Source organism: Sus scrofa, chromosome 6 (genome assembly GCF_000003025.6).
Source record: "Sus scrofa isolate TJ Tabasco breed Duroc chromosome 6, Sscrofa11.1, whole genome shotgun sequence".
Taxonomy (NCBI): Eukaryota; Metazoa; Chordata; class Mammalia; order Artiodactyla; family Suidae; genus Sus; species Sus scrofa.
In genome coordinates, this window is record NC_010448.4 from 62,464,481 (window position 1) to 62,521,978 (window position 57,498).

The 57,498-nt window shown below is 46.3% G+C and overlaps 2 protein-coding genes and 1 pseudogene across 5 annotated transcripts; 2 read left to right on the forward strand and 1 right to left on the reverse strand.

Annotated features, from left to right (window-relative positions):
- On the reverse strand, window positions 628-22,221 carry LOC100737756 (zinc finger protein 850-like). 4 transcript variants are annotated; one of them, XM_021095139.1, is made up of 3 exons: window positions 21,836-22,217; window positions 18,472-18,598; window positions 628-5,891 (listed from the first exon to the last, which is right to left on the reverse strand). In XM_021095139.1, exons 1-3 carry the CDS (start codon window positions 21,992-21,994, stop codon window positions 3,064-3,066), a joined length of 3,114 nt encoding a protein of 1,037 aa, XP_020950798.1. In that variant the 5' UTR covers window positions 21,995-22,217; the 3' UTR covers window positions 628-3,063. The 4 variants fall into 4 exon arrangements, with proteins under 4 accessions (XP_020950798.1, XP_020950797.1, XP_020950800.1 ...); XM_021095138.1 differs by having other exon boundaries at window positions 18,472-18,601; XM_021095141.1 differs by having other exon boundaries at window positions 21,962-22,132.
- Window positions 29,412-32,173, forward strand: LOC100737830 (annotated as a pseudogene).
- ZNF671 (zinc finger protein 671) lies at window positions 31,830-52,644 on the forward strand. Its single transcript, XM_013998881.2, has 3 exons — window positions 31,830-32,424; window positions 41,195-41,321; window positions 42,882-52,644. Exons 1-3 carry the CDS (start codon window positions 32,392-32,394, stop codon window positions 44,105-44,107), a joined length of 1,386 nt encoding a protein of 461 aa, XP_013854335.1. The 5' UTR covers window positions 31,830-32,391; the 3' UTR covers window positions 44,108-52,644.

Genomic DNA, 57,498 nt, shown 5'->3' on the forward strand with positions numbered 1-57,498 from the left:
ATGACACAGCACTGCCAGATTCGAGCCATGTCTGCAACCTATACCACAGCTCACAGTAACGCCAGATCCTTAACCCCACTGAGAGGCCAGGGATCAAACCTGCAACCTCATGGTTCCTAGTCAGATTCGTTTCTACTGTGTCATGATGACAGGAACTCCTGTTTTACTTTTTTTTTAAATTTTTTCCAGCTGTACAGCATAGGGATCAAGTTATTCTTACATGTATACATTTTTCCCCCACCCTTTGTTCTGTTGCAATATGAGTATCTAGACTGTTTTACTTTTTAGGAAAGTAACATGATCTAAAGTAATTGCAGTGCAGTGGAAACGAATCCGACTAGGAATCATGAGGTTGCGAGTTCAATCCCTGGCCTCATTCATTGGGTTAAGGATCCGGTGTTGCTGTGAGCTGTGGTGTAGGTCACAGATGTGGCTTGGATCTGATGTTGCTGTGGCTGTGGTGTAGGCCAGGATCTATGGCTCCGATTGGACCCCTAGCCTGGGAACCTCCACGTGCCTCGAGTGCGGCCCTAAAAAGCAAAATAAATAAATAAATAAAAGTTATCACTCACACCTTCTAAGTTACTGACTAGAGTTAAAAGAAATACATTCACAGGGAGAACACAATATTCATATAAGCTTTATTTTCAGTAGTCAAAAATCTAGAAACAAGCCAAATACCCATAAAGGAAATGGATAAACTGGCATATCGAAAAATATTAGCCAAAAAAACAAAAAACCACCACTCTGTATATATTACCGATGGATCTCAAGGTAATTATGATACACAAAGGAAAACAAAAAAGTACAGTAAATAGCATATGATTCTAATCACATAAATTCAAGAAAATGCAAGGTATCTATTTTAAGTAAATCACTGGTTACTTGGAGAAGTCCAAAAGGCATGGAGTTTATAATAGGAATGAGGTAAATATACCATGACAGATATGGCCACTATTAGGACTATGATGATGGTCTCAGAGGTTCACACCTATGTGAAAACCTATCAAATTGTACACTTTAAATATATTCGGTTTAGTGCATGGAAATTTTACCTTAGTAAAGCTGTTAAAAAAAAAAAAAAAAAAAAAAAAGAGCTCAAGGGGATTCCCATCTTGGCGTGGCAGAAACAAATCTGGTTAATATCCATGAGCATGAAGGTTCAATCTCTGGCCTCACTGGGTAGGTTAAGGACCCAGTGTTGTTGCCATGAGCTGTGGTGTAGGTCACAGACGTTGCTCAGATCCCTCATTACCACGGCTGTGGTATTTAGGCTGGCAACTGTAGCTCCGATTCGACCCCTGGGAAATTCCACATGCCACAGGTGATGCCCTAATAATAAATAAAAAATAAATAAATAAAAGACTGTTCAAGACTTAAAGATAGGTATGTCCCAGTCTTTTCAAAAAAATAGGCTGGGCAACCCTTTACTGATTCCATAATCTCTCCCCTTAAGTCCTTGGATGGCGGGCAGACAGCAGCCATGCCTCAGTGGCAGCAAATATGGGATGCAAAAAGCGCATTTCCATCTGGAAGAAACAGGAATGCTGTCTGGGTTACAACAGCCACATCCATGGACTACAGATCACCGCCCACCCTTTTTTGGCTGTACTCACAGCACATGGAAGATCCCAAGCCAGCGATCAAACCTTCACCACAGCAGTGACAACAATGGATCCTTAACCTGTTGCTGAGCCACAAAGGCAACTCCCAAATCCCCTTCTGTCATTCTTCCTGCCTGGACTTGAGATGGACATTATAGAGGCTAAAGGAATACACACAACTTTTCAATTATTTTTATTTTCTCGGATGACTTCAGTTACACAAGATATATATGCCTGGAGTGGCTGAGATTTGTGCACAAACTGATCCTCCACATTTTTACAGACATTTGTGGATGCACTTTTAGAAGCAGCACATTGCCATCTTGTTGGCTGCAGGTTCTTCTGCTATTAAACCAGTGTTTCTGTACCAATTGTGGTTTCCCCTGGACCCAATGGTCTTACAGTGACATTAGCCCAGTAATTTGTGGCCATGAAGGAATATAGGTCTCTGTAGACCTGGGAAAGATATCCCTCACCATGCTGGCATACCTGTGATCTCTCCTTTGAGTAAGGGGAACAACTTGCACTGCTCTCAAAAACATTTTGAGATTGTTACAGTTGCCTGCTTCTCAGGGGTCATCTGTGAGACTCCAAGGTCTCAAATGAAATACAAGTATCCCTGCAGTCTTTCCTAGGAGGCTGTGGGCAGCAATGCAAATTTGGTCAAACCTGGCAAGTTACTGTCTGCCATCATACTGTCCCTCCTCAGACACAATTCTGAGACCCCTAAAAACTGTTATCCCCTTTACACTTGTATAGCACAAATCTGTTTATAAACCACCCGACAGTAAATAGAACATCCAAGATGAGAAAGGACTTAAATGCTTGCACAGCCTTATAGTACAAGCCAAAGCAATCAGCATCAGGCAGTTCTCTGGCTCACAATTTGGAAGCTGGAAAAACTTACTACTGTATCATGTGAGACCAACACATCCCTGAAAAAGGCAGTTGTACTCTGCAAGCTGCCAGCTGAGAATCTGTTACTCTGGGCCAACACCAACTCAGGTTCACAGTAAAAGGAGTGAAAGCTGCCCCCCATAAGGGCTCAGGTTACTCCTAAATTGGCCAATTCATGGGAAAACAGAAGTCAGCTCCCTGAATGCACTGAGCTGGTGACTTAACGCACTGTGTGGAGCTGCCAGGTGGTAGAGGTGAAATGGTCTTGATTGCAGAGATGGCAGGTGGTAGAGGTGAAATGGTCCTGAGGTGGTAGAGGTGAAATGGTCTTGATTGCAGAGATGGCAGGTGGTAGAGGTGAAATGGTCCTGAGCACAGAGATGGCAGTGACGTAAATCTGGGAACAGCCTTGGACAGGTTAGAAAGTGCAAGAGTCATACATGCTTCCCACATAACAAACTTATGGGGAATCTCCCCACTGTGTTGAGATATCCAAGTCAATTTAGACAGATGGTGGCTCAGTTTCCTTTGATACTCTTATATTGAATGAGAAAACCTCTATCTAAGGCACTTCTCTATCATGAACTCGCTGATGTTGAGAAAGAGTAGATTTTCGCATAAAAAGTTTCCCACATTCTCTACACTCATAAGGCTTTTCTCCAGTGTGACCTCTCCGATGCTGACTAAATTGGGAACTATCCCTAAAGGATTTCCCACATTCACTGCACACATAAGGCCTTTCTCCTGTGTGAACTCTCTGATGGTAACGAAGCTTGGAGCTAGAGATAAAAGATTTCCCACACTCTCTGCACTCATAAGGCCTATCTCCTGCATGAACTCTCTGATGATAACGAAGGGTGGAACTAGAGGTAAACGATTTCCCACATTTGCTGCATTCATAAGGCCTTTTCCCTGCATGAACTCTCTGATGGTAAGAGAGAGTGGCACTACTAGTAAAAGATTTCCCACATTCACTGCACACGTAAGGTCTTTCTCCTGTGTGAACTCTGTGGTGTCGAATCAGTATAGAGCTATTGGTAAAAGATTTCCCACATTCACTGCACTGATAAGGCTTTTCTCCCCTGTGAACTCTCTGATGATACCCAAGGCCAGAGATAGAGGTAAAAGACTTGCCACATGCACTACACTCATAAGATCGTTCTTTATTATGAATTCTCTGGTGTGTTGAGAGGGAAGATTTTTGGCTGAAAGATTTCCCACATTCACTACACTCATAAGGTCTTTCTCCAGTGTGAGCTCTCCGGTGTTTATTGAATTGTGATCTGTCCTTAAAGGACTTCCCACATTCACTGCACTCATAAGGCCTTTCTCCTGTGTGAACTCTGTGATGATAACGGAGGCTGGCACTAAAAGTAAAAGACTTCCCACATTCACTGCATTCATAAGGCCTTTCTCCTGTATGAACTCTTTGATGATAACGGAGGGTGGAGCTAGAGGTAAAAGATTTCCCACATTCACTGCATTCATAAGGCCTTTTCCCTGCATGAACTCTCTGATGATAACAGAGGGTGGAGCTAGAGGTAAAAGATTTCCCACATTCACTGCACACATAAGGCTTTTCTCCTGTGTGAACTCTCTGGTGTTGAATAAGTGTACACCTATTATTAAAAGACTTCCCACACTCACTACACTGGTAAGGCCTTTCTCCTGTGTGAACTCTCTGGTGTATAATGAGATTATTTCTTCGGATAAAGGATTTCCCACATTCGCTACACTCAAAAGGCCTTTCTCCAGAATGAACTCTCTGATGATAATGAAGGTCAGACCTAGAGATAAAAGATTTCTCACACTCACTGCACTCATAAGGCCTTTCTCCTGTGTGAATCCTCTGATGATAACGGAGGGCAGAGCTAGTGGTAAAAGATCTCCCACATTCACTGCACCCGTAAGGCCTTTCTCCAAGGTGACCTCGCTCATGATATTGGAGGGTGGAGCTACAGGAAAAAGACTTCCCGCACTTATTGCACACATAAGGCTTTTCTCCTGTGTGAATTCTCCGGTGTCGAATGAGAGTCCACCTATTGTTAAAAGATTTCCCACACTCAGTGCACTCATAAGGTCTTTCTCCACTGTGAACTCTGTGATGATAACGAAGGCTGGAGCTAAAGGTAAAAGATTTTCCACATTCATTACACTCATAAGGCCTTTCTCCAGAGTGTACTCTTAGGTGTATAATTAGGTTATTTTTTCGGGTAAAAGACTTCCCACATTCACTACACTCATAAGGCCTTTCTCCAGTGTGAACTCTGTGATGATAACGAAGAGCAGTACGAGTAATAAAAGATTTCCCACATTCACTGCACTCATGAGGCCTTTCTCCAGAATGAACTCTCTGATGATAACGAAGGTCAGAGCTAGAGATAAAAGATTTTCCACAATCACTGCATGCATAAGGTCGTTCTCCTGTGTGAGATCTCTGATGATAACCAAGTGCAGACAAAGAAGTAAAAGATTTCACACAGTCACTACACTTATAAGGCCTTTCTCCAGTTTGAACTCTTCTATGTGGAATGAACAGTGGGCTATAGCTAAAAGATTCTGAACATTCACTGCACATGTAACTGTTTTCTCCTTTGCGCCACGTGTGGGAAGAAATGATGACAGATTTGTGACTTAAGGATTTCCCACATTTGCTGCACTTGTACTTCCTTGTCCCAGTATGAATTCTTTGATGTTGACTGAGGGTTGAGCTTCGCCTAAAGGATTTTCCACATTCACCACACACATGAAGCTTTTTTCCAGTGTGGACTCTCTGGTGAACAACAAATGAGGATTTGTATCTGAATGTTTTCCCACATTCACTGCACACAAAACACTGTCTTCCAGTGTGGACACCTTGGTCCTGAACAAGTCTGTGTTCAGGGCTGAGGGCTTTCTTGCACCCTTCCCAGGTGTGATGACTCTTCCTGCTTTGTAAACTTGATGCGCACTGGGTGACTATGTTTGGCTTCTCCACAGCATGGATGGCCTGTTGCTGCAGATGTCCCATGATGATCGGGAAGTCCTTTTCAAACTCCCCAGAGATAAATGGCTTTTGTGACACATGGAATCTGCTGCTCTTCACAAATGAGGCCTTTTCCACACTGTTTCTGAGGGTTTCCTTTCCCATGTGCTGCTCCTGGTGCTGTTCAAAACTTGCATCAAAATAAAATCGTTTTGCACATGCTCCACACCTCAACAGTTTTTGGTGGTGTTCTGCCTCCTGGGACTCAGCCAAGTGGAAAATGTCTCTCAAGACTGGACCACACAGCCCACAGGGGTGGGTCTTCTGGGAAGACAAAGCTGCCTTGGGTGTCGTGGCCTCTGACGCTCCTAAAGAATCAATCTGTTCAAAAGATGCCTCTGAACCCTCTGCTCCACAGCAGCAACCTGGACAGAAAGAAATGCTGGTCAAGCATATGCTGACTATAGGGAAGGGCAAGCTCATTACAAATGTGCATCTGTCTTATCTAGGTTTGGGTCTATGGAAGGCTTCTCACAGGAGAGTGGGAATTCCGAGGAAGGAATAGCAGACTGCTGTGCATTCCTGGGCCTCAAGGTCACAGAACAGTGGAGACCTAATCAGGGGAAGGATATGAGATAGGGTGTGTGACACAAGAAATAACAGCAGGGTCTACAACTTATTTCTCTCCCAACAGTTTCCTAAGCATCTTTTCTGCTGATTTGGGACTGCATAGAAGGGTATATCCAAGCTCATTAAAATTCCACTATTAAAAAAAAAAAAATTCCACTATGACATATTAGCTGAAACAAGATCCTATTGTACAGCACAGAGTACTGTATCCAATATCCCATGATAAACCATAATGGAAAAGAATATGAAAATGAATATATATGTATGTTTGTGTGTACATCCAAGTCACCTTGCTGTATAGTAGACATTAACACAACATTGTAAATCAACTGTACTTAAATAATTACCTGCCTTTCAAAACCAATTTAAGGGAATGTGATCATAGCACAACCAATGTTAGCAAGTATTACCTAAAGACAGGTGAGAAAAATGGGTGAGATGTGGAGTCCAGAGAAGTGGAAATTATCCCTGGGCTGGAAGACACAGTGAGAATGACAAGCAATTGAACTGAGGGTCAGCAAAGTGTTAACAGTGGAAAAGGAATGACAGAAGTAAGGGAGGGCCACTGGAAATGGCACCAAAACTCTGGCTCAACAAAGATAGGTTCCTGCTATGATCTGAACACAGATCTAACATTAAACTCTCCTCAGCTGCCATTCACAAGGACCAGGTATACTCTGAGCCCAATTTGCCATGGGCTGGAGTCCTCTCCATCCTGGGACATACGTTAAGTCCTAGTTGAGCAACTAAATGGGACATGCAGCACACAAATCCTAAGGGAAAAACAAAAGAGATGAACAGCCTGCACTGTTCCAGAGAAATGAAGCCCACAACAGACCCAGAAAAGAGATCTAGGAGAGTGATGTCAGCATAACAGCAAAGGACACTAGCCTTCACCACCAACAAAAATTGGACCACTACCTACAAACAAAATTGGCCCTAGGAGGGCTTTGGAATCCAATTAAGCTACTGTAGTAACACAGTAGAAATTAAAAAGTAGAAATAATCACACAGAAAGGACTGTTGGAAACATTAATTTAGCAGACACCTGGACATGGAGAGGAAATAAAATGAAGAGCTGGGGCTATGTGAATCAACCAACTGGAGGATGCCATCGCATTCCCTAATGGCCTGCTCTGGTGAGGAACGCAGCAGCAGCCTTTGCTTCAGAGAACCTCAACAGGCTGTGCCACCCCTGCAGAGGCCAGTGTGCAGAGGAGAGGAGGGCAACTGTTTACAGGTATGGACCCCAGCTGCCTTCCCTGCAGAGGAGTCTGGCAGCTCTTGCCCTAAAGTAAACAGCAGTCATCACCAAGGGGGACCTGCCAGAGAACCTGCTGAACTGCTAAGCCCGGCAGTAAGCCACTACCCACCAAGCTAGCTCACATCCACACACAGGTGAAGCTCTTCCCCAGCAAAACCTTATATAAAGATTGGAAGAAATGACTGCTTTGTGACATGTACCAATATCAGTGCAAGGCTTCAGGAAACACAAACAAATGAAATCAAGGAAATATGACACTCCCAAAGGCACAATTTATTTGTCAGCCCAAAGAAATGCAGATCTACAAGGTGTTAAAGAATTCATGAGGGAGAAGGGAGTGGGAACTTGTGGTTAACGGATGCAAACTATTGCTCTCGGAAATGGATTTACAATGAGATCCTGCTGTACTGCACTAAGAGAGATGTCTAGATACTTACAATGCAGAAGGAAAATGTGAGAAAAAATTGTGTATACATGTATGTGTAACTGGGTCCCCATGCTGTACAGTGGGGAAAAATAAATAAATTAAAAAAAAAAAAAAAAAAGAATCCATGATATTTGTTTCAAGGAAGCTCAGTAAGCTCCTAGAAAACAGACCAATGATTCAACAAAATAACAAAAACAATATACAAAAAAATAAGGTTTTAAACCAAAAGACCGAAAGTATGAAGAAGAACCAAAGAGAAATTTTGGTGAAGATGACGAATGAAATGAAAAATGCAATAGAGCAACAAACAGTTTCAATCAAACAATGAATATGAAACTGAGGGCAGGTTTTTTGAAATCATCTAGTCAAAACAAAAAAAAAGGCAATACAACTAAAAAGATTAAAGAAAGTCTACATGAATTGTGGGACATCATGAAACAAAACAATATTTGCATTATGGAGGTCCTAGAAGGAGAAGAGAAAGAGGAAGGGGGCAAAAGTTTACTTACAGAAATAATGGATGAAAACTTTGCAAATCTGGTAAAAGAAGTGTACATTCAGACACATGATGCTCACAAATCCCCAAATAGAGTCAATCTACAGAGGACTTCACAAAAAACACGAAACTCAAGAGAAAAAGAAAATCCACTTATACAAGGGAATCTTCATAAAGATACAAGTGGTTTTCTCAGCTGAAACACTGAATACTATGAGGGTGAGATATGTTCTAAATGCTGGTGGGGGGAACCCTATAAATAAGAATACCAGGAGTTCCCATCGTGGCGCAGTGGTTAACGAATCCGACTAGGAACCATGAGGTCGCGGGTTCGGTCCCTGCCCTTGCTCAGTGGGTTAACCATCCAGCGTTGCCGTGAGCTGTGGTGTAGGTTGCAGATGCACCTCGGATCCCGCGTTGCTGTGGCTCTGGCGTAGGCCAGTGGCTACGGCTCCGATTCGACCCCTAGCCTGGGAACCTCCATATGCCGCAGAAGCGGCCGAAAGAAATAGCAAAAAAGACAAAAAAAAAAAAAAAAAAAAGGAATACCAGCAAAGCTGTCCTTCAGTAATGAAAGAGAAACACTTTCTCAGACAAGTGGAATCTGAGAAAATTTATGACCACATGACCTATCCTACAAGAAATGATAAAGACTAAAGAGTTCTGGAGTTCCCACTGTGGCTCAGTGGTTAACAAATCTGACTAGGAACCATGAGATTGCAGGTTCGATCCCTAGCCTCGCTCAGTGGGTTAAGGATCCGGCGTTGCCATGAGCTATGGTGTAGGTCGCAGACGCGGCTCGGATCCCAAGTTGCTGTAGCTGTGGTACAGGCCATCAACTACTACTCCAACTGGACCCTTAGCCTGGGAACCTCCATATGCTGCGGGTGCAGCCCAACAAAAGACAAAAAAAAAGACTAGAGTTCCTCAAGCTAGAACAACAAACATGCGAACTAGAATATAAAATACACTGGTAAAGGTAAATATTCAGTCAAATTTGGAATTCTCTAACATGGTAACACTGTTAATTATTCAACTATAAAGGTTAAAAGAAAAGAATATTGGCATTCTCTTGCAGTGCAGCAGGTTGAGGATCCAGCATTGTCACTGTGGTGGCTCGGGTTGCTGTGGTGTGGGTTCAATTCCTGGCCCAGGGGTTTCCACATGCTGTGGGCATGGTCAAAACCAACAAAACACAAGAGTTTTTTGTTTTTTTTTTTTGGTCTTTTTTGAGGGTCGCACCTGCGGCATATGGAGGTTCCCAGGCTAGGGGTCTAATTGGAACGGTAGCTGCCAGCCTACACCACAGCCACAGCAACGCCAGATCCAAGCAGCATCTGCAACCTACACCACAGCCACAGCAACGCCAGATCCAAGCAGCATCTGCAACCTACACCACAGCTCACAGCAACGCTGGATCATTAACCCACTGATTGAGGCCAGGGGTCAAACCCGCAACCTCATGGTTCCTAGTCAGATTCGTTTCCACTGCGCCATGACGGGAACTCCAAAACACAAAAGAGTATTAAAAATAACTATACCCAGGAGTTCCCGTCGTGGCGCAGTGGTTAACGAATCCGACTAGGAACCATGAGGTTGCGGGTTCGGTCCCTGCCCTTGCTCAGTGGGTTAATGATCCGGCGTTGCCGTGAGCTGTGGTGTAGGTTGCAGACGCGGCTCGGATCCCGCGTTGCTGTGGCTCTGGTGTAGGCCGGTGGCTACAGCTCCGATTCAACCCCTAGCCTGGGAACCTCCATATGCCGCGGGAGCGGCCCAAGAAATAGCAACAACAACAACAACAAAAAAGACAAAAGCCAAAAAAAAAATAATAATAATAATAATAATAACTATACCCACAATAACTTGTTAATTGTTACATAATGCACAATAAAAAGGCTTTTATGTAAGCCTTAAGGTAACCACAAAGCAAAATCTATAACAGACACACAAAAGACAAGAAGAAAGGAATAAAATTATATCATCACAGAAAATCATCAAATCACAAAGGAAGATAGCAAAAAGAGAAGAAATTACAAAACAGTCAGACAATAATTAACAAGATGGCAAGAGAAGGTCCTAAAATAATTCTCCAATCAAATAACATACATTGGCTGAACAGAAAAGCAAAAACAGAAAAACAAGTCTTAACTATATGCTGCCTAAAGTAGAGTAAGTTCAGCTTTAACACACAGGCTAATTGTGTAAAAACTGAAAGAGCTATTCTACTTAAATGGAAATTGGAAGAGAAGCAGTAAGCTATACTATACTTAACTGAGACAAAATACACTTTAAATCAAAAATACTCACAAGAGACAAAAGTCATTATATAATGATAAAGGAGTTGATTTACCAAGAGGATGTATATATAACTATACATACATACTCACCATACATCAACTATTAAACAAATATGACAAGATCTGAAGGCAGAAAAGACAGCAATATTAATAGAGAAGTTCAGTATCCTCCTTTTTTAAATTATTTTCTGCTTTTTAGGGCCACAGATGTGGCATATTGAGGTTCCCAGGCTATGGATTGAATAGGAGCTGCAGTTGCTGGCCTACACCACAGACACAGCTACACAGGATCTGAGCCAAATCTGTGACCTACACCACAGCTCACAGCAACGCAGGATCCTTACACACTGAGCAAGGCCAGGGATCGAACCCGTGTCCTCATGGATACTAATTGGGTTCATTAACCGCTGAGCCACAACAAGAACTCCCCAGTATCATCCTTGCAGCATGGGGTATCTAGACAGAAAGTAGGGGTATATTCAGAGTTCCCGTTGTGGCACAGCGCAAACAAATCCAACTATTATCCATGAAGATGTGGATTTGATCCCTGGCCTTGCTCAGTGGGTTAAGGATCAGTCGTTGCTGTGAGCTGTGGTATAGGTCACAGACACAGCTCAGATCTGGTGTGGCTGTGGCTGGCTGCTGCAGCCCTAACCCAACCCCTAGCCTGGGAACTTTCATATGTCACAGGTGCAGCTGTAAAAAGGAAAAAAAGAAAAAGAAAGTAAAGGTATATTTGAAATAAACAACACTTTAGTCCAAATGGATCTAACAGACGTATACAGGACATTCCAACCTACAACAGCAGAATGCACTCTTCTCAAGTGCACAAAGCACATTCTCTAGAATAGATCAAAGAATATTCATAAGAGAGAGTTCCCACTTTGGCGAGACAGGATTGGCAGCATCTCTGAAGCACTGGGACAAAAGTTTGATCCCCTGTCTGGCACAGTGGGTTAGAGGATCTGGTGTTGCCAAAGCTTAGGTGTAGATCAAAACTGTAGCTTGGATCTGTTCCCTGGCCTGGGAACTCCATATGCCATGGGGTGGCCAAAAGGAAAGGAAAAAAAAAAGAAGAATATTCATAGGATAGATCATATTATGTCAAACAAGACAACAAATTTCAGAAAACTGAAACCATATCAAGTAACTTTTCCTAACACAATGGAGAAAATTAGAAATCATCAATGGGGGGAAGCTAAAAACTTTAGAGAGATGTGAACATTAATACATTCCTGACTTTCAAAGGAAAAACCAAAAGGAAAATCAAAACATATCTTGAGACAAAAATGGAGGTAGGACATATGGAATGCAGAGTTCCTTTGTAGTGCAGTGGGTTAAAGATCTAGGGCTGTCACTGCAGCAGCTGAGGATCACTCTGGTGCAGGTTCAATCCCTGAGCCAGGAACTTACAAATGACACTGGTCTAGTCAAAATAAATAAATAAATAAATAAATAAAAGGAAAAGAAAAAAGAAACATCTCAAATTAACAACCTAATTTTACACCTTGAGGAATGAGAGAAAGAATAAAGATTAAAGTTAGCAGAATATAGAATAAAATAAAGATCAGAGCAGAAACAAATGAAATAGAAACTATTAAAAACAATGAAAAGATTAACAACACTAAAAACTGTTTGGGGGGGAGGGTTTTAGTTAGTATTTTGTTGTTTTCCTTTCTACATCTATGATTAGGGATACTGGCCCGTACTTTTCTTGCACAGTCCTTGTCTGAATTTGGAGTCAGGTAATATACTGGCCTTCTACAATTAGTTTGGAAATGCTCTTTCCTCTTCAAATTTTTGGAAAACATTAATGCCTTCTAAAACTTAGATTTCACCAATGAAATCTATCTGGTAATGGCCTATTATTGCTGCTGGGAGATTTCTGATTACTGATGTAATTTCCTTATTTGTTATCAGTCTATTCTTTTCTCTTTTTAACTTTTTTTTTTTTTTGTCTTTTTGTCTTTTTTTTGTTGTTGTTGTTGTTGTTGTTGCTATTTCTTGGGCCGCTCCCTCGGCATATGGAGGTTCCCAGGCTAGGGGTTGAATCGGAGCTGTAGCCACCGGCCTACACCAGAGCCACAGCAACGCGGGATCCGAGCCGCGTCTGCAACCTACACAATAGCTCACGGCAACGCCGGATCGTTAACCCACTGAGCAAGGGCAGGGACCGAACCCGCAACCTCATGGTTTCTAGTCGGATTCGTTAACCACTGCGCCACGACGGGAACTCCCTTAACTTTTTTTTTTTTTTTGTCTTTTGTCTTTTTTGTTGTTGTTGTTGTTGTTATTGTTGCTATTTCTTGGGCCGCTCCCGCGGCATATGGAGGTTCCCAGGCTAGGGGTTGAATCGGAGCTGTAGCCACCGGCCTACGCCAGAGCCACAGCAACTCGGGATCCGAGCCGCGTCTGCAACCTACACCACAGCTCACGGCAACGCCGGATCATTAACCCACTGAGCAAGGGCAGGGACCGAACCCGCAACCTCATTGTTCCTAGTCGGATTCGTTAACCACTGCGCCACGACGGGAACTCCCTTAACTTTTTTTTAATGAAAGTTGCAATGCGTATTTCAGGTTCTCTCATGGTCTTTTATTTTTTTTGTTTTTGTTTTTTCCTTTTTGCCACACAGATAGTATGCAGAAGTAACCTGTGCTACACATCAGCAACCAGAGCTGCAGCAGTGAGAATGCAGGAACCTCAATCCACTGGCCATCAGAGAACTCCCTAATTTTAAAAAAAATTTTTTTTGACACTCACCAGTATTTGAAAAGAATAATAACAGTGATCATGTGAATTTATCCCTGGGATTCAAGAATGTTCTATTATAAGCAAATCAACAAATGGGCTGCTATCCCACTTCAACAGAATAAAGGCGAAAAATATACATGATTATCTTAACAGATGCAGAAAAAGCATTTGACAAAATTCAGAATACTTCCAAGATAAAATTTCTCAAAAACGTACAAAAAGAAGGAATAGACCTCTATCAAAAAGGTCATATGGGGGGGTTCCTGTCGTGGCGCAGTGGTTGATGAATCCAACTAGGAACCATAAGGTTGCAGGTTCAATCCCCGCCCTTACTCGGTGGGTTGGGGATCCAGCGTTGCCGTGAGCTGTGCTGTAGGTCGCAGATGTGGCTTGGATCCCGTGTTGCTGTGGCTCTGGCGTAGGCCGGTGGCTACAGCTCCGGTTGGACCCCTAGCCTGGGAACCTCCATATGCCGCGAGAGCGGCCCAAGAAATGGCAAAAAGACAAAAACAAACAAACAAACAAAAAAAAAGGTCACATAGGATAAGCCCATAGCAACCAGCATATCCAACAGTGTAAAGGTAAACATTTTTTTTAACACATTTTTTAAAGTTTTATTGAAGTATAGTTGATTTACAAGGTTGTGATAATTTCTGTTGTACAACAAAAAGGTGAAATCTTACAAGATTGGGAATAAGACAACACTGATATTCAAAATAGTTCCGAAAAGTAGCTCAGTAGGTTAAGGACCCAGCATTGTCACTGCTGTGACTCTGTCCTTTAATAGCCAAACTAACTGGATCAAGAATATCAAAGTTCGGAGTTCCCGTCGTGGCTCAGTGGTGAACCAATCTGACTAGGAACCATGAGGTTGTGGGTTTGATCCCTGGTCTTGCTCAGTGGTTTGGGGATCTGGCATTGCTGTGAGCTGTGGTGTAGGTCGCAGACTCGGCTCAGACCCTGCATGGCTGTGGCGGTGGCTGTGGCACAGGCCAGCAGCTGTAGCGCTGATTTGACCCCTAGCCTGGGAACGTCCATATGCTGTGGGTGCAAAAAAGCAAATAAAACAAAATACAATAAAATTCAGAATACTTCCAAGATAAAATTCAGAATACCCGTCGTGGCTCAGTGGTTAACGAATCCAACTAGGAACCATGAGGTTGCGGGTTCAATCCCTGGTCTTGCTCAGTGGGTTAAGGATCCGCCGTTGCCGTGAGCTGTGGTGTAGGTCAAAGACGTGGCTTGGATCCTGAGTTGCTGTGGCTCTGGCATAGGCTGGCGTCTACAGCTCTGATTTGACCCCTAGCCTGGGAACCTCCATATGCCATGGGAGCGGCCCTAGAAAAGTCAAAAAAGACAAAAAATAAAAGTAAAAAATAAAATTTAAAAAATTAAAAGTAAAATAAAATAAATGGCATTGGGGGAGTTACCGTTGAGGCATTTAGTGCAATACAATGAAAAGAACCCCAATTTCGGCATTAGGAAACCTGGAGTCCCAACCTAGTTCTGCAACAATGTCGACCATGAGCATTTCATTTCATTACATTGAACTGTCTTAACCTGGCGAAAATGAACTTATTTGCATAAAAGAAAAAGGCTCACAGAAACACTTAGGGTTACCAAAGGGGACAGGTTGGGGAGTGAGGGGATGAGCTGGGGATCTGCATGTGCACAATGAGGTATGTGGAATGACTGACCAATGAGGACCTGCTGTACCGCAAAGAAATCCACACAATGTTCTGTGATAATCTACGCGGGGAAACAATCTGAAAGAGAATGGATGTGTGTACATGTATAACTGAATCACTTTATTGTACAGCAGAAATTATCACCACCTTGTAAATCAACTATACTTCAATAAAACTTTTAAAAAAGGAAAAAAATAAAACCTAAAAAAATAAAATAAATAAAAAGTTTTTGTCAACAGGCAAAATCAGGAGCTGCCTTGTGGTACAATGGATTAAGGATCTCGCATTGTCACTGCAGTGGGTTCGATCCCAGCCCAGGAATTTCCACATGCCACATGTGTGTAAAAAAAAGGTGGGGGGAGGGTTAAATCACAGAAACAGAAAGTAAAGTGACAGGAGTTGGGGAATAGTGGAAATGGGGAGATGTTTGTCAAAAGGTACAAATGTTCAGTTATAAGGTTAATACATTCTGAGGATGTAATATGCACCATGATGTTAACAATGACGTTGTACACTTCAAATTTACTCAGAGGAGTTCCTGTCGTGGTTTCGTGGTTCAGTGGTTAACAAATCCGACTAGAAACCACTGAGTTTTTGGTTTTGATCCCTGGCCTTGCTCGGTGGGTTAAGGATCTGGCGTTGCCGTGAGCTGTGGTGTAGGTCGCAGTCACGGCTCGGAGCCCGAGTTCCTGTGGCTCTGGCGTAGGCCAGCGGCTACAGCTCTGATTGGACCCCTAGCCTGGGAACCTCCATATGCCGTGGGTGCGGCCCTTAAAGGACAAAATAAATAAATAAATAAATAAATAAATAAATAAAATAAATAAATTTACTGAGAGATCTTAAGCATTCTTACCAAAATAATAATAACAATAACACCAACACTCATAATGATGTAACTTTATGAGGTAATAGGTGTTTAACTCCACTGTGGCAATTACTTCACAATGTATACAGATACCAAGTCATCAGTTATAAACATTAACATATACAATTTTATACCTTGACAAGGCTGCAAGAAAAGAAAGAATGGGGAAAAAAGGAAAAGCAGATCTACACAAAAATAAACTCAAAATGGCTTAAAGACTTAAACATAAGACAAGACACCATAAAACTCCTAGAAGAGAATATGGGCAAAACATTCTCTGACATCAACCGTACTGATGTTTTCTTAGGTCTCCCACGGCAACAGAAATAAAAACAAAAATAAACCAATGAGACCTAACCAAACTCACAAGCTTTTGCACAGCGGAAAAAAAAAAAAAAAACCTACAGAATGGGAGAAAATAGTTTCAAATGATGCAACTACTAAAAGCTTAATCTCTAAAATATACAAACAACTTATACAACTCTGCAACAACAACAACAAAAAAAAACAACCCAATTGAAAAATGGGCAGAAGACCTGAACAGACGTTTCTCCAAAGAAGACATATGGACGGCCGACAGGTCCATGAAAAAATGCTCAGCATCGCTATGAAAATCAAAACTAAAGTGAGGAGTTCCCGTCATGGCTCAGTGGTTAACGAATCCGACTAGGAACCATGAGGTTGCGGGTTCGGTCCCTGCCCTTGCTCAGTGGGTTAATGATCCGGCGTTGCCGTGAGCTGTGGTGTAGGTTGCAGACGCGGCTCGGATCCCGCGTTGCTGTGGCTCTGGCGTAGGCCGGTGGCTACAGCTCCGATTCGACCCCTAGCCTGGGAACTTCCATATGCTGCGGGAGCAGCCCAAGAAATAGCAAAAAAAGACAAAAAAAAAAAAAACTAAAGTGAGTTATCACCTCATACCAGTCAGGGTGGCCATCACTAACAAAACAAAAATAATAAATGCTGGAGTAGGTGTGGAGAAAAAGGTACCCTTCTTTACTGTTGGTGGGAATGTAAATTGGTACAACCACTGTGAAAAATAGTACCGAGGTACCTCAGAAAACTAAATATAACTACCATATGATTCAGCAATCCCATTCCTGGGCACATATCAAGACAAAATTTTCATTGAAAAAGATACATGCATGAGTTCCTGTTGTGACTCAGTGGTAATGAACCGGACTAGTATCCATGAAGATGCAGATTCAATCCCTGGCCTGTGAATTTCCATGTGCTGCAGGTTTGGCCCTCAAATGCAAATAAATAAAAACAAAAAATACACGCACCCCTATGTTCACTGCAGCACTATTCACAATAACCAAGACATGCAGACAAGCTAAAGGTCCACTGACAGATGAATGAATTAAGAAGATGCAGTATGTATACACAATGGAATACTACTCAGCCATAACAAAGTACAAAATAATGCCATTTGCAGCAACATGGATGGAACTAGAGACTCTCATACTAAGCGAAATAAGTCAGAAAGAGAAAAACAAATACCACATGATATCACATATCTGGAATCTAATAAATGGCACAATGAACCCATCTACAGAAAAGAAACAAACTCATGGACTTGGAGAACAGACTTGCCAAGGAAGAGGGGGCGGGAGTGGGATGGACTCAAAGTTTGGGGTTAGTAGATGCAAACTATTGCATTTGGAGTGGATAAGTAAAGAGATCCTGCTATACAGCACAGGGAACTATATCTAGTCAAGTGTGATGGAACATGATGGATAATATGAGAAAAAGAATATATATATGTGTGTGTATGTATGACTGGATCATTCTGCTGTACAGCAGACACTGACAGAACATTGTAAATCAACTATAACAGAAAAAAATAAAAATCCTACAAAAGAAAAGGAAAGAAAGAAAACAGATCTAAATACTACAAACCCTGCAAAAGGGCCCGGAAAAGTACCTCGTGGTTCAAGTAAGTAATGACCGTGGCAATGCCTGCATGCATGGCACAAGGACATGTCAGCTAAAAGAAGGGATCAAAACCTGGGACACAGGAGTTCCCGTTGTGGCTTAGCAGTTAACGAACCTGACTAATATCCATGAGGACACGAGATGGATCCCTGGCCTAACTCAGTGGGTTAAGGATCTGGAGTAGCCATGAGCTGTGGTGTAGGTCACAGACAAGACTCAGATCCCAAGTTGCCGTGGCTGTGGCGTAGGCTTGCGGCTATAGTTCCAATTGGACCCCTAGCCTAGGAACTTCCACATGCCGAGGGTGTGGCCGTAAAGAGGCAAAAAACAAAAAACAAACAACCTGGGACACAGAGATGAGATAGATCTGGACACACCGACCCAGAGAAAAAACAAGTCACATAGAATCTATTAAGCTCACTGCAATATGAGTCGCTTTGAATCCTTTTCCTAACAACCATTCAGGGCAGCAGGTACCGGGGTTGCAGTGGTAAGAAATGGGCAGTGCAAACAATCCAGCCCCATCTACCACAGCAACTACACAGAAAGTTTGGGAAGCAAGAAGTGCCCACAGTGCACATGTGAGAGCAGAGCACCCTCTGGGGACAGAGCCTTGTCCCAGTCACTGGGACGGCTGTGAGAGTCTTACCCAGGGAGGATATAAGGGCATAGTTGTCCAGCATCACATCGAGGTACAGGCGTCTCTGAGTCTCATCAAGGAGCCTCCATTCTTCCCAAGAGAAGTACACGGCAATGTCCTCAAAGGTCATACTACACTGCTGTGACAGAGACAGAGTCAGCTGTGAACATTCTCTGCAATCCCACAATCCAACTCATCACAAAGCTCTGCCACCCTCATCCTCCTCCAGAGCTCACCACCTCACAGGAATTCCAGGCCTAGGTGCCCCTCATGCTCACCCCATCCTCAGGGTCCCTTTAGTCACTGCGTTCAGCTTTTGGCAACATCGGGCAGGACAGTACAGAGATGTCATCCAAGCTCTGGTCCTGGCCTGCAGGGTTCCATCCACCCCGTTTCCCACTTCCCTGGGGCTTGTGAAGCAGACGGAGGCTTCCCCGCTTCCCCCATTAGTCCCTAGGACCAGGCCCTGGGGCCATGAGCCAGCACTTCCTTTAAACGTGCACAGCATTCTGTAGACTGCACCTCTCTCACATCTTTGGCTCCCACAACTAAGCACTTGGGGAAAGCCAAATGCTGCTTTGAAGGACTCCTTTACTGATCCCTGGTTCGATTTTAGCCGCCCAGAGGCACATGTAATTATAGATGCCGAAAACCCACTTCCACTTCTGTGATGCACTCCCTGTCCCCTCAGCCACAACTGTCTCCTCTCCCCTTGCCCTGACGGTCTCTGGGCAAGGCACAGTGACTTTCACAAATGACATCTACCCCAGACCTATCCACCATCAGGACTAAACACCCCAGAACCCACCAAGCGTCACCACAAAATTCCAGTGAAGCTGTACATTCACAGATAAATAAGAGTCCAGGCCTTCTTGTCATTTGATTCAATTATTTCTAGGCCTCTAGAGCCACCACATGTCCACTACTCTCAGGAAAGCCTTTAGCACCTGTCATACCATTCTCTTCCATATGGTTACTCTGTGCACGTCTGTCCTTCACCCACATTTGTGTGCTCAGCAAGGCTACTCAGGTGTGGAGCAGGGAAACCACTCATCACGGACCCTCCTCTTTCGGAGCAGTGAACAGCACTTCCAGGATGACCTGCATTCCCCCCCGCCAATGGGACCACAACTCCCTGTTCCGCACCACAGCCCCCTTCCTCCCTAGCTATCTGGACACCCGTCTGCTGTGTCCACTCTCCTTCTCTGAAACACCTCAGACTCTTAACAGGACCAAAACAAAACATCTGATATTCCCAAAGAAAATTAACCTACCATAAACTTCCCATCCTAGGAGTTCCCATGGTGGCTCAGTGGGGTAAGAACCTGACTAGCATCCATGAGACTGCAGGTTCAATCCCTGGCCTTGTTTAATGGGTTAAGGATCTGGCACTGCTGCCAGCTGCAGCCTAGGTCACAGACGCAGCTCACATCTGGTGCTGCCGTGGCTGTGGTGTAGGCCAGCAGCTCCAGCTTTGATTTGAACTCTAGCCTGGGAACTTCCATAATACTGCAGGTAGCCCTAAAAATTAAACAAAACTTTCCCATCCCAGTTGATGGAGATTCTATCCCATCAGCTCCTAACATCAAAAACACTGGGGCGGAGTTCCCGTCGTGGCACAGTGGTTAACGAATCCGACTAGGAACCATGAGGTTGCGGGTTCGGTCCCTGCCCTTGCTCAGTGGGTTGGCGATCCGGCGTTGCCGTGAGCTGTGGTGTACGTTGCAGACGCAGCTCGGATCCCGCGTTGCTGTGGCTCTGGCGTAGGCCGGTGGCTACAGCTCCGATTCAACCCCTAGCCTGGGAACCTCCATATGCCGCGGGAGCGGCCCAAGAAATAACAACAACAACAACAACAACAAAACAAAACACTGGGGCCATCTCTGACTCTTCCCTTTCTCTCCCTCATGCACAACATTCAAAAATTTACTTGACCCCTTTTTTTTCTTTCTTTAAGGGCCCACCCGCTGCATGTGGAGGTTCCCAGGCTACAGGTAGAAAAGGAGTCACAGCCACAGCAATGCCAGATCTGAGCTGCATCCGTGATCTACACCAAAGTTTGCAGCAACATCTAATCCTTAACCCACTGAGGATTGAACCTGCATCCTCATGGATACCAGTCAGGTTCTTAACCTGCTGAGCCACAATGGGAACTCTTTTTTTTTTTTTTTTTTAATGGACATTCTCACTCAGGCTAGGGACTGAATGTAGGCCACAGCTGTGACCTACGCGACAGCTGTAGAAATGTCGGATCCTTTAACCCACTGTGCTGGGCCAGGGAACAAACACTTGCCTCTGCAGAGACCTGCGCAGCAGCAGTGACAATGCCAGATCCTTAACCCACTGAGCCACCGGAGGAACTCTTCATTTGGATTATTGTAAATGCCCCCTCCTGGGCTCCCTGCCTCCTGTCTTGCTCCCACAGTCTCTTCTCTGCAGCCATGGAACCTACTAACACATGGGTAAGAATAATCTCTTCTCATCCAAACTTCTCATTACCTCCAAAACAAATGCCCAAATTCTGCACAGGCACATTACGGGCCTGATTCTTAACCCTCAGCTCTTTGTTCCTAATAAAAAGAATGGAGACTGGTTGTACCCTGTCTCCACCAGAATCATGATTCCAAGCATTGGCACATGTGGGTATCTCTTCGAGACATAACCTTTCACATGTGTTTACACTGCCTGACAGAAAGAAGAACACCTCCACTGACCCTTGGCCTGCACTCAAGGCCCTGGGCTTGAGGTATCCCCACGGTCACTCCACCCAAAAGGAGTGAAAACGGCAAGGGAAGAGGTTCAAGACACCACAGCCCCAGACAACGTGTGGGTGGTGCCAAGGCCACTGAAGGACTGGGACACTCTCCTTGTGTAGATTTCCTACGTGCTTTCCTGCCTTCAGAACCTGTGGAATGGGGAAAGCAACTAAGGCTTGGCTACAGGTAAGGTCAGGCCTCCCCTGTTTCGAAGCCCAGCCCTGAATCCTGGTGGCCTTGGGCTAACCGACTAACCTCCAAGCCTCAGTCTTCGGTGCTGCTTCCTACAGCTCTCTGTGCCGCACAGTCCTTTTCACCATTTCAGTTAATTCTCTTTGATCGGCTTTTTGAAAACTTTTGAAACCTAATACAGGTTCTTAAACTCTTCTGTTGCCTACCCTCCACGGCTTCCAGGACCCTCAGGATAAAAGAACCTGTCAGACAGTCCAGGCGTCACTCCACCCCACACGCTGCATTTACTGCAGACATCAGATGGGCCCCAGGTTTCCCGAATCCTCGGGGCTCTGCCCGATCTCCAAGCCTTTGCACCTGCGGCTCCCTCCACCCGTACCCTTTCCCACGCGCCATCACAGAGTTGATCAGAAAGAGGGCCTCACCCACGACCGCCTCGCCGTCCCGGACACCGGAGCCTGGACGTCAGGCACGTGAGAAGACGCCCCGCACTCGGGGCTATAGGGTCTGGCGGGGTGAGGGCGGTGAGGGCCCGGAGGACCAGCGTTTACCTGAGGCTTGTCCCTCAGGGCGGCCGCCGCCATCTGACTCTGTGAACGGAGCGGCGGGAGCGGAGGGGGGCACGGGTACCGGCCTGACGCGGGGTCCTCCAGGCGGCGTCACCGAGCCTGAGGCCCGCCTCTGAGGAGCGGAGACTGCGCCGCCACTCAGACTCCTCGGTCCCGAAACCCGGTGCCGGTACAGAGCCCCGGAGCCAGAAAACACACGAAAGCAATAAAAATGGCTGCCTGGAGGAGGACGCCGGAAGTCCCGCCCCGACGACATGCGCACGCACAAAAATACCTTTATCTGATCTTTCATTGGCTCAACTCGACGCTTGATCTTCTGGGTAAAGTAGTTCCTAGAGCTCCAGAGACGACCACCCCACCTCTCCCGCGCACGGGTGTGCTCCATCTTGACTACAAGAGCATCCTCCCTGCACTACCGTAGGGAGTGCTTGACGGTGGTCATCCTACGTCTAACAAGGGAGGGACTTTCCTTGTGAACTGCAGGAGAAAGACATAGTTTCATACTCCGTGAAGGCCAGCCCAGGAAATAAAATTGTTATTTGAGATATGCCCAAATAGACTGATCTCAATGCTCCATCACTGCACAGAGTAATGAAACCCAGCAGGACCCTATGGGGCTCCTGGTCACAAAAGCGTTCCGGTGTCCCCCATTTTGGTTTGTAGGAAAAGGCTTCATTCAGCCTCCATGGCAGTCCCTGTGTTCCAAAGGGTAAATTCAAATAGTGTTTAATCAGGGAAAGGAGGGAGGAGCAGCTGACAAACAAGAGTACATCCCTGGGTCAGGTCCTGATTCCACCTTAAGGGATGCGCATGACAACATCTTTGAGGTTTTCTACTGAACTCAAACTCCCAAAGAATGGAAAATGTTACTACTTGATTAAGCATTTTTTAATCCGGAAAGAAAGTCACTGTGCGGTAATCTCAAGGACCACCAGAATGTGTCCCTGGACTGCCTGACACCAGCTTTGAAGAAGAATGAGAGCTTGCATCTACCCTGATCCTTATCTGTGGTCCATTTTCTACTCCCAAAATTATGAGACCACTTCATCTTCTCTCCCAAATGAGGGTATCATCTTCATGACATTATCCTGCTGTGGTCTAAAATCTACTCCTTTCTACTTCACCCGAAACTCCGTCTCCAAGTTTCTTTCTTTTAAAAAAAATTCAATGAATTTTATTATATTTATAGTTGTACAACCATCATCACAACCTAATTTTACAACATTCCCACTGCAAACTCCTAGCCCATCCTTCCCTTCCAAACCTGTCTCCTTTGGTAAACGTAAGTTTTTCAGAATCTGTGAGTCAATTTTCTTAGGTGGTAACACTGAACACCAAAGCAGCCATAGGAGTTCCCGTCGTGGCGCAGTGCTTAACGAATCTGACTAGGAACCATGAGGTTTCGGGTTCGGTCCCTGCCCTTGCTCAGTGGGTTAATGATCTGGCGTTGCCGTGAGCTATAGTGTAGGTTGCAGACGCAGTTCGGATCCCGCGTTGCTGTGGCTCTGGTGTAGGCCGGTGGCTACAGCTACGATTCGACCCCTAGCCTGGGAACCTCCATATGCTGCGGGAGTGGCGCAAAGAAATAGCAAAAAGACAAAAAAAAAAAAAAAAAAAACCAGCCATAAAAGTGTCATCATGAGGTATAGATCTGTTCCAGCCCAAACTTATGACGCTTCAGAATATTGTTGGACATTTCCATCTGGATGGTTGAGTTTCCTAGAATAAAGATAGTCTTCTGGCCAGCTAAAGATTAATCCTACCACCTGGAACAGACTCCAGCCACCATCCCATGACTCTGTGACTCAACACACAACTCCTTCCCTATAAAACCTAACTCTCCCTAAAAAGTGGGGAATTGGGGGCTCTCTCTGTGTTTCTGGCCGTCTCTCTGGTTAATAAAAGCTTCTTAGGACCTCACTGCTCCAGTTGACTGTATTTTCTTCTCTCCTTCATACTAACAGGTTTCTGTTCTGCAAATAAGTACATTGTATCTGTTTTTTTAGATTCCGCATATAAGTGGTAGTTTGTGTCTCTCTATCTGACTAACTTCACTTAGCATAATAATTTCTCAGTCCATGTAAGTTGCTGCAAATGGCATTATCTCACTCTTTTTTTATGACTGAGTAATATTCCATTGTGTGTATGTACCACATTTTCTTTATTCACTACCCTGCTGATAGATATTTAGGTTGCTTCCATGTCTTGGCTATTGTATATAGTGCTGCAATGAACATTGGGTACATGTGTGTTTTCAACTCATGGTTTTCTCTGGATAGATGCCCAGGAGTGAGATTGCTGCATCCTATGGTAATTCTATTTTTAGTTTTTAAGGCATCTCCATACTGATTTCCATAGTGGTTGCAGCAATTTATAATCCCACCAACAATGTAAGCGGGTTCCTTCTCTTTTTTTCCACAACCTCTCCAGCATTTATTTATTTATTTATTTATTTATTTATTTATTTATTTATTTATTTTTGTCTTTTTGCTATTTCTTTGGGCCTCTCCCACGGCATATGGAGGTTCCCAGGCTAGGGGTCGAATCGGAGCTGTCACCCCCGGCCTACGCCAGAGCCACAGCAATGCAGGATCTGAGCCACGTCTGCAACCTACACCACAGCTCATGGCAATGCTGGATCGTTAACCCAATGAGCAAGGCCAGGGATTGAACCCGCAACCTCATGGTTCCTAGTCGGATTCGTTCACCACTGCGCCACAACGGGAACTCCAGCATTTATTGTTTGTAGACTTTTCTCTTATATTTTTTTGTGTCTTTTGTCTTTATTTAGTTCTATACCCATGGCATATGGAAATTCCCAGGTTAGGGATTGAATCAGAACTGCAGCTGCAAGCCTACCCCACAGCCACAGCAATGTGGGATATGAGCTGCAGCTGTGAACTACACCATGGATCACGGCAACACTGGATCCTTAACCCACTCACCGAGCAAGGTCAGGGATCAAACCTGCAACCTCATGAATACTAGTCTGCTTTGTTAACCACTGAGCCATGATGGGAACTCCCTTGTTTGTAGACTTTTTGACAATGGCGATTCTAGCTAGTATAAGGTCGTGTGGTAACTCATAGTAGTTTTGATTTGCATTTCTTTAATAAAATTAGTGATGTTGAACATTTTTTTTTTTTTTTTGCCATCTGTGTGTCTTTGGAGAATTGTCTGTTTAGATCTACTGCTCATTTTTTGATGGGGTGGTTTGTTTGTTTGTTTTGTATTGAGCAGCAGGAGGTGTTTATATATTTTGGAGATTAGTCCCCTGTCAGCCACTTTATTTGCAAATATTTTCTTTTCTTTCTTTTTTTTTTTTTTTGTCTTTTTGCTATTTCTTGGGCCGCTCCCGCGGCATATGGAGGTTCCCAGGCTAGGGGTCGAATCGGAGCTGTCACCCCCGGCCTATGCCAGAGCCACAGCAACTCGGGATCCGAGCCGCGTCTGCAACCTACACCACAGCTCACGGCAACGCCAGATCGTTAACACACTGAGCAAGGGCAGGGACCGAACCCGCAACCTCATGGTTCCTTGTCGGATTCGTTAACCACTGCGCCACCATGGGAACTCCTATTTTCTCCTATTATGTGGGTTCTCTTTTCATTTTGTTTAGGGTTTCCTTTGCTGTGCAAAAAAATGTATAAGTTTAATTAGGTATCATTTATTTATTTTTGTGTTTATTGTCATTACTCTCTAGGAGGTGAATCTGAGAAGACATTGCTGTAGGTTATGTCAGAGAGTATTCAGCCTATGTTTTTGTCTATAGTTTTATCGTTTAGGTCTTTAATCCATTTTGAGATGTTATCTATAAGGTTTTTTGACATATTGTCTAAACTAGGTGAAGCTTGGAGGGTATGTAATATGCAAGAATGATTAAAGCAAGCTTAGTCAGTGAAAGCAGGTTACAGGATATTACTTATTAAAAGTTATAGTTTGGAGTTCCCCTTGTGGCACAGTGGAAACAAATCTGACTAGTAACCATGAGGTTGCGGGTTCGATTCCTGGCCTTGCTCAGTGGGTTAAGTATCTGGCATTGCTGTGATCTGTGGTGTAGGTCACAGACACAGCTTGGATCTGGCATCGATGTGGCTGTGGCATAGGCTGGCATCTATAACTCCTATTAGACTCCTAGCCTGGGAACCTCCATATGTCGCGGGTGCAGCCCTAAAAAGACAAAAAAGACCCACCCCCCCGAAAAAAACACACACAAAAAAACTGGAGTTCCAAAAGAAAAAAACCCAAAAACTGGACTTCCTGTCGTGGCTCATCAAAAACGAATCTGGGTAGTATCCATGAGGACCCAGGTTTGATCCCTGGCCTTGCTCAATGGGTTAAGGATCTGGTGTTGTCACGAGCTGTAGTGTGGGTTGCAGACGTGGCTCTGATTGTGCGTTGCTGTGGCTGTACTGTAGTCTGGTGGCTACAGCTCTGGTTAGACCCCTAGCCTGGGAACATCCGTATGCTGCAGGAGCGGCCCTAGAAAAGGCAAAGAGACCAAAAAAAAAAAAAAAAAAAAAAGACCCCCATGAGGTCTGCTGTCCTTATGGAGAGAAAAACAATGCATTCATTGCTGCCAGCTTCGAGGACAAGAACAAGGATGAGATTTCCAAGAAAGTTACCAGGGCCCTTGATGAGGTTACCTCTGATTATCATTCAGTATCCTCTTCTTCAGATGAAGAAACAAGTAAGGAAGTAGAAATGAAACCCCGTTCAGTGACTTCGACCCCTAGCCCTGTGTCACAGATTTCAGAACTGATATTCCCACCTCTTCCAATGTGGCACCCTTTGCCCAGAAAAAAGCCAGGAATGTCCCAAGGGAATGGTCATCAAAGTCATTACCCTCGTCCTGCTCCATTTAGTTATCCAAATCAGGGAAGGAAGAATAAACCATATTGCCCAATTCCAGTAACATGGGTACCTCCTCCTGGAATGCACTGGATTAATCCTCACATGTTAGCACCCGACCAGCCGCTTTGGATTCCGTTGGTGTCATGTTGAGAGAGGGTAGAATAAGTCTCAAAGGCCAAACCATCAAAGTTATTTTCGTAGAGAAGTTATTGAAAATAATCTTTCTTTAAAAATATACATGCACCTTAGATATATTGATATAGTTTGAGAAACTTTATTAAAGTTAGTCAAGTGCCTGAGTTTTTCATATTGGACTTGAATATTTATATATTGTGCATCAACTCTGTTGGATATGAGAACACCATAGGAGTGGGTGATATGTTCTAGCACCTTCGAGCATTTACTCTATGGAGAGTATGTAAGTTATTTATACACAAGGAAATCCATTTTATGTCATTGTTTAGAATTGCATGAAATCACGTAGGTGCAAATAAAAAGTAGTTTGAGGCAAAAAAGAAAGAAAGAAACAACAAAAACAACTAGAAACACACCCACTGACTTCAAAAACAAACTTATGATTACCAAAGGGGAAATGTGTGTGTGTGGAAGGGGTAAATTAGGAATTTGGGATGAACATATATATAAAATAGATACTCAACAAACACCTACTGTATAGCACAGGGAAGTCTACTCAATAGTCTCTAATAATTTATATCGGACAAGAATCTGAATAAGAATGCATATATGCATATATATAATTTTTGCTAAAACTGACTCACTTTGCTGCGTAACTAAAACTAACATAACATTGCAAATCATTTATACTTCAGTTAAAATTAAATTAAGATATATTTTATTTTTTATTTATTTATTTTTTGTCTTTTTGCTATTTCTTGGGCCGCTCCCGCGCATATGGAGGTTCCCAGGCTAGAGGTCCAATCGGAGCTGTAGCCACAGGCCTATACCAGGGCCACAGCAACGCAGGATCCGAGCCGCGTCTGCAACCACAGCTCACGACAACGCTGGATCGTTAACCCACTGAGCAAGGGCAGAGACCGAACCCGCAACCTCATGGTTCCTAGTCGGATTCGTTAACCACTGCGCCACGACGGGAACTCCAAATTAAGATATATTTTAAAAAGAGATTAAAGGAGTTCCCACTGTGGTACAGTGGGTTAAGAATCTGACTGCCGTGGCTAGGGTTGCTGTGGAGGCTCAGGTTAGATCCCTAGCCTGGCACAGTGGATTATAAAGGATCCAATGTTGCTGCAGTTTCAGCCCAGATTTAATCCCTGACCTGGGAACTTCCATATGCTATGAGTGTGGCCATAAAAAAAAAGGAGAGAGAGATTAAATAAATACATAAAATATCTAAAATGTGAAAAATAGTAAATCAACTATAAAGGACAAAAATCTTAAAAAGAAAAAAAAAAGAAATTTGTGAAAAATAAGGCTTACGTGGCTTCATTTGTGTTTGTTCACCTATTACATGAACATGAGTGGGGCTAAAGCAGCGGCCCCACAGGACAGATTTCTCTATTTTTCTGGTGAATCTGGGGTCAGGGGTGGGTGGGGTGGGAAGGGATGCTGGCATGAATATGCAATTCTTCTTCTTCCTTTTTATTTTTTTTTTTGCTCAGCCCATGGTATGAGTAAGTTCCTGCATGCTCCAGTTATGAAATGCTAAATCCTTAAGCTATTGAGCCATCAAGGTACTCCTGCAATTTTTTTTTTTTTCTTTTTACAGCCATCCAAGCGGCTAATGGAAGTTCCCCCACTGGGAGTTGAATCAGAGCTGCAGCTGCCAGCCTACACCACAGCCACAGCAATGTGGGCTCCGAGCCAAGACTATGCCCTACACCATAGCTCATAGCAACGATGGATTGTTAACCCACTGGGCCAGGCCAGGGATTGAATCTGCAGATCTAACTCCACTATTGCTAAATCTTAATAAAGCCTTAAAAAGGGGTTTCAGGAGTTCCCGTCGTGGCGCAGTGGTTAACGAATCCGACTAGGAACCATGAGGTTGCAGGTTCGGTCCCTGCCCTTGCTCAGTGTGTTAACGATCTGGCGTTGCCGTGAGCTGTGGTGTAGGTTGCAGACGCGGCTCAGATCCCGAGTTGCTGTGGCTCTGGTGTAGGCCAGCGGCTACAGTTCCAATTGGACCCCTAGCCTGGGAACATCCATATGCCGCGGGAGCGGCCCAAGAAATAGCAAAAAATAAAATAAAAAATAAAAATAAATAAATAAATAAATAAATAAATAAAGTGGTTTCGGGAGTTCCTATGATGGCACAGCAGAAACAAATCTGATGAGGAACCATGAGGTTGCAGGTTCTATCCCTGGCCTTGCTCAGTGCGTTAAGGATCTGGCGTTGCTGTGAGCTATGGTGTAGGTTGCAGACGAGGCTTGAATCTGGTGTTGCTGTGGCTCTGGCATAGGCCAGCAGCTACAGCTCCGATTAGCCTGGGAACTTCCATACGCCAGGGGTGAGGCCCTAGAAAAGACTGGAAAAAAAAATCTTATTTTTTCAATTCAGGAAAGGAAAAAAGATGCCTTTTAACAAAATCCTAAAAATCACATTTTATTTGAGGTAACTATGTATCAATACACATCACTCTGGAAATCAGCCCATTAATTTCAGCCTTATTCCAGTACTTTGCTTTTGAAAGTTAGTAACATTACTAATCTTTTGAAAGATCAAGCAAACAGGAAGTTCCTGTTGTGGCTCAGAGGGTTAAGAACACGACTAGTATCCATGAAGATGTGGGTTTGATCCCTGGCCCAGATCACATGCTGCAGGTTCCGCCTTACCTTGCCCACTGCTGCCACCGCCATCAGGTTTCCACGCCATGCCTACCACCTGCTTCAAGATGCAGCGCCCAAGGTCACCACTCACAGGGCAGGAGCAGGGCCCTGAGCCAAGGCCGCCGCCCCACGGGGAGCTGCAGTACCTAGGGCAGATCCTCCGCTGCAGCTTCCAGAAGGATGAGGGCATGGGCACTGGCACCCTACTGTGTCTGGCATGCAGGCCTGCTACACCCCAAGAGATGAATTTCCTCTGCTGACAACCAAACATGTTTTCTGGAAGGGCATTTTGGAGGAGTTGCTGTTGGTTTATCAAACAAGGGATCCACAAACGCTAAGGAACTGTCCTCCAAAGGAGTGAAAATGGGTCCTAGACCTCTCGGACAACCTGAGATTCTCCTTCAGATTATGACTTTTCAGTGGAGGCATTTTGGGCTGCATACAAAGATATGAATTCAGATTACTCAGGCCAAGGAGTAGACCAACTGCAAAAAGTAAGGACACAATCAAAAGCAACTCTGAGGACAGAAGAATCATCCTGTGTGCTTGGGATCCCAAAGAGCTCCCTCTCAAGCCCCCTGCCCTGTGCCACACCCTTTGCAAGTTCTACTGAACAGGGAGCTGTCCTACCAGCTGTACCAGGAGTCGGGGGACATGGGTCTGGGCGTGCACTTCAACATTGCCAGCTACCCCTTGCTCACCTACATGATCCCACACATCACAGGCCTGAAGCCATAGACTTTGAACACACTTCGGGACATGCCCGCATTGGCCTGAATCGCATTGAACCACTGAAAATAGAGCTTCAGTGAGGACCAAGGCCTTTCCCAAAGCTCAAAATCCTTTGAAAAGTTGAGAAAATCAATGACTTCAAGACTGAAGACTTTTATATTGAAGGCTACAACCTTATCCAACTATTAAAATAGAAATGACTAATTTAGAGAGTATTTATTTATTTATTTATTTAGTCTTTTGTCTTTTTTAGGGCCACACCGGCAGCATATGGAGGTTCCCAGGCTATGGGTCCAATCGGAGCTGTAGCTGCCAGTCTATGGATATTTACACCTAGGTAAAAGTTCATTTTGCGGGAGTTCCCGTCGTGGTGCAGTGGTTAATGAATCCGACTAGGAACCATGAGGTTGCAGGTTCGGTCCCTGCCCTTGCTCAGTGGGTTAACGATCCGGCGTTGCCGTGAGCTGTGGTGTACGTTGCAGACGCAGCTCGGATCCCGCGTTGCTGTGGCTCTGGCGTAGGCCGGTGGCTACAGCTCCGATGAGACCCCTAGCCTGGGAACCTCCATATGCCGCGGGAGCGGCCCAAGAAATAGCAACAACAACAACAACAAAAGACAAAAAGAAAAAGTTCATTTTGCTTTACAGGAGGAAGGGGAGTTCCCGTAGTACCTCAGTGGAAATGAATCTGACCAGTATCCATGAGAACACAGGTTTGATCCCTGGCCTTGCCCAGTGGGTTAAGGATCTGGCATTGTAGTGAGTTGTGGTGTAGGTTACCAACATGGCTCAGATCTGGCATTGCTGTGGCTGTGGCTGTGCCTGGGGACTTCCATATGTCACAGGCGTGGCCCTAAAAAGGCAAATTATATATATATATATATATATATATATATATATATACACACATTTTTTTTTTTGGTCCTTTGTCTTTTTAGGGCTCCACCCACAGCTTATGGAGGTTCCCAGCCTAGGGGTCTAAGTGGAGCTGTTGCTGCTGGCCTACGTCAGAGCCACAGCAATATTGGGTCCAAACTGCGTCTTCAATCTACACCACAGCTCATGAACCCTCAACTCAATGAGCAAGGCCAGGGATCAAACCCGCAACCTCATGTTTCCTAGTCAAATTCATTTCTGCTGTGCCACAATTGTAACTCCTTCCGTGTTATTTTTTATTAGATTCCAGGTAAAGTGATACCATATGATATCACTCATATATTTTAATTCTTGGATTCAATATAATCACTGATTATACAGGCAGGAAAAACGTTTTCTGAGGAAATCTATCCACTGGCTTCAGGGTGGCTCAACATTTCTCTTTCTGCTTCCATTCCACGGCCCAGTCTAGAATTTTTCCTCTCTTGTCCCTGACCAGAACTGAAGGTAACAACACTGAGCCTAAAGCTTCAGTTCATATGTATTTAAAAAACAGGTTAATGGTTACTAGCTCACAGGTATAAACAGACACAGAGAGACGTTAGCGGTGTGGAGTGTCCTTTTGGTTTTGCGGCTTTCTGGAATATCTGCAAATATTTCTGTAAGTGGTGCAGACTACACTTCATGGAATCTTGGTTTGGTCGATTTAAGATGATATCGGATTAGATTTAATTCCTTCGGATTAGAGGTACCACTTACAAACCCTGTCAGGGTGTAACTCACCCTTTCCCCAGGAACCCAGGCCTGGGACCTGAATCTCTCGCTAAGGGGACACTGCCCGAACTACATTACCCAGAAGACAGTGCGCCGTAGTCCAGCGCAGGCCCACGAGAGGGGAGTTTCTCTGCGCGCAGAAGACGTCTGAGCGGCACTTCCGGCATCCTCCGCTCCAGCGGATGTTTTGTTGGTTCCTGGGAGGATCTGCTCGCGCCTGGGTGCTTCTATGCTTGGTTGAGGACTTGGGAAGTGCGTGAGGAGGCATCGTCCCAGCTGTTCGGTGCCAGGGTGGTGCTCGGGAAAGTCGTCTTCGCGTCCGCAACCTGGACGTCGGCCTCTCTCGCCGCGCTCCGCCAGCAGAGCCCGATGGCGGCGGCCGAGCCAAGGGACCCGCTTCAGGTAAATGCTCGTCCGCAGGCCCTCCCCGCCCTCCCCCGCCAGACACTGAAGCCCCGAGTGCGGGGCGCCTGCTCCCGTGCCTGCAGCCCGGGCCCCGGTGTCTAGGGCGGTGGGGCCGTCTTGGGTGGGGTCTTATTTCTGACGGACGGTGTGATGGCGCGTGGGAGAGGCTACAGGGGAGGGACCCGCAGGTGCAAAGGCTTGGAGGTCGGGCTGAGCCAGAGGCTTTCTGGAGATCCTGGGATGCACGTCATGTCAGCACGGAGCAGGGGGTGAAGAGTCACACCTGGGTTGAGCAGTTGTACTTTCATTTCGAGGGCTCTGGAAGCCATAAGGATTTTGTTTTTGTTTTTGTCTTTTTGCCATTTCTTGGGCCGCTCCCGCGGCTTATGGAGATTCCCAGGCTAGGGGTCGAATGGGAGCTGTAGCCGCTGGCCTACACCAGAGCCACAGCCGCGCGGGATCCGATCCGCGTCTGCAACCTAAACCTCAGCTCATGGCAACACCGGATCCTTAACCCACTGAGCAAGGGCAGGGGTCGCAACCTCAGTGGTTCCTAGTCGGATTCGTTAACCACTGAGCCAGGACGGGAACTCGGAAGCCATAAGGATTTTGAATAGAACTACTTGATCTGGGTGGAGAGTTTAAAATTAGCCCACATTTTGTGGCGGCCAAAACAGATTAGATTGTAGTTCCCTGGTGGCTCAGCGGGTGAAGGATCTGGGGTTATCACTGCTGTGTCTCGGATTCCATCCCTTGCCGGGGAACTTCCACGTGCCGTTGGAATGGCAAACAGACAAACAAACAAACAAAAACAACTACAAAAAAAGATTCCGTTGGGGGCCACAGATGGTGAGGATGGAGACCAGTAAAAAGGCTACTACTAGTGGAGTTCCCATCGTGGCACACTGGTTAACGAATCTGATTAGGAACCACGAGGTTGCAGGTTGGATCCCTGGCCTTGCTCAGTGGGTTAAGGATCCGGCGTGGCTGTAAGCTGTAGTGCAGGTTGCAGATGCGGCTCAGATCCAGCGTTGCTGTGGCTGTGGCCTTAGGCCTGCGGCTACGGCTCCGATTCGACCCTTTACCTGGGAACCTCCATATGCCGCGGGAGCAGCCCTAGAAAAGGCGAAAAGACAAAAAAAAAAAAAAAAAAAAAAAAAGAGTCTACTACTGTTACTGTAGCAGCTTACAGGAATGTTCTAATGGTAGATGGACCAGAGTAGTGACAGGAGATGGGGAAGAAGTGAGCAGATTCTGGATAGGTTTTGAAGATAAAACTAACAGTACTTCCTGCTTCATTGGATGTGGCTGTGATTGCTAGTGAGTGAAAAACCAAGTTAATTTTTTTTTTCAGGGATGTCTTGAAAATGGAAATTAGGCATTCAAACTAGGGAGCAGGTTTCAGCATGAACATGGTTGATTCTGACATCTCAAGGGTGGAGGTGTCACATGGGCAGCTGAACAGAAGGTCTGGGGTTGTGGAGAAGAGTCTGGGCTGGAGATGTCCACAGCATGTAGAGAGTGGTCTGAGCTAGGTCAAGGCCTGGAGATCAGATTTCTGGATAGCAGTCTTAAGTGTATTGTTTCAGATGGCCCTTAGGGTGAGAGGGGAGGGCTGTGGCTGTGGGCAGAGGAGAAAGGGTGGGCATTTCTGAGACTTCCCTCAGAGAGGAGGGGTATTCTGTCCATCCGGTGTCTGCAAGAGGAGAATGCTGTGTAGGGAGGGTGTGAAGAGCCTGGCCCAGCAGAGGGGGTGCTGCAAAGTCGATTTCTGACGATGTCATCCTTGCTTTTGAACAGACTGTTCTAAGAGAAACACACACTGAAAAGCTCCTCCAGTGCCAGGAGTGATTCCAATGTAGTCTTTTGAAAACCACAAAAATACCTCAAATGCCATATGATAGTGTCCCAGCCTCCTTGTGTGTGTTTTTTTTTTTTTTTTTTTTTTTGTCTTTTTGCTATTTCTTTGGGCCGCTCTCACGGCATATGGAGGTTCCCAGGCTAGGGGTCCAATCGGAGTTGTAGCCACTGGCCTACGCCAGAGCCACAGCAACGCGGGACGTGAGCCACGTCTGCAACCTACACCACAGCTCATGGCAACGCCGGATCGTTAACCCACTGAGCAAGGGCAGGGACCAAACCCGCAACCTCATGGTTCCTAGTCAGATTCGTTAACCACTGCGCCACAACGGGAACTCCCTCCTTGTGTTTTTGACTAAAATAAATGTTCCAGGGAAAACAGGCTTCTTGCCTCCCAGGAAGTTTCTAACAAAGAATTCCTCTAATGTGAGTTATTCCCATACCGGAAGTGATTCTCCCGCCACTTCTATAAATTATCTGTGATTTTTTTTTTCTTTTTATGGCCCCATCTGCAGCATAGGGAAGTTCCCAGGCCAGGGGTTGAATCAGAACTGCAGCTGCCAGCCTACATCTCAGCAACACCCGATCTGAAGCAGCGTGTGGCAATGCTGGCTCCTTTAACCCACTGAGCAAGACCTGCTATCAAACCCACATCCTCACAGAGACAATGTTGGGTCCTTAACCCACTGAGCCACAATGAAAACTCCAAATTATCTGTGATTTTAATGCATGTAAGGGAAGCAAAACTCTGCCCCTTCCTATCTTAGGCTTTCAGCTGGGACTTTATGGAAAAAAAAAGACAATGGGCGAAAAACAAACAGTTTATAACATGTGTATCACACCACACATGGGAGAAACCTAAACCAAAAGTGACTCCAATTGGCGGCTTAGAATTCTAGTTTATATAGCATCTTCAACAAAGAGCAATAAATTTGTAGTAAAATAACAGGCAAAAGAAAAGCAAGGAAATAGTACTTTTTTTTTTTTTTTTTTTTGCTGTTTTGGGGCCCCACCCTCGGCATATGGAGGTTCCAAGGCTAGGGGTCAAATTGGAGCTGTAGATGACAGCCACAGCAACTTGGGATCCGAGCTGGGTCTGCAACCAACACCATAGCTCACAGCAACACCTAATCCTTAACCCACTGAACCCACTGAGCAAGGCCAGGGATCGAACCCGAGTTCTCGTGGATCCTAGTCGGGTTTGTTAACCACTGAGCCACAAAGGGAACTCTGAAATAGTATTAATTAGGACAAGAAATACAACTCCCAACTTTCTTTTTTTTTTTTTTCTGCACCCATGGCATGTGGACATTCCAGGCTAGGGAGTGAACCCATGCCAAAGCTGCAACCTACAATGTAGCTGCAGCAGCTCTGGATACTTAATTCCCTGTGCTGGGCCAGGGATCCAGCCCATACTTCCACTGTGACCCAAGCTGCTGCAGTCGGATCCTTAACCCTCTGAACCACAGGCGTAATCCCAAAAGTACGTTTTCAGTTGTACTGAAAACTTCAAAGTTTAGTTGAGATCTATAAAACCCTTCTTCTGAGAGAAATGAAAGATGATCTAAATACATAGTACAGTCTTTTCAATGGAATTTGGTGATTTTAGGAGTTCTTGTTGTGGCTTATCAGTAGTGAACCTGAATAGTATCCATGAGGATTCGGGTTCCAAACCTGGCCTCACTCAGTGGGTTAAGGATTCAGCATTGCTGTGAGCTGTGGTGTTGGTCACAGACTTGGCTCAGATCTCGCATTTCTGTGGCTGTGGCACAGGCCAGCGGCTACAGCTCCAATTCCGCTCCTGGTCCAGGAACCTGTACATGTGGCAGGTGAAGCCCTAAAAAGACAAAATAAATAGATAAGTAAACCTGGTAAGCTGGAGTCACGGGATTTAGGCTGAGCTTCCATTTACTATATAGATCTACCGAGGGCCAGTTTCCTCAGGATAGTTGGGGAGGCCTTGTGGGGGTAAAGTTCTGATTCCTGGAGGAGGTGAGCACCTGGAATCCTCTGAATTAAGGGTGCAAGTTGAGCGAATACGGGAGTTCCCTGGTGGCCTAGTGGTTAGGATTCAGCCTTGTCACTGCTGTGGCTTGGGTCTGATCCCTAGCCCGGAGTAATTTTGCGTGGGTGTGGCAAAAAAATTAAAGAAAGAACGCGTTTGGTCAGGAGACATTTTCTCTCTATGCTTTTGGGAGAATGACTATAGGATGGCATAGTTGATTCACCAGGTAATAATCTCAATAACTATGTGCTGTGACTGCTGTCATGTCCCCATTTCAAAAATGAGGAAATTGGAGTTCCCGTCAGGGTGCAGAGGAAACGAATCCGAATAGGAACCATGAGGTTGCAGATTCGATCCCTGGCCTCGCTCAGAGGGTTAAGGATCCGGCGTTGCCGTGAGCTGTGGTGTAGGTCACAGACTCGGCTTCGATCCCGCGTTGCTGTGGCTGTGGTATCGGCCAGCAGCTGTAGCTCCGATTAGATCCCTAGCTTGGGAAACTATATGCCGTAGGTGCAGCCCTAAAAAAGACAAAAGACAAAAAAAATAATAATAAAAAGGAGGAAATTGAGGTTTAGAGAAGTGAGGCTTTCTGCCCGAGGTGCCATAATCAACAATGGGGCTACTAGCTGCAAACCCAGGTGAGCCTCCCCCTAGAGCTCAGGCCCTGAACTCAGGCGGTAGACACCATGCGGTAGATCCTGTTGCCAGTTTGAAGTCAAATGTCACGTGCTTGGTTCTAATGCAAGTTCAAAGTCTGCGAATTTGAAAGTAAGGTGAAGCATTGTGCTACAGTCCTATGTTGTACTTCCTCCTTAGGGAAAAGGTTTCTCAAATTGTAAATCTTTTTTTTTTTTTTTTTAAGTTAAACTTATTGGTGTTATTTATTTATTTATTTATTTGGTCTTTTTGTCTTTTTATGGCTGCATCGCAGCATATGGAGGTTCCCAGGCAAGGGGTCCAACTGGAGCTGTAGCCGCTGGCCTACATCAGAGCCACAGCAACGTGGGATCCAAGCTGTGTCTGCAGCCTACACCACAACTCATGGCAATGCTGGATCCTTAACCAACTCATCAAGGCCAGGGATCGAACCCTCATCCTCATGGATGCTAGTCAGGTTCACTAACTGCTGAGCCATGCCGAAAACTCCTTAAATTGTAAATCTTGAATCATCTTGCCTGGGAGAACGTATCTGTGTGCAACAGGCTACTTGAAATTGATAAAGTCAGGCTGTGTGTGTGAGATTGTTTTTTCTTGAAATGCTTTTTCTTATTTCTTTTCTTTTTTCCTTTTTAGGGCTGCACCTGAGGCATATGGAAGTTCCCGGGCTAGGGGTCAAATCAGAGCTGTATCTGCTGGCCACAGCAACACTATGTCTGAGCTGAGTCTGACCTACACCACAGCTTACGGGAGCACCGGATCCTTAACCCACTGAGCAGGGCTAAGATCGAACCTGTGTCCTCATGGATACTAGTCGGGTTTGTTACTGCTGAGCCACAATGGGAACTCCTACTTATTTATTATTTTTTGGCTGTGCCAATGGCATGTGAAAGTTCTCCGGGCAGGGATCGAACTCACACCACAGCGGCAGCCTGAGCAGTAGCAGTAGCAGTGCCAGATCCTTAACTCACTGAGCCACCAGGGAACTCCTTTGAACAAGTTTAAATAGCATAGATTGTACACACTGTCATCTTGAAAAATTTTTTTCCTTTTTTTTTTTTAAATGGTTGGGGGGCCAAACCCACAGCATGTGGAAGGTCCCAGGCTAGAGGTCGAATCAGAGTCTTTGCTGCCTGCCTACACCACAGCCACAGCAATGCAGGGTCTGAGCCATGTCTGCGACCTACACCATCTCTCACAGTGACGAAGGATCCTTAACCCACTGAGTGGGGCCAGGGATCAAACCCACATCCTCGTGGATACTAGTCGGGTTTGTTATTGCTAAGCCACAACGGGAACTCCCATTTGTAAAATTTTTAATCATTTCTGTTAAGGCTGCTCGTAGGTCCAAGTTGTGTGTATGTGCATTTTGACCGATACTGCCTGTAACTCCACGAGTAGGCTGCCTTCACTCACCTCCCACCACATGAGTACCTGCGAGCCCAGGCTTGTGGTGACTACCATGTGTCCAGCACTAATCGCACACCTTGCACTGTTTTCAACACGCGATACTTAACTTCACCAAGCTCTGGGCACTCTTTTTTTCTGCCATTTTAGTTAATGGATATTTACATTCGAGGAATGTTGAAATAATTTCCCAGAGGTCTGTGAGGAAGGTTTTTTACATTTCCCATGCTGGAGGTGAAGTGCTGGCCTCAGGTCTCAAATTCAGAGGGACGAGGCTGGGATTTATAGTCCATGACCCTCCCAAACAACCAGGGCCAGTGTGTCATGCTCACCATACAGAAATCCTGCTGGAGATTTTACGGGAAGTAGACACCCCCCCCTCCCCCCCGCTGCCCGCCCATATGAAAATTGCTGACCTCAAGCTCATGGGCCCCAGGCTGGTTGAAACCGGAAGATCGCTGCTGCTCAGATCTCACCCCTCGTGGCCGCCAATCTGAGCATCGAGCGCAGGTCCTGTTCCCCCCCCCCCCCCCCCCCGCCTTTAAGATCTTTGTCTCCTAACCGGCAACTTGGAAATGGTCTCCGCACGTTAGTCCCCCACCTTCCCAGGTTGCTGGCCTCCTGAACACAGGATTTCCTCCTTTCCACCAACACTTGTCTTGGAATTCCCATCGCGGCTCAGTGGAAGTGAATCTAACATCCATGAGGACACAGGTTCAATCCCTAGCCTCGCAGGTCGGATCCCAAGTTGCTGTGGCTGTGGTGTAGGCTGGCAGCTACAGCTCTGATTCGACCCCTAGCCTCGGAACCTCCATATGCTGAGGTGTGACCTGAAAAAGACCAAAAAAAGTTTATTTTCAGAAGACTACGTGTAGCCAAGTTGTGACTGGTGTGGAGACAGCACCATGTGCCAAGCAGAATAAGGGCCTCCCAGAGATGCCTGTTTCCTACCTCCTAGAACCTTGGGATCTGTTATCTCACATTGTGACAGTGGCTTTATTGTGTGATTAAGTTGAGGGTCTGGAGATGGACAGATTATCCGGGCATATCCAGTGGGCCCAGTGTAAGCACAGGAGGATCAGAATCTGAGATTTGAGGATGGACACAGAGGTCGGAATGAGCTAGCTGCTGGCTTTGAAGACAGAGGAAGGGGCAAAGAGTCGAGGAAGGCAGGAGGTTCTCAGAAGCTAAAGATGAGCAAGCAGTTTCTTCTGGGGAACTGCCGAAGTGAATATCCTGCTGACATCTTGATGTTAGCCTGGCGAAGCCCCTTTGGGACTTAAAATGTCCAGAGATAAGAGGATAAATTTGTTTTGATTGAAGCCAGCAGGCTAGAGTATCCCGTTAGAGCAGTCATAGAAACTAATTCACTGCACACCTGAGAAATGGAAGGCAAGGAGTTCCCGTCGTGGCGCAGTGGTTAACGAATCCGACTAGGAACCATGAGGTTGCGGGTTCGGTCCCTGCCCTTGCTCAGTGGGTTGGCGATCCGGCGTTGCCGTGAGCTGTGGTGTAGGTTGCAGACGTGGCTCGGATCCCGCGTTGCTGTGGCTCTGGTGTAGGCCAGTGGCTACAGCTCCGATTCAACCCCTAGCCTGGGAACCTCCATATGCTGCGGGAGCGGCCCAAAGAAATAGCCAAAAAGACAAAAAAAAAAAGAAAAGAAAAAGAAATGGAAGGCAGCTGAGAGTAACTGGCAGCATGTGGTTGTGGGTGCCTGCGACTGAAGAAAGGAGAAGGGCCCGATTGGGAGGCCTTCGGAGCAGGAACGGGGGCTTTGGCAATGGGGGGCACTGAGGACAAGTGTAGGACAAGATGGCATCCTGACGGGGCCTGCTCGCCAGCCCAGGTCCCGACGTCAGCGGTGCCGCAGAAATAAGAAGAAAGACACAAAGCGATAGCGTGGGGAGGGGGGGCTACCGCCTTCAAGAGGCAATAGCAACCCTCTGATCCAACTCATGGTTTTTATTTACGATTTTCTACTTCCTTGTACGAGCAGGGGATACATGGGTATTTTACTTCAAACAGATTGGAAGCAAGATATGCTAGGACAGCCATTCCTAAGTGTATAAAGCAATCATAAATGTTTGAGCCCTCCCAGGCCGTAATGTGTTGTCTGCTTCAAGCCATCTATGGCCTCTCCCACAAATCCCCCAAGGCTCCAGTCCTGGGAGAGTCAGAGCTGATGGTTTTCCCTCAGCAGCCTCAGTGCTTCAGCAGTCTTGTCTTCAAGATGCTGTTCTTTGATGTTGTTCTCGTTTGTTTTGCCTCAAGGGTCACGAGAGAGTCACAAGACTTTGTAGAGACTGACTTCTACAGCCACTCTGTGGCGCCAGCCTTTTCTTTCCATTCTGTGTCACGTCGCATATTCATGCCTCCAATAGCATCCAGGTGTCCTCTCCCTGCTCTGTGTAGGGTGCCCTGTGGGGAGGCCAGGGTGATGTCTGGTGGGGGCCGGAAGGCTGCCGATGGGTAGCTGTGAGGGTCCGGAGTGACGTGCGTGAGAAGGAGCGAAAACTGATTGTGTAGGACCCTGTTATTGGGGCTTAAGGGAAAAGAGTGAGCCCGGGCTTCTGCGGAGGAAGTTGAGATGCGGTACCCACGGGGAACAGGGCCAGGCTCAGAGCTTAAATGGCATCCCAAGGTGCTCGTTGTGGCTGTGGGCTGGCGCCGCCATCACTGGGCATAATGGGGAGAGAGCAAGGACCAGTAGTCTTCCTTTGCCTGGAACTTCCTTTGACTTGGGGACGTGGCTGAGCAGGACATGGTTGTGGGCAGGTAGACTGGGGCTCCTCCGTCAGGACACTTTTCATGGCCCTTGCTGTCCCCCTTTGGCAGGGCTGTGTAATTTCTGAGGGTGTGTTTGTGTACTTCTCCCTGGAAGAATGGAAGCTACTCGACGAGGCTCAGAGACGCCTGTACCGGGATGTGATGCTGGAGAACTTGGCACTTTTAGCTTCCCTGGGTAAGAACCTCACACCACCCCCATCTCCTTTCTCCTTTCCCCCAGGAAGGACTCTGTCCTTCCCACAGTCAGATCATGGGCCTTGCTTTCTTTTTCTGCTTTTTAGGGCCACAGCCATGGCCTATGAAAGTTCCCAGGCTAGGGGTCAAATTGGAGCTACAGCTACCAGCCACAGCCACAGCGACTTGGGATCCGAGCCATGTCTGCGACCTATATCACAGCTTGTTGCAACGCCAGATATCTGACCCACTGAGCGAGGCCAGGGATTGAACCCACATCCTCACAATCTCTAGTCAGATTCATTTCCGCTGAGCCACAACGGGAGCTCTGGACACTGCTTTCTTGAAGTAGGTGCCCTCGCTGCCAGGGCTAAGCTCTGTAGGGTCTCCTCACCTCTTTCTGATCAGCCCCAAAGCTTTGCAAGCCAGAGATTTAGGGGGTCACGAGAATGGATCCCACTGGTCCTGACCACTTTTCTGGCCTGGTGACTCTGTCCAGAATTATGACACCTCTGTGCTCAACATTCAGCCTCCTTCCTCTACGTGACATTTTCCGGGGCCCAGTTGTTTTAGGAGTTACAGGCACTCACATAGTCACTACTTATGGAGACCTTTGGACAGTTGCTATATTACCTACCTTTAAGGTTCTTTTTGTGATATTATTATTATTGTTCTTATTTGATTATCCTGTGGCATATGGAGTTCCTGGCCAGGGATCAGATCCCAGGTACAGTTGCAACCTATGCCACAGGTGTGGCAACACCAGATCTTTAACCCACTGTGCCAGGCCGGGGATTGAACCTGCATTCCAGCATTCCAGAGATGCCGCCAATCCCTTTGTATCACAGCAGGAGCTCCTGTAATATTGTTTATCCTGTGGTCTGTCATAGGATGGGTTGCTCTGAGCCAGTACTCACCCATCCTGGGTTTCCCCCAGGAATCGCATCCTCCAGATCACACTTAGTCATGCAGCTGCAGCAAGGGGGAGGGCCCTGGATACCTACCCAGGTGGCTGTGACTCCAGCTGCAGAGAAAGAGGCTCAGCAGGGACCTGGACCTGGTGAATGGACACCAGGGAAGGGCACGATGTCAAGGCTGGGTTCAAATCCAGAAATGCTGACCATTCCCACCAGTGTTTGGTTTCAAGGCCTGTCGCCACACAAGGATAGGTCTGTACCTCTCCTTCCCCGTTCTGGACACTGTGACTTACTTTTGTCTGACTTCTAGCCCTGGCGTCTACCTTCTACCCATTCCTCTTTACTGTCCAGTCCGCACTCTTCTGTAGCATTGGCCTGCGCTGAAAGTGTCAGGAGATGCGCGCATATCCTTAAATAGTTTTTAAACACCAGCTCCTCAGTTATAATTGGATATTCCTGGGCCTGGGCATGTACCTCCGCATGGCACTCACCTGTCACAGCAGCCACCATCCTACTGGAAGCTGTATTCTTTCCTCATGTCCTTGTCTCATGGACTTATCGTGGGTGTGCCAGACACATGTATGATGGGGTTGCCCTTCCACCAAAGTCAGCGTGCATCTCACGAGGCACTTCTCTGCTTTCAGGTTGTTGGTGTGGAGTTGAGGGTGAGGTTATATCCTCTGAACACAATGATTCTTTAGAAAGAGTGTCGCAGTGTCACAGGACTCCTATGGCACATCTAAAGACCTACTCATGTGACGTGTCTGACCTATCTGACCCAGTATTCAAAGACATCAGGCACCTGACTGAAAACCAGGGGGGAAAAGCCAGTCCAGAACCACGCACGTGTGAGGCATGTGGGAAGCCGTTCTGGTTCAGTGCAGACCTTCACCGGCACCAAAAGCAGCAGAGTGGAGAGAAATTCTTCAGGACGGATGAGGGCAGGGATTCCGTGAAAAGCTGCAGAACCTCTGTGCCAGACAAGACCTGCATACACGGTGAGAGCAGAATGGACTTGCCAGCCACCTCTGGCCTTCACCACTGGGTCCCTCACAGCAGGATAAAGCCCCATAAGAACACTGAGTTTGGGGAAACCCTTAGCGCTGGACAGAAGCATCACAAGTGTAGTGAATGTGGGAAAGTATTCACCCGAAAAGACACACTTGCTAGGCATCAGAGAATTCACACTGGAGAAAGGCCCTATGAGTGCAGCAAATGTGGGAAATTCTTTAGCCAAAGCTGTGACCTTTTCAAACACCAGACAATACACACTGGTGAAAGGCCTTATGAGTGCAATGAATGTGGGAAGTTCTTTAGGCAAATCTCTGGCCTTATTGAACACAGGCGCGTTCACACAGGTGAGAGGCTCTATCAGTGCAGTAATTGTGGAAAATTCTTTAGCAGCAAGTCTAATCTCATTCGACACCAGGAAGTTCACACAGGAGCAAGGCCTTACGTATGCAACGAATGTGGAAAAGAGTTCAACCGCAAACACACGCTGATCCTGCACCAGAGAACTCACACTGGGGAAAGGCCTTATGAGTGCAGTGAATGTGGAAAATGCTTTAGCCAAAGCTCCCACCTTAATGTACACTGGCGAATTCATAGTAGTGATTATGAGTGCAGCAGATGTGGGAAGGCCTTTAGCTGCATCTCTAAACTCGTTCAGCACCAGAAAGTTCACTCTGGAGAAAAGCCTTACGAGTGCAGCAAGTGTGGGAAAGCCTTCACCCAAAGGCCAAACCTTATTCGGCACTGGAAGGTTCATACTGGAGAGAGGCCTTATGTATGCAGTGATTGTGGGAAAGAGTTCAACCGCAAGCACACACTTGTTCTCCACCAGAGGATTCACATTGGAGAAAAGCCGTAAGAGTACAGTGAATGTGCGAAATTTTTTAGCCAATGCTCCCAACTTATTGTACACTCGAGAATTCCTAGCAGTGCTTGTGAGTGCGGCAGATCCCGGACAGCTCTTACCCAAAGATCGAAGCCTCTTCGGCACACCTAGTCCACACTGGACAAAGGTTTTAGAGTACAGGGAATGTCCTGTCTCCTTGTTCAACCTAACACCTCTCCCCAGAGTGAAACTCTGAGTGTAGGCTTTGTGGGAGAGCCATCAGCCAGCAATGAAACCTCATACATATAAACCTCCACAGCAGAAAGCTTCCCCACGAATGCCACGTATGTGAGGTGCTTTCAGGGGCTGTGGTGCACATTCTGAACTGTTGGTTGCCTTTGCCAGTGGCAGAAGCCATCTTCCTTTTCCCTCTGGCAGAGTCCCACCGTGTGTGGCAGTTAGGCCAGCATGCTCCGGCAGGCAGACCTCTGCTGTCTCCCCAGCCCATGGATGGAGGCATGACTGGCCTTCGTGGCCTACAGAGGGTCTTATTTTCACACCGTTGACTGGTTTAGACATGGAATAAATCAGCACATAAGATGGGTTCTGCAGATACTTGCAGAGATTTACCTTCATGGGTTTCTTGGTCTCATTATGGATGTGTACAGTCTCCAGGTCACCCATCCATGGACTGCATGCCCCGCATACGCTCATGTTTTGACAATTAAAAAGTCCTTGTTCTTTGGGCCACCATTGATCTTGAAGGTTCTGTTCACTGTGTGGAGTGTGTTGAGGACACAGTTGTGTTCTGCCAGTAGGGAAAGATAAACAGATTTGATGGGGAGTCCCAGTTTTCTGTGCCCCGGAAAGGACAGTATGATGGCACTGAATAGCTGTCCACTTTTGGCCTAATTTGCATTGCTACCCAAAGCCTTCTAGGAAAGACGTCGAGCTCTGTAAGACATACCGTGTGGTCTGCATGCTAGTGTTACTTGTGGGTCCATAAGTAAGTATGAAGAGGGGCGGTCATTGCCTTGTTCCCATAGAATCCTTCATATTCCCAAGCATCATTAAGAGGCAGTTGGCCTCTGGTACCTGCCGAGGAGCCTGAGTTCAGAATTTAATAGGCAGGTGTCGCTGGCTGGATGACCTATAGGAGCCAAGTGGAAACCATCTTGGTACAGAAACACCAGGTGCGAATAATAAGTAGTTGGCGAGATTACAACAGCCTAGAGGGACATACCTGCTAAAGGGACCTGCCCAGATACTCCCATATTATGGCTGTGCAGGACGAGAGTGTACAAAAGTTGTCAGGACCTCCAGAGCTATGTCGGGGTCACTTGCAGGATGATCGAAACATTTTGTGGGAGTTCCCATTGCGGCTCAGCAGGTTAAGAACCCAACTAGTATCCATGAGGATACAGGTTTGATCCCTGGACTCACTCAGTGGGTTAAGAATCTGGCATTGTTGGAGTTCCCATTATGGCTCAGTGGTTAAGGAATCTGACTAGCATCCATGAGGACACAGGTTTGATCCTTGGCCTTGGTCAGTGGGTTAAGGATCTGGCGTTGCCATGAGCTGGTGTAGGTCACAGACATGGCTTAGAACTGGTGTTGCTGTGGCTGTGGCATGGGCCGGCAGCTATAGCTCCAATTCGACCCCTAGCCAGGGAACCTCCATGTGCCATGGGTGCAGGCCTAAAAAGACAAAAAACAAAAACAAACCAAAAAAAGTATCCGGATCCAGCATTGCTGTAAACCGCCATGTAGGTCACAGATGTGGCTCAGATCTGGCGTTGTGTGGCTGTGGTATGGGCTGGCAGCTGCAGCTCCAATTTGACCCCTAGCCCAGGAATTTCCATTTGCCACAAGCGTGGCCCTAAAACCAAACAAACTAAAAAACACTTTGTGGATTCCTTTAGACTCTAGATGGTTCAGGTCAAGCCTGTTGCTGTGCAGGGAGGAAAATGGGGGTTGAGAGAATGGAGATTTGTGGTCCCAGAGATGTGAATTTTGTGATTTATCCAGTGTTTTTGGTGACTCATGTTTTGAGCACTTTGGTTGGTTACCCATTTTTGCTGCCCTGTTTCCTAGGGCATGAGGAGAGAGAGTGGAGTAAACACAGGGCTGCCTATAGGATTTAATTGGTCCTTTCTGTTGTCTTAAGGTGGACTGTGTCATTTGAGAACTCCCTTCTGTAGCCATTTATTCTGTAATTTTCTCTGCATCCCACAAATTTTGATATATTGTGCATTTTTTTCATGGAAGATAGAATTTGTTTAAAACTAGGCTGGAAAAGTTCTCGCTTTTTCTCTGGGGACTTGTGGCTTTGACACTTTGCTAAGATAAGGACAGCAGGTCCACTGCTCTTCCACAGCATCTCTGGGGTCAGGTACGTGGAAGTGTCCTGCAATCGAATACCACAAATACAGCACACAACAGAGCCCAAGAGGTAGGCAAACGTGGAGCCAGGCACTTACCAGGTCAGTTTCTCATGGAAGTCGAGGACGACGACATCAGTATCTCACTGTAGACTCAGCAATCAAACTCATTTCTCAGTGAGGCCATCACTCACCCAGTCTGAGAATATAGCCCCTCCAGTTAGACTAGGGACAGAATATAAGATGTTTAACAGGCACAGTGTAAGGAAGAGCGTGACTATTCAACAAAATACAACCAGTAACTGCATCGTGAGATAATAACCACCCCTGCCTATGTTTTCTGTCTTGCCCTGCAGTGCTGCACCCTCTGTCCACCCTCAGCCCCCACAGCTGGTGCTGAATATTGGAGAGGCTGCATAATGGGTCCTTTTTCCAGGAAGGGGCCTGGATTAATTACCTTAATAGTCTTTTTTTTGTCTTTTTGTTTGTTTGTTTGTTTTTGCTTTTTAGGGCTGCACCCGAGGCATAAGGAAGTTCCCGGGGTAGGAGTCAAATCAGAGCTACAGCTGCTGGCCTTTGCCATAGTCACAGCAATGGGGAATCCGAGCCGTGTCTGCGACCTACACCACAGCTCACAGCAATTCCAGATCCTTAACCCACTGAGTGAGGCCAGGGATGAAGCCCACATCTTCATGGATCCTAGTCGGGTTCATTAACCACTGAGCCACAAAGGGGACTCCTAACTTAATAGTCTTAGGTGGGGCCTTGTAGAAAACAAGTGAGATCTAAATTCCCTTTTTTTTTTGGTCTTATGTCTTTGTGGCATATGGAGGTTCCCAGGCTAGGGGTCTAATTGGAACTGTTGCTGCTGGCCTACGCCAGAGCCACAGCAGTGCCAGATCTGAGCTGTGTCTGCGAGCTACACCACAGCTCACGGCAACACTGGATCCTTAACCCACTGAGCGAGGCCAGGGATCGAACCCCGCCACCTCATGGTTCCTAGTCGGATTCGTTTCCACTGTGCCACGACGGGAACTCCTAAATTCCTTTCTAATCCCATCCCTACTGAGACAGCAAAGCCAAATCACCAGGGATTTACCTGCCAGTCTCGGGGCCACATTTTAATGTTCCCCTGGGGTTAGACCTTGTGGCAAGGGAAGAGTTACTGTCTTGTCCGATAGCTGGCAGTGGTTGTTTGGTGGTCAACGGTTGAAGTCAGGTTGTGTTGACTTGGTGCCTCTGGGTCAACATGGTGTGGGCACTGGGATGGCAGCTCCTGGGATGTGTCCGCTTGTTGAGAGCCTCAACTGTTGTTACGTAGGCCAGTCACCCTTTCAGTTAGCCGCAGCGGGAATATGAGACATGTAGAAATGCCAGTCTGTCATTCTTACCAGCCCATTCCTGAACTTCATGGCTAGTAAAGTGGGTTCCCTTGTCGCTAGCAGTGCCCACAGGGGTCCTGTATATTGTACGCAGCTATGCCACACCCTGAAGAGTGGTTTTCCTTGATGCTCTTTGGCTCACCTAGGCCTTTTGTAATGTCTTCCACTTGCCGAAATTCGTCATGGACGACGTAGAGCTGTTGGTCCATCACCTGGTATCAGCGCTCTGCCTGCCCCCTTCCATAGCAGAGGCCAAAGGGTACTCCTCTTATTCTGCCATTGCCTCAGACCCCAACCAAACCCTTCCAGGTAACTGGCCACATCTAACTCACAAGCCTGTCCCTGAGTTAATACCCCTGAAACTGTGTCTGTAATTGTTTAAGGATGGTATGTCAGGGGTAAGCTTGTTTTACCTGGCCAGGTACCACCCAAGTATGGATGGATGGATGGATGGATTTATGGCTTTTCAGGGCCACACATGTGGCCTATGGAGGTTCCCAGGCTAGGGTTCTTATCAGGGCTACAGTTGCCGGTCTATACCACAGCCACAGCAACACCAGATCTGAGCCATGTCTGCAACATACTCCACAGCGCACGGCAACGCCAGATCCTTAACCCACTGAGTGAGGCCAGGGATCAAACTCCCAACCTCATGTCTCCTAGTAAAATTCATTTCCGCTGGGCCACAATGGGAACTCCAAAACCCAAGTATTTAATAGATAATTCAGGTCCTTTCATTTTATCTGTGTTAACCATCCATCTCCAGGCAGTCAGATGAGCCACAAGCATGGGGCTGCTGCTTTTAAACTGAAAAGACACTTTGCAGATAATGAAATATCATTATTATAATGGAAAAGAAAAACATCCCTTCTGGTAGTCAGCTGCCGCAGGGCCCCACGTGCTAGCTAGTGGATGGCCGCGTCAGGATTACTGCTGCCACTTTCTATTCATCCTTATTTCTCAACATTTCAGCACTGACAGGGCTTGGCCCAGCCTCCTGACTGGCTTGCCATGTGTGGGGCTGTGCTCCAGAGGCCTGCCAGCCTCATAGTTGCTCACCTTTGAGACTGAAAAAAGAGCCTAGAGATTGTGACAGAGACATCAATGGTTTATTGGGTAGGGGATCTTACAGATTTGAAGCAAAAGGTCCTGGAGCAACAACACCCCACAGTATAGAGACAGCAGTCTTCACCCGCTGGGAGGAGGGATTGATGTCAGGTTGGCTCACCAGTTACCAGGGAAACCAGCAGCTGAAGTGGGGGCAGGCGCGTAGGCAGTTACTGATTAAGCCTTATAATTGGAGTTCCCGTCGTGGCGCAGTGGTTAATGAATCCGACTAGGAACCATGAGGTTGCGGGTTCGATCCCTGCCCTTGCTCAGTGGGTTAACGATCCGGCGTTGCCGTGAGCTGTGGTTTAGGTTGCAGACTCGACTCGGATCCCGCGTTGCTGTGGCTCTGGCGTAGGCCGGTGGCTACAGCTCCGATTCAACCCCTAGCCTGGGAACCTCCATATGCCGCGGGAGCGGCCCAAGAAATAGCAACAATGACAACAACAACAAAGACAAAAAAGACAAAAGACAAAAAAAAAAAAAAAAAAAAAAAAGCCTTATAATTAAGAGGACTGGATAGCCTTGTGAATGAAGCAGGGCCTGATCAATGTGGATGTAGGGAGGGCAAGAGACCAGCTGTCTTTTTTGATTTGGTTTTGTTGTTTAGGGCCACACCCGCAGCATATGGAAGGTCCTAGACTAGGGGTTAAATCAGACGAGGGGTCAAATTGAACCAGTGTCCCAGTGTTCCCAAGACACTGCCAATCCTGTTGTGCCACAGAGGGAACTCCTCTTCCTTAGTTCTTTTTTTTCTGTTCTTTCAAGGGCTGCACCTGCAGCACATGAAAGTTCCCAGGCTACACCGCAGCCACAGCAACATGGGATCTGAATCACGCCTGCAACCTACACCACAGCTCATCACAATGCCAGATCCTTAACTCACTGAGAGAGACCAGGGATGGAACCCACATCCTCATAGATCCTAGTTGAGTTTGTTGTCACTGAGCCACTATGGGAACTCCCTGAAATGTATTTTTTCTCCTTAAAATTATCCTCATTTCCACCAAATACAGCCAAGTCACAACTAACTTGTTTGCAAGATAAGTCTTGATTTCAACAAACTTGGCTTGATTATACGTAAGTGTATAATTGCTAATATAAGCTCTTTTTTTACTGGCCATGCCTATGGCATGCACAAGTTCCACAGCCAGGGATCAAACTTGCTCCACAGTTGTAACCAGAGGCACTGCACTGACCATGCCAATCCTTAACCCACTGAGCCAAGTGGAAGCTCCAATACACACTCTTAAATTTGGCTTTGCTGAAACTTTTCATAAAGAATCTCAGATTGGGAGTTCCCCTCATGGTGCGGCGGAAACGAATCTGACTAGGAACCATGAGGTTGCAGGTTTGATCCCTGGCCTCGCTCAGTGGGTTATACTCCAATTTAATTAGAGTATAGTTGATTTACAATGTTGTGCCCCAGTTGTTTTTCCCAGGGGCTTTACCTTCCATAAAGTCCACCTTAGGTTTTTTGTTTTTTGTTTTTTGTTTTTTTGGCTGCCCCACTGTATGTGGAGTTCTGGGGCCAGTTGCAGCAACACAGGAGCCTTAACCCACGGTGCCCAGCGGGGGATTGAACCAATGTCCCAGTGCTCCCAAGACACCTCCAATCCTGTTGCACCACAGAGGGAACTCCTCTTCCTTAGTTCTTTTTTTTTTCTTTTCTTTAGAGGGCTGCACCCACAACATATGAAAGTTCCCAGGCTAGGGGTTGAATCAGAGCTGCAGCTGCTGGCCCACACCATAGCCACAGCAATGCCAGATCCAAGCCATATCTGAGACTTTCACTACAGCTCATGGCAATGCCGGATCCTTAACCTACTGAGGGGTGCAACCCATGTCCTCACAGATCCTAGTTGGGTTTGTTACCACTGAGCCATAAGTGCGTTCACGTGGTCTTAGGTTTCTGAGCCTCTATGGTTGTCGAGGTGACAGGACCAAGAATGTCTGAGAGTAGGCACTGTCCCTGGGGCACAGAGGCAGGTCTGAGATTGGGCAATGCTGCCCAGGTGCCCCACACTTGGCCTCCCAGACTAGAGACCACCAGGGTCTTGTCCCGCTCCTCTCCTGGCCTCGCTCTGCCCACAGAGTTCCATGGTGGCCCATCTGAGGGACAAGCCTCAGGAAAGTGCTCGTTTTCTGGGCCCTCACCACCCTCACCGTACCAGACACTAAAGACCCGAGTGCCAGGCACCTGATGAATGATGAGGACATTAAGACACTAGGAGGTTGAATCCTGGTTCAAGATTCCCACAGCTAGGCCTTCCCATTGTGGCTTAGCAGGTTAAGGACAGGATGTTGTCTCTGTGAGGGTGCAGGTTCCATCCCTGGCCTCGCCCAGTGGGTTAAGGATCCTACATTGCCTCAAGCTGCCCCAAAGGTCAGGTCGCATATGCAGCTGGGATCCTGTATTGCCATGGCTGTGGCATAGATTAGACCACAGCTGCAGCTTGCACTGGACCCTTAGTCTGGGAACTTCCATGTGCTGCAGGTGCAGTGGTGAAAAGGAGAAAAAAAAAAAATCCCACTGAGTGAGGCCAGGGATTGAAACTACATCCTCATGGATACTAGTCAGATTCATTTCTACTGAGCCACAATGGGAACTCACAGAGCTGATGCTATTATCCATCCTGTTCACCTACCAGAATTTTGTGGCAGTTTTGATGGGATCTGGGGTGTTTTGTTCATCCTAAAGGACTCGTTCAGGGACACATGGTCATCTGAGGGTCACTAGACCTGAGGTGGGTGACATTAGGGCTGGGCTTTGAATGAGGTTAGGTGAACAGAGGAAGCTAAGACTGCTGAGGAGGATACACCAAATGCAGCCCGCAAGTGGAAGAGGGCCACGGGGATCAGATCAGTGGGGTTCTGTGTGCTTCAGTCTGAGGCAAGGAACAGTCAGGGAGGCCTTTGTAGGAGTACTTAGCACTGTCAGCACCAGTGGGAGCAACAAGAAATCTGGTTATTTTGGATCTTATTTGAATTTGCCAGGCATGCTCTGGTTGCTCTCTGCCAAGTTGTAGGGTAAGGCCTAACATTAAGTGCCATTATTGTGTGCTGCATTGACTGCTGGTGAAACATAGAGGGCCTGAGATAGCCTGAGGACAGTTATCATTCCCTTCCCCACACTGGGAATAAGGTCTGATAGCTAAACTTTTTTTTTTTTTTTTAATACAAGCTCATACAGCTTACACAAACTCAAACTTATGCAACGGCAAAAAAACCAACAACCCAATTGAAAAATGGGCAAAATACCTAAATGGACATTTCTCCAAAGAAGACATACAGATGGCCAACAGGCACATGAAAAGATGCTCAACATCACTAGTTATTAGAGAAATGCAAATCAAAACTACCAAGAGGTACCACCTCACACCTGTCAGAATGGCCATCATTAATAAGTCAAAAAATAACAAATGCTGGAGTTCCCGTCGTGGCGCAGTGGTTAACGAATCCGACTAGGAACCATGAGGTTGCGGGTTCGGTCCCTGCCCTTGCTCAGTGGGTTGGCGATCCGGCGTTGCCGTGAGCTGTGGTGTAGGTTGCAGACGCGGCTCGGATCCCGCGTTGCTGTGGCTCTGGCGTAGGCCGGTGGCTACAGCTCCGATGAGACCCCTAGCCTGGGAACCTCCATATGCCGCGGGAGCGGCCCAAGAAATAGCAACAATAACAACAACAACAACAACAACAAAAAAAAAGAGACAAAAGGCAAAAAAAAAAAAAAAAAAAACAAATGCTGGAGAGGGTGTGGAGAAAAGGGAACCCTCCTACACTGTTGGTGGGAATGTAAATTGGTACAACCACTATGGAAAACAGTATGCAGGCACCACAGAAAAATAAATATAGAACTACCATATGACCCAGCAGTCCCACTCTTGGGCATACCTTGGGACAAAACTTTCCTTGAAAAAGATACATGCACCCGTATGTTCCTTGCAGCACTGTTCACAATCGCCAAGACATGGAGACAACCTAAATGTCCATCGACAGAAGAATGGATTAAGAAGAAGTGGTACGTACACACAATGCAATACTACTCAGTCATAAAAAGAACAAAATAATGCCCTTTGCTGCAACATGGATGGAACTAGAGATTCTCAAACTAAGTGAAGTCAGAAAGAGAAAGACAAATACCATATGATGTCACTTATATCTGGAATCTAATATATGGCACAAATGAGCCTTTCCACAGAAAACAAACTCATGGACTTGGAGAACAGACTTGTGGTTGCCAAGGGAGAGGGGAAGGGAGTGGGATGTACAGAGAGCCTGAGATCAATAGATGCAAACTATTGCATTTGGAGTAGATAAGCAGTGAGATCCTGCTGTATAGCACTGGGAACCATATCCGGCCACTTATGATGGAATATGATGGAGGATAATGTGGGAAAAAGAGTGTATGTATATATGTGCGTGGCTGGGTCGCTTTGCTGTACAGTAGAAATGGACAGAACTCTAAACCAACTATAATGGAAAAAATAAAGATCATTAAATACATTTTTAAAAAATAACTTTTTTTTGGCTGTGTTTATGGCAAGGTGAAGTTCCTGGGCCAGGGCTCAAACCCAGGACACAGCAGTGACAATGCTGGGTCCTTAGCTGCTAGGCCACCAGGGAACTGCAGGCCAAACCTTTTTATCGAGGATACCAGACACGGTTCCTCCTTATCCCTTTGTTCTAGGTTTCAGTTCTCTACCAGCCCGTGATTTATTCAGACCAGCCATTGCATCCTCTCACTGGAATCCAGGGGCACCTCACCCTGCTGATAACTACAAAGTCTGTGTCCCACAGAATAATGTTTTTTCACTCTTATGCAGAGTTCAATGCCCATATAGCCCTGTGTGGTGTGCGGTATCCTCCTGTCCTAAGCCCTGAAGATACAAGATTCGTTAAACTGCTGTCAGTCTCCTCTGTCCAGTGTCAGGTGCTGTATGTTTGACTGTCTCCATACCTTAGGCAGAATCCAACCCTAACCAGTGGGGTGGAGAGGTGACTAAATTACTGTAACACACACAAAGGCCAGGGAAAGACCTGTGGTTTAGGGCAGTGAGAAAGTAGCGGCCATGGCCTGTGGCTGTGCTGTGATGGATGTTCATTCTAAAGAATGTGCACTTTCTTATGGTTCACAAAAGGATTGTTATGAGGAATGTATCTAGGTTTCCTTAATATTAAGAAATGAAACTATATTTGCCATGCAAAGAGTTGTCGCCAGTATTGGAATGAAAGAAACTAAAGATCTATTGAAATTGTAATCACAGGTCTTTTTCCTAAACTTTAGGACTGCTATTCATAACTTGCTGGTAATGAAAATTACACTGAGAAAAAAAAAAAAAAAAAAGAATGTGCGCTTGGAGAGGGAGTTTGTCTGACAGCCCCAGTCCCCTGGTGTTGACTTTTACATGACCTGGGCCAGGGGAATTGCCTGGTGGGAGTGGTGGAATCCTCAGTGCTAGGCCCACAGCCTAGATATGTCCAGCTGCCTCTTGTTACCGATGGCTGGACTTCATGACCAATGAATCCATGAGGAGACCATGGGGCCACTGGCACCATGGCCTGGTTTTTCCTCTGAGCTGGAGAGCTTGGGGGAGAATGGGCCATGGGGCCAGATATATGGGGAAAGGGATTGTAGGGCCTTGGGGAGGGACTGATCTGGATTTTGTCTGTCCCCTCTTATGACATTTTTGTGTTTGTGTGTCTTTAGGGCTGCACCCACGGCATATGGAGGTTCCCACGCTAGGGATCACCACAGCACAGTCACTGTCCTACACTGCAGCCACAGCGACGCCAGATCCAAGCTGTGTCTACAACCTACACCTCAGCTCATTGCAACACGAGATGTTTAACCCACTGATCAAGGCCACGGATTGAACCTACATCCTCATGGATGCTAGTTAGATTGGTTTCTGCTGAGCCATGACGGGAACTCCATGTCCCCTGTTATGACTTTTGAAGATGTGGCTGTGTATTTCTCCTGGGAGGAATGGGGACTCCTTGATGAGGCTCAGAGCTGCCTGTATGGTTTCTGTGATATGGGAGATCTCACACTTCTAACCTCCCTGGATAAGGTCCTCATACCCACCACCGTGCCCTGAGCTAGTGTCTCTGCCCTTTTCCTCTCCCAAGACAAGCCTGTCCTTCTCACATCAAGACCATGGGCACTGCTTCCTTCCCAGCTCCCTAGGTGGGTGCTGTGGTTGGCTGGGCTGAGGTGTGTGCGCTGCCTCTCTTTGAACATGCCTAACCCCTGCTATCCTTGAGCCTTACGTGGAAGGATCCAGGCTCTGCATCTTGCAGTCTCCATTATCGATTTCTTTTGTTTATTTTTTTGTTTTTTGTCTTTTTGGGGCTGCGCCGAAGGCATATGAAAGTTCCCAGGCTAAGAGTTCAATCAGAGCTGTAGCTGCCGGCCTACACCACAGCCACAACAACTCGGAATCCAAGCTGCATCCAAGCCACGTCTGTGACCTACACCATAGCTCACGGCAACAGCGGATCCTTAACCCACTGATCGAGGCCAGGGATCAAACCTTCGTCCTCATGGATACTAGTCAGGTTCATCTCTGCTGAGCCACAATGGGAACTCCAGGAATGGACACAAACTGACCTGGCTAGAATGGGGGTGGGGTGGGTTACAGAGTCAATATACAGTTTCCAAAGCTTATTTTATGAAAATAATGGGAGGTCTATTTTTTTTTTTCTTTTTAGTGCTGCACCTTTGGCATATGGAAGTCATATTATATAATTAAATATAATTATACCTCTGATTATAAGGTATAATTGGTATGCATTGAAGTACATGTGTTTAAAATTTGATGTTTTACCATACATATGGGCCTGTGAAACTATGATTATCATACCTGTTACTTGCATATTTACCTTCTATCCTTTTTTTTTTTTTGTCTTTTTGTCTTTTGTTGTTGTTGTTGCTGCTATTTCCCGGGCCGCTCCCGCGGCACATGGAGGTTCCCAGGCTAGGGGTCGAACCGGAGCTGTAGCCACCGGCCTACGCCAGAGCCACAGCAACGCGGGATCCGAGCCGCGTCTGCAACCTACACCACAGCTCACGGCAACACCGGATCGTTAACCCACTGAGCAAGGGCAGGGACCGAACCCGCAACCTCATGGTTCCTAGTCGGATTCGTTAACCACTGCGCCACGACGGGAACTCCTATCCTTTTTTTTAACTCATTTTTACTTATTTATATTTTGGCCACTCCTGGGCCAGGGACTGATCCTGTGCCACAGCAGTGACAACACTGGATCCTTAACAGTTAGGCCATCATGTGCTTTTATAGTCTCTCTTCATGCTCTTGTTGGTTAATTTTTTTTCCACTTTTTTTGCCTTCCCTCAACACATGAAGTTGCTTGGCCAGGGATCAGCTCCCAGTCACAGTTGTGACCTATGCCACAGCTGAGTCAATGCCAGATTCTTAACCCACTGCCAGGTTGGGGATCAAATCTGTGTCCCACCTCCATAGACACAGATCCTATTGCACCATGGCAGGACCTCCTCAATTTACTTTCTTTTTTTTTTTTTTTTTTTTTGCCTTTTTTAGGGCCACTCTTGCGGCATATGGAGGTTCCCAGGCTAGGGGTCGAATCGGATCTGTAGCTGCCGGCCTAAACCACAGCTCACAGCAACGCCAGATCCTTAACCCACTGAGCAAGGCCAGGGATCAAACACGCCACCTCATGGTTCCTAGTCGGATTTGTTAACCACTGCACCACGATAGGAATTCCTCAATTTACTTTCTTTACAGCAGATTAGTTTGCATTTTGTACACGTTTCTTTTTTTCTTTCTTTCTTTTTTGGGCCACATCCACAGCATATGGAAGTTCCCAGGCTAAGGGTCACATCAGAGTGCAGCTGCCATTCTACTCCACAGCCACAGCAATGCCAGATTTGAGCCGAATTTGTGACCTACATCACAGCTTGAGGCAACGCCACATCTTTAAACCACTGAGTGAGGCCAGGGGTTGAACTCACATTGTCATAGATACTATTTGGGTTCTTAACCCACTGAGCCACAATGGAAACTCCTAGTTCACCTGTTTTATTGCTGGGAACTGTTTTATTCTCTGGATATATGCCATTACTTACCTGTGACTACTTATCCATTCCTCACTTTTGGAGCATTTGGGTTATTTCTAGTTTTTCCTATTGAAAGTAAAGCTGCTGCAAACATTTCATTATAATTCTTCATGTGGGAGTTCCCTTGTGGGTCAGCAGATTAAGCATCCAGTGTTGTCATTGCAGTAACTCTGGTCACTGCTGTGGCGAGGCTTGATCCTTGGCCTTGGAACTTCTGCATGCTGAAGTTGTGGCCAAAAAAAAAAATTCTTCACGTGGTTAAGACAGATGTTTCATGTCTCCTCTGTCATATCTGAGAGCTCAATACCTAAGCCACAGGGTAGGTGAGTATTAAAATGTTTAAGAAACAGACCAACTGATCTAAAATGATTCTTCTGAAGTTCCTGCTGTGACACAGTGGGTTAGCAACCTGACTGCAGTGGCCCAGGTCACTGAGGAGGTCATGGTTTGATCCCC

What these genes read in the sequence shown, in the direction of transcription:
- LOC100737756 (XM_021095138.1), bottom strand. Translation starts at nt 21,994, where the DNA reads ATGGCGGCGGCCGCCCTGAGGGACAAGCCTCAGGTAAACGCTGGTCCT. An exon ending in GGACGGCGAGGCGGTCGTGG is followed by an intron (nt 18,602 to 21,835) that starts GTGAGGCCCTCT and finishes TCTCTGTCACAG; the next exon opens with CAGTGTAGTATGACCTTTGA. An exon ending in TGCCCTTATATCCTCCCTGG is followed by an intron (nt 5,892 to 18,471) that starts GTAAGACTCTCA and finishes CTTTCTGTCCAG; the next exon opens with GTTGCTGCTGTGGAGCAGAG.
- ZNF671 (XM_013998881.2), top strand. Translation starts at nt 32,392, where the DNA reads ATGGCGGCGGCCGAGCCAAGGGACCCGCTTCAG. An exon ending in AGCCAAGGGACCCGCTTCAG is followed by an intron (nt 32,425 to 41,194) that starts GTAAATGCTCGT and finishes CCCCTTTGGCAG; the next exon opens with GGCTGTGTAATTTCTGAGGG. An exon ending in GGCACTTTTAGCTTCCCTGG is followed by an intron (nt 41,322 to 42,881) that starts GTAAGAACCTCA and finishes CTCTGCTTTCAG; the next exon opens with GTTGTTGGTGTGGAGTTGAG.